We start from the raw sequence: 72,089 nt of genomic DNA, 5'->3' as shown, positions 1-72,089 counted from the left end.
CGTACTTCTATGGGCTTAGTTAGCGAGAAGAGTTGAGAAGATAGTGCAATACATGAACAACATGAAATTTCGATTAAAGAGAAACAAAAATAATCTGCCCACACCGAACTGTCTACTCGAGTGAAGCAGTAGGTGTTACGCTAGTTAATCATATTGGTAATATGCTAAAGTAGTGGGAGTAAAATTTGAACATTCACCTTCAATGTCCTAAACTGTGTTTTCCAACGTAATATAGTATACGTTGTCTCACATGAATCATAACTATGTATATGTATAAATTATCTTCCAGTACGAATGGTAACATCTTTAAATGACTGCCGTAACCACTGCAGTGTGATTCACATTCGATGCATTCTCTGTCTCCGGCTTTGCACGAGAACCAGTTTTCCCACGGTCCGGCTTGTTGCTGTGGGTTTGTGTGGGTGTGTGTCAGGTGGCGTATCTGCTTTTAACAGAGAGCTCAGTCGAGCGGCCTTGGAAAGCAAGCGTCCGAGAAAATAGTTCTTCTCACTGCTGTGCCAGTAGTATCTGCTCAGAGAACTGCGAACAGATGCAAGCTTTACAGAACAAAGGTATTGCATCGATTGACGTCAGTAATAAAAATGGCTACTGCAATCTAATTTCTTTTTTCTGATGTACTATGGCCGCATTTAGTGGGTACGGCCGGGAGGGATTAGCCGAGCGGTCTAAGGCGCTGCAGTCATGGACTGTGCGGTTGGTCCCGGCGGAGGTTCGAGTCCTCCCTCGGGCATGGGTGTGTGTCTTTGTCCTTAAGATAAATTAGATTAAGTAGTGTGTAAGCTTAGGGACTGATGACCTTAGCAGTTAAGTCCCATAAGATATCACACACATTTTTAGTGGGTACGAGTAATAATTATTCGGAAAAACATCATCAGCTAGCTACATTTATAACCTCTACGTGATGCGAGGAGCATGGTGTGAATTACCGCGACATTGCTCGAACAGTCCACGGGTGTACTGCCGGTCCATAGTGTCCAACTATGGACCGGCAGTACACCCGTGGACTGTTTGAGGAACAAATACGCCGGGAGAAACTAAAGAATCATACCGCGACATTAATTATTGGACCGACGTCTGTCCACCAAAGCATAACTTCGGTACCTATGTGATCAAGATACTATAACCTTTTTCCTTTTTTTTAAAAGGAAATTAACAACTTACGAAAACAGCTACGGATATTTCATGCGGCTATGTCACTAGACGTTTTTCATGATGCGAGCTACCACCTTTCCTGTCTGTAATTTCATTCAATCGCAGTACCGAGCACAGTAGTTCAGTCGTAATAATAGGATCACGTCCTGAATACTTAGTTTTACTAATTCGCGTCCATCCATTTGTTTGCACAAACAGAACTGCCTTCATATTTTATACAAGTAGTATCTTTTTCATTTACGTACCAGTTGTTGATGTGTAATAGTAACTATGTAAAATAAAAACTACAACCTAGCGTAGTAACAGTAACAATGACCCAAGAGAGTAAATTCATATAAAAAGCACAATTCAGTTATAGATTATTGTAATTGTGGAATACAAATCACCGCAGGCTTTCATGCACTGTTCACAGCACGCAGAAAGGATGTAGATAGGTTCCTTGTAGTCACTCCCGAGTAGCTAGTCGATCTACTCTTTCCCGATACTCTGGAGTTGCAAATTAGTTGTCGTTGTGAGATTCCAAAGATTTGGAATCCATCTGCGGAGATATCAGGACAATTGCGAGAAATATCCAAGGCTCACACCTATAAACATCCAGCCGATCAAGTAGGCCTACCTTCTTGACCGAGTGGGACGTCGCGTTGTCCGAGAGGAGCCCAGTTTGATGAGGTATGGCTAACAGCTCCTTCTTCGCCGAAATTAGACTAAACATAATTTATGGAAGGTCGGGGCGAGGGCAGACTGTCGCCTCAACATGCTCTCTTCTTTGAAGGCAGGGTCGATTTAGTGACACCAAGAGTCACCTCTCGTCACAATAATGGCAAGCACCTCCATTTCTTGATGGACCTACGGCAACAGATATGTAAATCAAAGATTCCGATCTGCTGCACCTGGCACACAGAACTCACAAAATTTGAATTCTCGAAAATGGACGTACATGATGTAGCTGTGATAATTTCCGAAACATATTTCGGGGAGGCCAGAGGAATAAATAGCGCTTTCCATATGAGAGAAAGAATTGACAAGTAATTCAACTTTTAATTAAAAAAATATTTGAGACAACATATGTGAATAAACGAAGTTTCATCTTTACACAATCTCAGAAGATGCACGCCGTCGTTGATTCTTCACGTCTTATGGAGAAAACTGTATTCCTTGTGATATCTTTCTACTTAGAGGCCTGTTGCGCCATTAATGATCAATGTGCCATGTTCAAACATTTTTGTACAACAAAACGAACTGAAATCGTGCCCTTTTTTATTTTAAAAATATTTTCCTATTGCGATCGTTCCGAGAAACACGTTACTTTAATGTCTCGTAAGTTAAAACACAAAAATCGCGAAACACACTTCAGCTACGGAACAGTGCACTGCAACATGGGCTCTAATATTTCTTGCCCATGACGTAAAAGCTAGTTTGCAATAATGTGTAAATGAATTATTCATTTACACACCTACCATTTCACGTCCTAAAGACATAATATTACTGATTCTGCTGTTCGCTTGCGGCATTGCCTCGTGGCATATATTCTCAACGTCGTGGTGAAATAAATTCGGCGTAAAGTGTGTCCACGTTAAAATTAACTACTTGTGTGAGCACAGCACTAACAAAACCACGCTATGGCGACAAACACTACTCTTCGTAAACCTCCCCATTCTCTTACAATTTTCCGAAACTTAATCGACTCTGGAGCGAAGAAAAATGGATAACAGCTTTTTGCACTGGTTTGCAGAAACCTATCGTGCAATGTAGACTGGCAATGGCAAGGAAACCGTTTCTGAAGAAGGGAAATTTGTTAACATCGAGTATAGATTTAAGTGTCGGGAAGTCGTTTCTGAAAGTATTTGTATGGAGTATAGCCATGTATAGAAGTGAAACATGGACGATAAATAGTTGGGACAGGAAGAGAATAGAAGCTTTCGAAATGTGGTGCTACAGAAGAATGCTGAAGATTAGGTGGGTAGATCACGTAACTAATGAGGAGGTATTGAATAGAATAGGGGAGAAGGGGAGTTTGTGGCACATCTTGACAAGAAGAAGGGACTGGTTGGTAGGGCATGTTCTGAGGCATCAAGGGATCACAAATTTAGCATTGGAGGGCAGCGTGGAGGGTAAAAATCGTAGAGGGAGACCAAGAGATGAATACACTAAGCAGATTCAGAAGGATGTAGGTTGCAGTAAGTACTGGGAGATCAAGAAGCTTGCACAGAATCGAGTAGCATGGAGAGCTGCATCAAACCAGTCTCAGGACTGAAGACTACAACAACAACAACATCGTGCATTTCTTGGTTGGGTGACATCCGGGCCGCCATGAGATGTTGCCATTTTTCGGGGTGTACTCAGCCTTGTGATGCCAACTGAGGAGCTACTCGACCAAATAGCAGCGGCTCCGGTCAAAGAAAACCATCTTAACGACCGGGAGAGCGGTGTGCTGACCACACGTCCCTCCTATCCGCATCCTCAGCTGAGGATGACACGGTAATCGGATGGTCCCGATGGGCAGCTTGTGGCCTGAAGACGGAGTTCTTTATCGTACATTTGACCGCGCACAACAAAGTCCAATGAATGGAGAAACCGAGACGAATCAATTCATTATAAAGTTAGTTTTGGAAAATACATCTGCACATTCAATTTCTTTTCCTTTTTTTTCACTTTCCTGCATCATTGCTCCGCTGTCGCGTCATGCTGATGTGACCACTTGTCAGAAGCTTGAATCACCACTTTTGCAGTGCGGAGCGAAGCGAGACGTGAAGGAGGGGGTTGGGTCGTTTGGGGAAGGAGACCAGACAGCGAGGTCTTCGGTCTCATCGGATTAGGGAAGGATGGGGAAGGAAGTCGGCCGTGCCCTTTCAGAGGAACCATTCCGGCATTTGCCTGAAGTGATTTAGGAAAATCACGGAAAACCTAAATCAGGATGGCCGGACGCGGGATTGAAGCGTCGTCCTCCCGAATACGAGTCCAGTGTGCTAACCACTGGGCCACCTGGCTCGGTAGACGTGAAGGAACGGGGTCAATGAGGTTCTTGAGGGTACAATAGTGATAAGGAGCCATGCCAACTCCAACGCCGTGGCCAGCTGCGATAGTTTTCTCGCTTGAGGATCTATGGTTTGAACAGCTCGAGCAACGTGGTCGCACTCTTTCTCACTTAGATTTAAATCCGGCTAGTTTGGTGTCCAGAGGAGTACAGTAAACATATCCTGGAGCTCTTCGAACCACGCACGTACATTGTGAAATGTGTGACATGCTGTACTGCCTGCTGGTACATACCATCGTGCCGATGACAAACAAACTGCCTGTAGAGATGGACATGGTCCTTAAGAATAGACACATACATGTGTTGATTCATTGTGCGTTCAAGAATGACGAAATCACCCAGGGAATGCCACGAAAATGTTCCCCAGACCATAACGCGTGTGCCGGCCGCGGTGGTCTCGCGGTTCTAGGCGCTCAGTCCGGAACCGCGCGACTGCTACGGTCGCAGGTTCGAATCCTGCCTCGGGCATGGATGTGTGTGATGTGCTTAGGTTAGTTAGGTTTAAGTAGTTCTAAGTTATAGGGGACTGATGACCACAGATGTTAAGTCCCAGAGTGCTCAGAGCCATTTGAACCATTTGAGCCATAACGCGTGCATGGTGTTTTCTTTCAAACGTTTCATTCTGTACGCGCCAGCGGCAGTGTGTCCAGTGGAGCATAAAACGTAATTCATCTGAAAAGGCCATTTGTCGTCACTCAGTAGACGGCCAGTAGCGGTACTGGTGCGAAAATTCCAGCTTTTCGTGATGAACAGCAGTCAGCAGCGGTGCATGAAACAAGCCCATGCCGTGGAGGCCGCTGAGCAATAACGTTCGCTCAACGGTCATGGAGGAGACATTGTTGGTAGCCCCCTGGTTCACGTGGGTGGTCAATTGCTCGACAGTTGTACGTCTATTCGCCTGTACATATCTCTGGAACCGTCGTTCACCCCTGTCATCCATGTGTGCAGCATAGCTGCCTCAATGCCAGTTTTGGGTAGCGTCATTTTGCCTTGCATCGGATACTGTAACCACGGCGGCACGCGAACAGTTTACAAACTTAGCCGTTTCGAAAATGCTTCCACCTCTTCTTCTTCTTCTTCTTTTCCATCTTCTTGTTTCGCTGACTACGGTTGTCCCTGTTTGTCTGCCTCATCCCGTGAGTGTACTGGACCAACTGCTGGCCCATTTCTTTTGTGATTGTACACGTTTACAGATTGTAGGTAGTCTTGTGGGTTGAAAAACGGCTCCAAGCAATATGGGACTTAACATCTAAGGTCATCAGTCCCCTAACTATCCTAAGGACATCACAGACATCCAAGCCCGAGGCAGGATTCGAACCTACGACCGTAGCAGCACCGTGATTCCGGACTGAAGCACCTACTCTTGTGGGGTCCTTCATTTCCACCTAATCCTTCCAATTTATTTTTCTTGTCTTCGTCCATTTACCTATATTTTGTATCCCACACAGTTCCTTTATCAACACATCTGTTGTTTTGTTCCAAGTGCTTTCTACCTTGATCTTACTACGTTCATTTCTACTGCCGTTATCTTTTATTTCATCTATTTTTCGTTTCTTCTTTAGTTTCTGCTGCTTATATCCAAACAGGATGCACAGTTCTTTCATACATTTTTATTTCCCCCTCAGTTATCGTAAATTTCATCTTCCGTATTCTATTCTGCAGGCATTCGGCTACCCTTACTGCCCTTGGAAGTTGATTTTTCACTTCCATGGTTAAGTCTTTAGAACTGGTGATAACAGGCCCTAGATAATTAAAGCTTATCACTTAGCCTTCTGACACACTATCTATTTGTAATTTTGGTACTACAATAGTCTTAGTTTTTTAGCTGAAATTTCAGAGTTTGGCCGAGCGGTTCTAGGCGCTTCAGTCTGGAACAGCGCGACCGCTATGGTTGCAGGTTCGAATGCTCCCTCGGGCATGGATGTGTGTGATGTCCTTAGGTTAGTTCAGTTTAAGTAGTTCTAAGTTCTAGGGGACTGATGACCTCAGAAGTTAAGTCCCATAGTGCTCAGAGCCATTTGAACCATTATCCTCGTTATCTGCTATCAGTACATCATCATGAGTATAAGATAGCGCGCCCCCGGTAGCTGAGTGGTGCCGGCACGGTAGCTCAGCGTGTTCGGTCAGAGGGTTAGCTCCCTCTGTAATAAAAAAAAAAAAACTGAGTTAATCGATCAACAACGAACTTAAACGGATGTGTTACGACGTCCGCCCCGAGCAGATGCAACGAACAAAATCGAACAAAATAAGGGGAAAAAAACTGGTCAGCGCGACATACTGTCAATACTAAGGGCCCGGGTTCGATTCCCGGCTGGGTCTGAGGTTTGCTCCGCTCAGGGACTGGGTTTTGTGTTGTCCTAATCATCATCATTTCATCCCCATCGACGCGCAAGTCGCCGAAATGGCGTCAAATCTAAAGTCTTGCACCAGGCGAGCGGTCTACCCGACGGGAGGCCCTCGTCACACGCCATTATGTTATTATTACTATAAGATAAAATATTTACCAGTTTATTTCCGATTTTACAGGCCGGTTTCTTTCTTATATCATCAGTGATGTCCATTATTAAGTTGAAGTGGGCTTAATGAGAATCCTTATCTAATTCTTTAATGTAGTCTAATTTAATATGTTGATCGTTCGTGCTTTTTAATTCTTGTTTTCTTGACTGTATATATCTCCTATGATTCTCACTAAATCCACAGACACTCCCTTGTCGATTAAGGTTTGACTTATATCATTTTTTCTTGTCCTGTCAAAAGCTTTTGACAAGTCACCGAAGCACATGTAGGCTGTGTTATTAAACTTTATGGATTTCTCCATCTATTGTGCTCATGTTTTCCCGAAATCATTGCTGTACTTTTGCTATTTCTACATAATTCAGTATTCTCTCTCTAAGTACTAATGTTAAAAGTATTAAAAAAATGCCGGCCGAAGTGGCCGCGCGGTTCTGGCGCTGCAGTCTGGAACCGCGAGACCGTTACGGTCGCAGGTTCGAATCCTGCCTCGGGCATGGATGTGTGTGATGTCCTTAGGTTAGTTAGGTTTAACTAGTTCTAAGTTCTAGGGGACTAATGACCTCAGCAGTTGAGTCCCATAGTGCTCAGAGCCATTTATTAAAAATGCTGTCAAGCAGGGTAATTCTCCGGTAATTATCTAATACTTGTTTGTCTCATTTTTTATTCACTGGAATTGCAATACCTTTTTCCACTCTGTTGGTACCCTACCTTTCTTCATGACACTGTAAACAAAGCAAGATGCTGTTGATATAATACCTGCCCTTGTATTTCATTAATTCATTGTATATGCCGTCTGGCCATGGAAACTTTCAAATTTTAAGTCTTTTTATTGCAGTGCAGTGAGAAGTCTGTTTGACTGTCATTTTCTACACTTTGTTGGTTTGTTCCAGTTTACAACTTTGTTCTTATACTGCAATTTAAAATAATATTCACACTGTATTTTGCTTACATTGTTTACCTGAATCAGTGTTCATTAATATTCTTCTTTTGCTTTTGGGGCATCCACTGTACTTTCTTTAGTGATCCTTAAAATAGCTTGTTCGTCAAGACATAGGTTATTAAGGATTTTCTCCTTTAATCTGCGTTGATACAGCATCTTAGTACTGTCATCCTCTCTGGCTTCAGTTTAAATTCTTTCTTCAGTAAGCCACCTTTGGCTATAAAGCCAATGATGATGCCCTTTTGGACGTCAGATAGATCGCTAAGTTCCGCATTACGACAACCACTGCACTGTTTTCTGCGTCCCACCGACCACGCCTACTCTCCACTGCCGTCTCGGAGTGGGTATTGCACGTTGACGTCGAACGTAGGAGGTGGTCATATTAATGTGGCTAGGACGTGAGGACGAAACTGCCCTCAAGAGTATGTACTGAATTTCTTTGCCAATATCTGATTTTGGATGGAAATTAAACCACTAAATAGCTTTTTCTAAGGAAGGCAATCTTAATAATCTCGCTGTCTGTTCGTGTGTTAGTGTACATGCAGTGCTGTTGTACTACGCAGAGATACTTTCCCAGTACTCGATCAGAAGCGCCCGTTCCCATCTCATTACTGGGCAGAGATCTTCCGGAACGTTTGGCTCCTTCAGGAACCCGTCGGGGGAAGACAAAGGAGAGGCGCCACCTCCCGTGCTTGCGGTTGCCCAGGGCAGTTAGTCTCGCAGGCCGACCACTTGTCACGTTAATTCTTGGCGCCGGTCCCCGCCAGAGCCTCGGAATATATATGCTTCAATTTTACGCAAGAGGAACTCTGCCCGCTGGCGGACAAAGTGATCGTTCTCTTTCATCCCCCCCAGCTGTCCCTCCCATTTTGTTTTATTCAGAGATTGGAGGAATCGTAGCAGAATGGTAATTACTTCTTCTTTGCCCACAAAAAGCGCACATTTCTGACGATACTCTTGATATTCTTCTTGCCGCAACGAAATAGCGTTCGCATGCGGACTATCGTTCTCATGCTTCCTTAATTTTACTTACGCCACCTCGTGCGAGACAGTCTGTTCTGTGCAGAACGGTTATAGCGTAAAGCAGCAGTCTGTGACAGTTTGGTTTTGGGTAGTTTATTGGACAAGCACCGTTACTGATTTCGAAGTCCGGTGGCTTGCATGCTTTTATGAAAACGCATGTTACGTTTATTTACAAGTGAGCTGCACTAGGATACACAGTAATTCACAGTTACAAAAATGTGAGAAGCAGGGTTGCGCTATAAAATCATGCTGCTGCCGCTGCTGTTGCACCTTCAGGGCGCTAAACATCGCAGTCGTCAGGGCCTGTACGTTGACTGTATGAGACGAATGGGACTACAGTACACAAAATAGGGATAGCCTAAAATACATCATAAGACCACATACTCTCCCTCGTACTCCTCCTTTCATGAGCATACACGACTGCTCTGAACAGTACAATGGGGCAGACCTTTGCAGCAATGACAGCGTGGCGCGCGGAGGGATAGGGCAGTCGGTTATGTTGGGAAGGGTATATGGCTCGTTGACAACGGTACCAGCCAACTCATTCGCAAGGAATGTGCCCTCGTACTCAGCAGAATGAGACCTCATTTCTTTGTCTCTGCAAGTGCATGATGGCGTCGTGGACGTTCTGCACAGTTCTATCTGCTGCGTACATACACTGGACTGTCTGCAGCGCACGAGCGTGTGAGGAATTTGCATCCACGTTCACGTTTCATCTGGTCCACAGCTTGAAGAATCGCATAGAGTTCCGCGCCAAAGATAGTGAATTCACTAGGCAGACGGAACCTGAAGACAGACGCTGTAAAAATGACTTAAGACCCTGTAGCATCCCCTGCTTGGACCGATCCTCATATACTGCGTCAGAGTCCTGGTACTCCGTTGAAATTGTAATAATTTTTTTCTTGGAAAATCAGTCTGGAGTCAATAATTCGTTCCACTCTGTCAAACCAAAAATTATTCTACACTACTGGTCATTAAAATTGCTATACTAGAACTGACACGTGATTACATTTTCACGCAATTTGGGTGCATAGATCCTGAGAAATCAGTACCCAGAACAACCACCTCTGACCGTAATAATGGCCTTGATACGCCTGGGCATTGAGTCAAACAGAGATTGCATGGCGTGTACAGGTACAGCTTCCCATGCAGCTTCAACACGATACCACAGTTCATCAAGAGTAGTGACTGGCGTATTGTGATGAGCCAGTAGCTCGGCCACCATTGGCCAGACGTTTTCAATTGGTGAGAGATCTGGAGAATGTGCTGGCCAGGTCTGCAGTCGAACATTTTCTGTATCTAGAAAGGCCCGTATAGGACCTGCAACATGCAGTCGTGCATTATCCTGCTGAAATGTACGGTTTCGCAGGGATGGAATGAAGGGTAGACCCACGGGTCGTAACACATCTCAAATGTAACGTCCACTGTTCAAAGTGCCGTCAATGCGAACAACAGGTGACCGAGACGTGTAACCAATGGCACCCCATACTATGACGCCGGCTGATACGCCAGTATGGCGGTGATGAATACACGCTTCCAATTTGCGTTCACCGCGATGTCGCCAAACACGGATGCGACCATCATGATGCTGTAAACAGAACCTGGATTCATCCGAAAAAAGGACGTTTTGCCATTCGTGCACCCAGGTTAGTCGTTGAGTACACCATCGCAGGCGCTCCTGTCTGTGATGCAGCGTCAAAGGCAACCGCAGCCATGGTCTCCGAGCTGATAGTCCATACTGCTGCAAACGTCGTCGAACTGTTCGTGCAAATGGTTGTTGTCTTGCAAACGTCCCCATCTGTTGACTCAGGGATCGAGACATGGCTGCACGATCCGTTACAGCCATGCGGATAAGATGCACGTCATCTCGAGTGCTAGTGATACGAGGCCGTTGGGATACAGCACGGCTTTCCGTATTACCCTGCTGAACCCACCGATTCCATATTCTGCTAACAGTCATAGGCTCGACCAACGCGAGCAGCAATGTCGCGATACGATAAACCGCAATCGCGGTAGGCTACAATCCGACGTTTATCAAAGTCGGAAACATGATGGTACGCATTTCTCCTCCTTACACGAGGCATCACAACAACGTTTCACCAGGCAACGCCGGTCAACTACTGTTTGTGTATGAGAAATCAGTTGGAAACTTTCCTCATGTCAGCACGTTGTAGGTGTCGTCACCGGCGCCGACCTTGTTGAATGCTCAGAAAAGCTAATCATTTGCATACCACAGCATCTTCTTCCTGTCGGTTAAATTTCGCCTGTGTAGCACGTCATCTTCGTGGTGTACTAATTTTAATGATCAGTAGTGTATGTTCCAGTAACAACCAGGGCGGAGCTTTACACCTACTCTCCCCTAGATCCAAAAAATGCTGCTTTGCCAGTTTCCCGTACGGTTTCGTTCCTCGTGGACCAGTGATGTAGAGTCGGCTAAGGATTTGCAGATATTAATAGTAGCAGGGAAAGCCAGCGTAGTCGGAAACGCTCGCAGATTGTGCGGCTGTTTAGCCACAAGGAACCGCCGCCAAGCAGGTAATAGCTACTGCCTTCCCTCTGTACAAAAGCTCCGTACAGGGCTCATCTTGTGCGCAACCTGATGCCCTAGTGGTGTACGGAATCCATCATCTTTAAAAAAATGGTTCAAATGGCTCTGAGCACTATGGGACTCAACATCTTAGGTCATAAGTCCCCTAAAACTCAGAACTACTTAAACCTAACTAACCTAAGGACATCACACACACCCATGCCCGAGGCAGGATTCGAACCTGCGACCGTAGCAGTCCCGCGGTTTCGGACTGCAGCGCCAGAACCGCACGGCCACCGCGGCCGGCGCATCATCTTTAAAGATGATGGTTGTGCCGAGCCATAGATATAAACTCATGTTAGAATGCAACGTAAGTCAGATGACCGCCGAGAACATTTGTTTTCACTGTCTTTCTCCAAACAAGCTCATGTTGTTCTTCATGTTTCCTAATATTCTCACAGCGGATTTCATTGTTATTCATGTTACCTCTGCAAATAATAAAGAAGCCCACTGTGAACTGTTTATGAAAATACAATGTTGTCCAAACTGTTACAGTTCGTCGATGTACAGGAGGCCGGTTTCCATATAATGTAAATAAGCACTGCCGTTCTCGCCATAGACGGGCTAATCGGGTCCAACTACCGCCGTGTCGTCCATTAGCCAATGGCATCATGTGGATGCGTTACGGATAGGTGTAGGTCGGCACGCCGCATCACAGCCGTTGATGCATTAGCAAAGCTTGTGCCGCTACCACTCGGTCTAGTAACTGCGCAAGTAGCTAAGTGCACCCCGTGGCGGTCCTCTCACCACCGAAAGATTCCTGGCATTACTGGAAATCGAACTGGAGTCCTCCGCATAGCAGTCAACCATGCTGCACGTTCAGTTACTGATGCAGTTATACTTTGCCTGAAAACCTGTCCTTGCTGCCGTTGTCTAATAGTTGCTGTTTTTCTTTTTTGTTTTTCTTTGTGGTGCTCAGCACGTGATGATCATCATTGCTATTCGTATAACAGAAAACCTTGTAGACAGGGTAACCACAGCTATGACAAACCACCTTTGAGATTAAGAAACCGTTTCAGCTGTATTTAATCTTTTTATTACCAGATCACAACCGATTTAGAGGCACTGAAACCACATCCTCAGGTGAAATGTTCCAAGTGATAAGAACTAAGTAGCTCGGAACATGGAATCCAACATTCGTTGTCAGGCAATTCAAATAGAACCTCCAACTACCGTTTTATTAGTCTGGTCTGACAACGAGTGTTGAGTTCGATGTTCCGAGCTACTTAGCTCCTAAGACTTTCTTACATGTCACCTGAGGGTGCTCTTTTCAATGCAACGAACCAGTTATAATGTGATAATAAAGAGATCAAACACGGCTGAAGCGGCTTGTGTAACAATCAGTACGATTTTGAGATGTTTTCACTCAAAGTATGTCAGTCTTCTAGTGTTCTGAAATACAAACTCGTCTGTAACAGATTCTTAGAAAGAGAGAACTAGAGCTAGATATTCCGTAGTGCAAGAGTACGGAGCCGAGCTATCAAAAAATTAATAGGAAATAAAATGAGAATATAAAGCTTGTCCTGAAGTCCAAATAATGATATTTTCCAAGGCAGGCAAACGAACAACATAGGTTCTCCATCAATACAGCGTAAAAAGAAAAATAGAGAGTTTCTCCACTTACATTCGCCGCACAATTGCTCGCCACCTTGGTGATTCGCCACAGTGCTCTTTTACACTTCTGTAAATCTTTCGATATTTGAAGATCCAATTACTATATTTGCTTGAATGTACTTTTTATTAACAGCTGCATTATCAAATTAAACTGTAGAAAACAAATGAGCCAACAATAATTATGAAACACGCCAGTGTTATTCTGAATACTGTTCCAATTAAGTTGGCGAAAACAATTCGGTCAACAAACTATTTGAATTGCGACTTTTTACGCCTGTGGTACTTTGAATACATAAACTCCCTGCTCCTTGAATTGTACTTACATGACTCTAAAATGGCTTCCAAAATGGTTCCAATGGCTCCAAGGACTGTGGGACTTAACATATGAGGTCATTAGTCCCATAGACTTAGAACTACTTGCCGGCCTGTGTGGCCGTGCGGTTCTAGGCGATTCAGTCTGGAACCGCGTGACCGCTACGGTCGCAGGTTCGAATCCTGCCTCGGGCATGGATGTGTGTGATGTCCTTAGGTTAGTTAGGTTTAAGTAGTTCTAAGTTCTAGGGGACTGATGACCTCAGATGTTAAGTCCCATAGTGCTCAGAGCCATTTGAACCATTTAGAACTACTTATACCTAACTAACCTAAGGACATCACACACATCCATGCTTGAGGCAGGATTCGAACCTGCGGCCGTAGCACAGCGCGGTTCTAGACTGAGGTGCCTAGAACCGCTTGGCCACAGCTGGCGGCTCTAAAATGGTCACAGCAGACTTAAATTACTGCCTTGACCTGATGAAAGGAATTTATTTGTAGAATTCGCAGCTCATTATGTCTGTTGAATTGTTTTGGTCTGAACGCCTCATAAAATACTATAAAATTACTAATTTAGTCCAGATTACTTGTCTAAGTATCGTAAAACTTAATATTTCTTTCATTTAAAACATTGTCAATTAAATAGTGTAGTTACGACAACAGCCTACGAATTGTGTATGTACAGAGCGTATGGGAGAACTATTAAGTTGAGTAACGTAGTGCTATATGTGCAAGCATCATACACGGTGGAAAACATATAAACGCGAGGAGCTTTTGACGCTTCAACTGTAGGACAGGTTGAAATAAAACTCGTTGGATAAAGGACAACTCACAATGGTCGTGACGGAACTGAATGTGAAAACATCCCACAATGCGTTTCAAATGGTGGCGTTCACGCAGACCGTCAACGAGACGGGACGGAAGGGGACGTCAACGAAGAGGATTCTGGGGAAGAAAGTTTTGACGTTGACGGTGGTGTGGAGGGGGAGGGAGGGTGAGAGACGTCGTCTGCTAACAATGGAAGTTATCCTCGCCGCCTCCTTTGTGCTATAGTAATGGATTTAATCCATTCGTGTCCTCTCAGTATTAATTTTACTGTTTCCTTTGTTTTCGTAGCACTTTGAGAAGGTTTCGTGACACGTGGGAATTTTTCGTATTTCTGTTCCTTTATAAAAGAGGTCAAATATCAGGTCTTACAATACCTGGACAAAGAAAAAGACTACCGCTACGCTGTTCACGAGTAAGAGCATAAATCGTTGGAAAAATTTTCGTTAAAACCATTTTAACAGTTAAAAAGTAGCTTTTAACTGTATTTCGTCCTAAGAAGATGAAACACACTGGAAAAAGTCATTAAAATCTATACACAGCGTTGTAATTATTGTTTGATTTGCTTGTACACGGTCCAGACCCATCAATCGGGCCACGCCTATGTTCGCACGCCACGTGCAATAACCACTCACAGACGACAGATGGCAGTACTAGCAGTAGATGATACGTGAAGTGTGCCGGGGGGACGCGGAAAACAGTGCAGTCGTTGTCGTAATGAGGAAACGGAGCGATTTATCTGACGAGCAAAAGGACATTATCATTGGCTTCAGGGCCAAGGGAGGAGGCATTTCCGACACGGCTAGGTTCGAAAACTGTTCGCGTGCTGCCGTGGTCCAAGAATATTGTGCATGGAAAAATGGCACTATCCAAATCTGACGCCGAGGCAACTGAGGTACACCCCTGGCCATAAAGGACGGGTCTGAACGACATCTGCGTAGATGTGTAGGGGCGAATAGACGTGCAACTGCCGAGCAGCTGACCGCCCAGAAAACTCACGGACTACCAACAGTGACTCCTCAACGATCGTTCAGCGAACGTTGCTGCATATGGGCATCTGTAGCAAGTGCCTGGTCCATACACGTGGGCTGACTGCTTTTCACTGCGATGAAGGCTGGAATATTCACCCCAGTACTGCAACTGGACGTGTTCTGAATGGAGACAGGTGGCCTTTCCAGATGAATCACGTTTTATGCTCCTTTGGACAGATGGCCGTTGGCGTACGCGGCCAACAACAATCTTCGGAACGGTCCAGGTTGGAAAAGGGTGCTTTACGGACCGGGGAATGTTTTGTGGCATTCTCTGGATGATTTCTTCATTCTGAAAGGTACAGTGGTTCAACTCAAGTATGAGTTTATCCTTGGTGGCCTTGTAGACCGTTACATACAGTTCGCTTTCTCCTTGGCACTATGGCATCTTCCAGCAGGACAATTCACCGCGTCACACAGCTCGCAATGTACGTGCGTAGTTAGGATGAGTTTACCTTACTCCCCTGACCCTCAAGCTCCCCGGAGAATCTGTAGGCCCATCTCTGTCGGGCTGTTCGCGCTGTGGATCCTCAATTAAGAAACCCATCGCAGCTGGCCGAGGCACTGGAGGCGGTAAGGCTGCACATTTCTGTTGGTGCCTTTCAGAACTTCATCGATTCTATTCCTGTACGTCTGCCCTGTAAAAGGTTGTTATGCACGCTTTGCCAGGTGGTCAGCTTAATGTGATTGGACCGTGTATGCAAATAAATGTCGATACCCGGGATTTGTTTATTTGTTTTTCAAAGTTGTAGCGTATTATCTGAAAAGCTAATATAGGCCATATAATTACCTTTACTTGGATGTTAACGAATGTGTATATTAATATTTTATTCCTTTTACTTAATAATAGAAAAACTAATAGCACAAAAATGCAAATACTAAAACTATAATAAAACCCTTAACTATTTACGCAACTACTGGTACTACTGTTAACACCAGAGGATCTGCATTTTCAACTTCTCTTGGCGTAATGAATAATCCATTAAATTTCGGGCATGCAGCCACGGAAAATAAAATTTCCTCCACTGATATTTCGGCCGCGTATCGTCCGGCCATCCTCAGAGAGAGTTAAAAGAGTGACGACAAGAGCGGCTATAGGCGCTACAGTCTGGAACCGGGCGACCGCTACGGTCGCAGGTTCGAATCCTGCCTCGGGCATGGATGTGTGTGATGTCCTTAGGCTAGTTAGGTTTAAGTAGTTCTAATTTCTAGGGGACTGGAGACCTCAGCAGTTAAGTCCCATAGTGCTCACAGCCATTTGAACCATTTTTGACAAGATGCCAAGCGCGGCCTCATACGCTCAACCGCGGCGGTACTGCGCATGCGGGTCACAGATGCTGGTCAGAGGCAGAGAAATACGTTTTCTTCCGGCTCCCCACGAAGAGTGCAGCTTTAGCCGGCTCTGTGAAGGACGATTTACAGCTCTGTAAAGCGGGTGTATATCAGATTCCTTGCGGAAATTGTGAGAAGTCGTACATAGGCCAAACAGCACGCACCGTTCATGAGAGGTATGTGGAGCATCGAAGATACACACGCTTATTATAGCCAGACAAGTCAGCTGTGGCCGAATATTGTATTGATACAGGGCATTCCCTGAATTACAGTGATGTGAAGATTTTAACATCCACCTCTTCCTTTTGGGATTCTGTCTTCAAGGAAGCTATAGAGATTAGATCAGCTAATAATTTAAAAAATAGAAATAATGATTTTAATTTGGACAAAGCATGGAATCCGGCTCTTGAGACAATTAAACTGGAGAGAAGTCGTCATGGTGTCACCGCCGCCGATCATACATCGATAAGCGAATCTAATATCTGTACCGCTTCGCCACAGGTGGCGCATCTGTAAACGTATTTCTCTGCCATTGACCAGCATCTGTGACCCGCATGCGCAGTACAGTGGAGCATATAAGGCCGCGCTTGTCATCTTGTCGTCAGTCTTATGACTCACTCTGAGGATGGCCGGACGATACGTGGCCGAAATATCAGTGGAGGAAATTTTATTTGCGCGGCTGCATGCCAGAAATTTAACGGATTACTAGAGGATCTGTTCTGCTTTTGTCCTTTTATTTTGATACATTTAACCTGTATGTGGTTGTTTCCGCTACTAGGCCTGTCCTCATACTATCGCGGGCAACAGCCTTTGCATACTGGATTCCAGGGGCGTAGGTCAGCGCGTCAGCAGCGGTACCACTGTAACAAGCAATTCCACTGCTCACGGTTACATCTTAGAATCGACATTTCGGTGATCACTTTCACCGCCGCAATGTAAAGTCTTGAGAAAGCCTTTCATTCAGTATTCGCCAACCACAACCGTCTTCTCTCCATCTGCAGAGTATTTTCGGGATGACAGCATGCTGACTTACAGTCGAATGCCTCTTGAGATCTTGCTTGGCTTTCCTGCATACTGCGGCTCAACCGTCTAAGATGCACCATGTTGACTCAGTCCTCAGAGCTGCTTTGGGATCCGACACTCTTAATGTCTGACGGCCATTGACCGCCGCATTTTTCATACAGCTGGCAGTCCTACAATGCATGTTCTGGAGTGCCCACCCTGCCGCAGGTGCAACTATCATACATCTGTCTGCTGATTTTGTAAAGATATATAGGTTACGGACCATAACCAGTCTGGTAGTATATCCGCCCACTCGACGGATTAAGAAATCTCAGTTTGTAGTCTCTCCACAAGGTTTGGGAAGAATTCGAATATCCTCCTATATTTGCCTGAACTGTCCCATTCATTTTGCCACAGTTGTAGTATGCTAATTTATATTAACGTTTCGACTCTCAATGTTTCGACGACACTTTCTCTATTCTCTCACTTTTTTTACCATTCATCCTTTGCCAAACACATCTGTTACGAATTTTTCTTTGGCCCTTAATTAACTGTATCGGTGGCGATTCTCTAACTGTAACATTATACTGTATTTCGACGTTTGTTCAAAATGGTTCAAATAGTTCTAAGCACTATGGGACTTAACATCTAAGGTCATCAGTCCCCTAGACTCAGAACTACTTAAACCTAACTAACCTAAAGACATCACACACATCCATGCCCGAGCCAGGATTCGAACCTTCGACCATAGCAACAGCGCGGTTCCGGGCTTAAGTGCCTAGAACCACTAGGCCACATACGTCTTTTTTTTCTCTCTCTCTCTCTTTCTCTTTCTCATGGAATGTATCTTATTGTTCGATACAGGGTGAGTGTAACGAATTGATGGAAAAATAATTACACTCCTGGAAATGGAAAAAAGAACACATTGACACCGGTGTGTCAGACCCACCATACTTGCTCCGGACACTGCGAGAGGGCTGTACAAGCAATGATCACACGCACGGCACAGCGGACACACCAGGAACCGCGGTGTTGGCCGTCGAATGGCGCTAGCTGCGCAGCATTTGTGCACCGCCGCCGTCAGTGTCAGCCAGTTTGCCGTGGCATACGGAGCTCCATCGCAGTCTTTAACACTGGTAGCATGCCGCAACAGCGTGGACGTGAACCGTATGTGCAGTTGACGGACTTTGAGCGAGGGCGTATAGTGGGCATGCGGGAGGCCGGGTGGACGTACCGCCGAATTGCTCAACACGTGGGGCGTGAGGTCTCCACAGTACATCGATGTTGTCGCCAGTGGTCGGCGGAAGGTGCACGTGCCCGTCGACCTGGGACCGGACCGCAGCGACGCACGGATGCACGCCAAGACCGTAGGATCCTACGCAGTGCCGTAGGGGACCGCACCGCCACTTCCCAGCAAATTAGGGACACTGTTGCTCCTGGGGTATCGGCGAGGACCATTCGCAACCGTCTCCATGAAGCTGGGCTACGGTCCCGCACACCGTTAGGCCGTCTTCCGCTCACGCCCCAACATCGTGCAGCCCGCCTCCAGTGGTGTCGCGACAGGCGTGAATGGAGGGACGAATGGAGACGTGTCGTCTTCAGCGATGAGAGTCGCTTCTGCCTTGGTGCCAATGATGGTCGTATGCGTGTTTGGCGCCGTGCAGGTGAGCGCCACAATCAGGACTGCATACGACCGAGGCACACAGGGCCAACACCCGGCATCATGGTGTGGGGAGCGATCTCCTACACTGGCCGTACACCACTGGTGATCGTCGAGGGGACACTGAATAGTGCACGGTACATCCAAACCGTCATCGAACCCATCGTTCTACCATTCCTAGACCGGCAAGGGAACTTGCTGTTCCAACAGGACAATGCACGTCCGCATGTATCCCGTGCCACCCAACGTGCTCTAGAAGGTGTAAGTCAACTACCCTGGCCAGCAAGATCTCCGGATCTGTCCCCCATTGAGCATGTTTGGGACTGGATGAAGCGTCGTCTCACGCGGTCTGCACGTCCAGCACGAACGCTGGTCCAACTGAGGCGCCAGGTGGAAATGGCATGGCAAGCCGTTCCACAGGACTACATCCAGCATCTCTACGATCGTCTCCATGGGAGAATAGCAGCCTGCATTGCTGCGAAAGGTGGATATACACTGTACTAGTGCCGACATTGTGCATGCTCTGTTGCCTGTGTCTATGTGCCTGTGGTTCTGTCAGTGTGATCATGTGATGTATCTGACCCCAGGAATGTGTCAATAAAGTTTCCCCTTCCTGGGACAATGAATTCACGGTGTTCTTATTTCAATTTCCAGGAGTGTAGATAAACATCTCAAACATTGACCAATAGAGAAAGTAAGCTCATAGTTTCCAAAGATTGACACAGTAAGTACAGGCTGAAATCATCTGATTTAGAAAATCAGGTACGAAACATTCATGATAAAAGAGAAATTGAAAAATGGCACAGAAATACTACTTCGCGGTTGTTGAAGGGTCAAAAATACTCGTTTACCGTTTGCGTTTTTTTATCTCCTTTCACGGCCGGCAGCTGACTGAGTGCGTGCATGCATTAGGGAGTGGAGTTCAATAATTACAGCTTCAAAGCCAGAGACTTGTTTGCGCCAAACTGAAATTCCTATGAGCAACAAAGGCTTACCTCTAGGAGATGGTTCTTAATCGCTAGCACTCTCAAGTAAGGCTCACTTCCATGGCACTCAGAATTCAGAACGACCTAAAACACAATTTGTACAGCATTCATTAGCTCGACAAATTTCCTTAAAATAATTAAAACATTTAATAATAAATTCCAGAAAATATCCCAAGGCGTTAAAAACAACCACTTAATAAACTAGATTTACCACAGAGCTTATGAGCAATTTATCAGCACTAAATACCCAGTTTTACTACACACTAGGGAGACAACAAACGGTCTGATGGCTCACAAGAAAATAAGACTTGAAGCCACCACATTTAAAGTAGCAGACAGCTTTTGGCGTAAAAAAGTAACACTAAGGCAAAACTTTAAGTAGCACCTATTACGGCAAGCAGCCACCGTTACATGTGAGGAAGGAGTACTGACAATGAAATGGAACAAACTCAAACAGACCAGTTGTATAAGAATAATTACAACAGGTGATTTTTTTTTTTTTTTTTTTTTTTTTTTTTGAGATCCATAAAGCTAGGGCGACAGAGACGGGCATATCACAGTGGGAGGGATGCCGACCATTGCTACACCAAAAAGTCGTTATTCCGTAATTTCAGCTTAGTGCAAAACACCAGCATCTAAAGCGCACAGCATAGATATAAGGGAATACAATTCAGCTGAAGCACAGTCAAGGGAGTGGTGAAAAGTTCGATTCAGCCACTAACGGTACACTCACAACTAGTCAATCTCTGTCAATGGTCCACACAGCCGATGGGTCGGTCACTGTCTCTGTTGCCCTCTAGCCACGTACCCTGGCACTTCCCAGCTTCACACGCTCCGGAAACTTCGGGAAACACATTGACACCGTAACCCAGAAAGCCCTTCAAACATTAAACAATCTCATCTCCATTGGACACAAACGATTTCATCTTCCCCCCTCATCTCATAAAACTATATCACAATAGTATTCTAACATCAATTGTGGGTTACGGCCTGTGAGTCTGGGCACACAAGCTCACGAGGGTTGTGCCCCCATGACAGTGAGAATTCAGAGCAATATGATATTGGGATCTGTAGGGCCCCAAGGAAATTCTCCGGGGGGGAGCCCTATTAGTCATAATGGGGCTCTGCCCCCTGAACATCAAAATTCGAGAACAGGCTGCGTGGTTCTGGGTTAAAAAAGGGAATACCGTGAAGACAGAAGAGAAATTAGCCATTGGGGTTGTGGATAAGGGCGAGATAAGGCAAAGACGTGAGCAATTGTGGCAAGGACTATGGGAAGCTGAAGAAACAGGGCGTAGAGCTTTTGAATTTCTTCCTAGCGTCAGGGAACGACTGGACATGAGATACTTTGAACCTACTCGAGGACTGATCCATTTTCTCACTGGTCATGGACCATACCCGACATATTTATGTCGGTTCGGGAAAAGGGCAACACCTGCGTGTGAATGTGGTGAATCAGAGGGTACCCCCGATCATGTGGTCCACGAGTGCCCCTTTCCAATGATGTGGCATCCACATTACGTGACCAATTACCTGACCATGACACATACCACCTACTAAGACAAGAAGACACTTTTCAAACTCTTAACCAATTGGCAGATGAGGTATCACGAAAACTGTTAAAGGAATACCTGAGCGACATAGACTAATTTAACAATTTGAGACACACCAAAAACTGAATTTTGCGCCCTATTTCCATATCGCCTGTGCGTGGACAGGCCGATTTTTCCTCGTAGTCTGGAATCCGCCACGAACAGGATTAGGGGGAGTGGGGTACAACATTACCGATACAAGACAAAGCACCAGACTTGACTTAGGTTAGAACTAGTTAGTAGGACTTAGAATAGGAAATTAGCTATTTAGGAAACTGCAGTGAATAACATCTTTGGCCTGCCCAGTGTCAGGGGCACGCCCATCGGAATTAGCTCGATGGGCAAGGCTCAAAATGGTTCAAATTTCTCTGAGCACTATGGGACTTAACATCTATGGTCATCAGTCCCCTAGAACTTAGAACTACTTAAACCTAACTAACCTAAGGACAGCACACAACACCCAGTCATCACGAGGCAGAGAAAATCCCTGACCCCGCCGGGAATCGAACCCGGGAACCCGGGCGCGGGAAGCGAGAATGCTACCGCACGACCAGGCAAGGCTCTAAAAGTAGGTATACTGTCGTGAGTCTTCAGAGTTACATTCATTTGCTGTGCATGTAGCAATTTTCTGCGACGTAAGTGTATCCTCCAACAGACAAATGGTAGTATTCAACGGGGGTGGAGCTTCTGCGCCCGAGCAAGAGATGAGCTGATGTACTCGATGTTGCTCAGAATCTCACTTCCGCGACCCTTCTTGCGCGCGTTCTTGCGCAGCTCCCCTGGCTGTATTTTGCGAGCGGCGACAGTCCCTGGCAGCGCCACAGTGGTGCGTGCCGGCCACCTGCGCGCCGCACGTCGGCGCTATAAAACCGCGCAGGCCTCCGGCAAGCGTCACGCACAGCTGGTTTCCCCAGCAAAGGCGCTTCTGGCGAGCTGCCCTTTGTGTGGCAGCCTCCGCAAACCCACTCCCCCACCTTTCCCCTGTCTTTCTCTGGCCTACTCTTCATCCTGCTTACTCGAGTCCAACAGCTGCACTCCACAGTGTTACAGTGTCGCGGACAGGCGTCAGGAGCTTATATTCCTTCCTTCTCCCGTATTGATATAACAACACAGGCAGCTGGGTAATAACAACGGTCAATCGGCATCACATGGCTTTCAAGAAGACCAATCGACCAATTTTTCTAATTCGTTGGTAATGCGACGACGATACACGTGGGAGATGTGAACTACATTATCTCAAGCTTTCCAATTTCCTCCCTTTCACCAAAGGTCTTTATCTTCTGAGTCCTAACCACCAACTAGTGGTCAGTTTTGACTGTCCGCTTTTCTTTAGCGTACTGTACACTGATGAACCAAAATAGTATGACCACTGCCCACCGCAACGTTGGATGCCGCCTGGTGGCTGTGCGGACACGTGACGCGATAACGAAAGTACACAGGGTGCTCCATTGATCGTGACCGGGCCAAGTATCTCATGAAATAAGCGTCAAACTAAAAAACTACAAAGAACGAAACTTGTTTAGCTTGAAGGGGGGAACCAGATGGCACTATGGTTGGCCCGTTAGATGGCACTGCCATAGGTCAAACGGATATCAACTGCGTTTTTTTCAAATAGGAACCCCAATTTTTGATTACATAGTCGTGTAGTACGTAAAGAAATATGAATGTTTTAGTTGGACCACTTTTTTCGCTTTGTGATAGATGGCTCTGTTATAGTCACAAACATATGGCTCACAATTTTAGACGAACAGTTGGTAACAAGTAGGTTTTTCAAATTAAAATACACAACGTAGGTACGTTGGAACATTTTTTTCGGATGTTCTAATGTGATACATGTACCTTTGTGAACTTATCATTTCTGAAGAACGCATGCTGTTACAGCGTGATTACCTGTAAATACCACATTAATGCAATAAATGCTCAAAGTGATGTCCGTCAACCTCAATGCATTTGGCAATACGTGTAACGACATTCCTCTCAACAGCGTGTAGTTCGCCTTCCGTAATGTTCGCACATGCATTGACAATGCGCTGACGCATGTTGTCAGGCGTTGTCGGTGGATCATGATAACAAATATCCTTCAACTTTCCCCACAGAAAGAAATCCGGGGACGTCAGATCCGGTGAACGTGCGGGCCATGGTATGGTGCTTCGACGACCAGTCCACCTGTCATGAAATATGCTATTCAATACCACTATGTGCCGGACATCCATCATGTTGGAAATACATCGCCATTCTGTCATGCAGTGAAACATCTTGTAGTAACGTCGGTAGAACGTTACGCAGGAAATGAGCATACATTGCACCATTTAGATTGCCATCGATAAAATGGGGGCCAATTATCCTTCCTCCCATAATGCCGCACCATGCCGCACTATTCGGCGAACGGTCCGGACACTTGGATGATGTCGTCCAGGATACCGAGCAGCATACATAGCAAACGCCCGTTGGGCATTCTGATCACAATAGCCATACATCAACACGATATCGACCTTTTCCGCAATTGGTAAACGGTCCATTTTATCACGGGTAATGTATCACGAAGCAAATACCGTCCGCACTGGCGGAATGTTACGTGATACCACGTACTCATAGCCCGCATCTCGTGGTCGTGCGGTAGCGTTCTCGCTTCCCACGCCCGGGTTCCCGGGTTCGATTCCCGGCGGTGTCAGGGATTTTCTCTGCCTCGTGATGGCTGGGTGTTGTGTGCTGTCCTTAGGTTAGTTAGGTTTAAGTAGTTCTAAGTTCTAGGGGACTGATGACCATAGATGTTAAGTCCCATAGTGCTCAGAGCCATTTTGAACCACGTACTCATAGGTTTTTGACTATTACAGCGCCATGTATCACAAAGTGGTCCAACTGAAACATTCATATTACTTTAACTACTACACGAATCTATAATAAAAAATGGGCGTTCCTGTTAAAAAAAAAAAACGCAGTTGATATCCGTTTGACCTATGGCAGCGCCATCTAGCGGGCCAACCATAGCGCCATCTGGTTTCCCCCTTCAAGCTAGACTAGTTTCGTTCTTTGTAGTTTTTTCGTTTGATGCTTATTTCGTGAGATATTTGGCCCGGTCAATATCAATGGACCACCCTGTAGAAGCGGAGCAGACACGGGCGGGGGATCACCCTAGCGAAGATAAGGGCTGCAAATGGGAAAACCCATTGAGATAAGCGACCTTGATAAAGAGCAGATTATTATTACGCAGGGCCTGAATATTTGGAAACGGCGAAGCTGTCGAATGTCCACGTGCTACTGTCGTGAACATCGACGGGGAGAGGTAGGAGGACAGTGAAACCACCACTAGGCGCTAAATGGTTGGGCGTCCACGTCTTTTTAGAGAACGTGCGGTTCGGAGGCTTATGTGCCCGGTAAAGTAGCATAGATGGTGACATGTGGCATCTCTGCCGAAAGAGCACAACGCTGGTGCACGTACAGGTGTTTTCGAGCACACCGTTCATCATAATATGTTGAACATGGAGCTCCGCAGCAGACCACCCCAAAGTGTTCACAAGTTGACCCAACATCATCAATTACAGTTGTAGTGAGCACTGGACCATCGGGATTCGACGCAGGCTGTTGCGAGCAGTATTATGCCATGGGAGACATTCTCCTGCGCTTGCTTGGGAACTGTGGTAGTAATTGAAGACACCTTAACAGCTGCGAACCATCTGCACCCTGTCATCCTGGAGACATTCCCCTGCGCATGCTTGGTTCCTATGGTAGTAATCGAAGACACCTTAACATCTATGAACCATCTGCATGCTGTCATGCTATATATCTTCCCCGACGGCGATGTCGTTCAAATGGTTCAAATGGCTCTGAGCACTATGGGACTCAACTGCTGTGGTCATCAGTCCCCTAGAACTTAGAACTACTTACACCTAACTAACCTAAGGAAATCACACACATCCATGCCCGAGGCAGGATTCGAACCTGCGACCGTAGCAGTCGCACGGTTCCGGACTGCGCGCCTAGAACCCCGAGACCACCGCGACCGGCCGCGATATTATAACTCTGTAATTAACATCCCGTTGCGAGTCGTGACTACCGATATCGGCAGCGCCACTCCATGTCTTGCCGCGTGTTTTAAATTCGTTATTCATTTAGGAATCTCCTGGATTAACTGGAGAGAACAGTAAAAGTTTGGTCGCTTCTGGTCCTAAAATTGCTACTTTATTGCATCGATGAATACCAGAGATTAGATCTTCGTCTTCAGTATATTTACGTCACGTTACGATACTAAAGCAAAGACAAAGTCGTGATCCTTGTCGTCATTTCATAGTTTAATCAAGACCCGTATCCTCCATCACTATATTTTTATGGCACCTGCAGACCCGATAAGAACATGGTACCATCAGTTAATACGCAGGGATAGTCACAGTTCTGCACTGAGATTATGATATCCACCTATTAAGCGACCACTACTGCTGCAAGAGAGATATTCTATATTTTGTGAAGTTACAGTCTAAAAAGAAAAAAGAAAAAAAAGACACTTTGAATCATCCGAATGCGACGAAATTCTGTAGATGTGATGTACCTGCACAGACAAACAAATGATAACAATTTCATAAAAACTGGATAATTTATTCAAGAGAAAGAGCTTCACAAATTGAGCAGGTCATTAAATCGATGGCCCAACTTCGGCCCTTAGGTAAGCAGTTAATTCGGCAGGCGTTGATAGATGCAGTTGTTGGGTTTCCTCCTGAGGGATTTAGTGCCAAATTCTGTCCAACTGGCGCCTTGTATCATGAAAACTCTGAGCTGTTTTGATTACCGTGACCATAATCAAACGCAGCGGAGAAATCCGGCGAACTCGCTGGCCAAGGTAGGTTTTGGCAACCACACAAACAAACACTAGAAAATCTCACCGTGAGCAGACGTGCATTTTCTTCCTGAAATTTAGGCTCTGGATGGCTTTCCATGAAGGACAACACAACGGGATGTAGAATACCGCAAAGGTACCGCTATGATGTAAGGCTGACGCGGGTGACAACAAGAGGAGTCTAGCTATAAAAAGAGATGGCACCGCAGATCGTTACTCCTAGTTGTCAGGCAGTTTAGCAGGCGACAGTCAGGTAGGTATCGCACCGGAGCGTCTCCAGTCACTCCTACAATTTCATTGACTGGAGTAGAATTGCCTTTCCGCTTCGAAATGAGCCCCGATGACCAGCAAAAGATCTGTCTGGAGACGCCTAGGACAGTGGTGGGATACCAACCCACTCGGCCTAGTTCCTTTTTCTCAGCTCTGGCTTATTTCCTCTATGTCGTGATAGTTTTGTAATTCTTATAATACTTTTAACCCGGCGAGGATGTGGTGCAAAAAGGGAACATCAGTGATGTGGAGGGTCATATTGACCCTGTTTTTCATTTATATTTTTTGAGTATTTATTGGCACTTTTTAGCAAAAGAAAGGAATTAAATTTATGAATTATTTGTTGCTTAAAGGATTTTCATAGAAATAAACACCATTAAGCGTACAAAAACTTTATTACTTAATTTTTACATGAAGTCTACAAAACAATTATTTAACAGCTCTTAACTTACGTATATTTTAAAATCTACAAAACCATACATTCTCATCAGTAATTCGGATTTTTTGCTGAGTATTTACGAGATAAATCCTCTCCGAACACAAAATGAACAATAAACTTTTGACATAAGCTGTTAGTCATCTCTTGCCATAGCACATTGTTGGCAGAATCGAACAATATGTTTTTGACAAACGTTTTGCCTGCAGCATATGTGCGTTCACTATTTCTACCAATCTCTTGTTTATAATTTTAGCGTAAGTTACAATTTGTAACAGGAATTTAGTATACTTAGTCCTCGGTAATACGTGCATTGTGACTTATTGCTCTTCTTATAAAAACGGCATACAAAGCTTCATTCCATTCGTATCGTATACGTTCCATCAACCATGTTGATATTATGAACGCCAAACAACATTTTGTTTCTTTTTTCTTTTGTAGTTTTCCATTGTTACTAGATCCACATAGTCACTGGTATTGGTGTTTATTTCTGGTTCTTCTTCATTATCAGTATACACACATTTGAAGTACTTTGACCATTTCTTTCCGAATGTTACACTTAATTGTAAAGTATCTCGTTCTTTTTTATTCTAATTCTTCTATATTTCATACGCATTGTTTTACTTTCCATAAATATCATGTCTTATTTCACCGAAAATTAATCTCAAATTTGCAGTTCAATTTTTTTTCTTTCTTTTTTCTTTCTTTACAAAAGCAGATTTACTTTTATAATTCTCACTGTAATTCACATTATTAGATAATGACAAGGTTTTATATACAGCTCCTTTTTGTCTTTTACTAACTTGCTAATATGGTCAATCCAAATCATTAACTTACTTTTAAAGTATTTCTTTTTTCCTCATTCCGAAGGCTTCAGCGGCTATTTCGTATATGTTGCAAATACCACGGTTAAAGTTCCGACTCTCGTCCATAGAGGTTCCTGTTTGGGTATCTCTTCAACCACTTCCGTAATTGACGGTAGGCGATGTCCAGTGCTACGACAGCAATGACTAGCCGAGCCGTAGGTAAGAGCACAGCTCGTACGGAGAGCCGTTACCCGACACAGCGGGGAGAAATACACTGCGGACTGGGGCTTCATTCGCGGCGAGCGAACAGTGCGTGACAAACGGCGAGAGTGCACCGGCGAAAGTGGATGGACGTGAGGTGGCATTGTGTGCGGTGGCGCTGCCTGAACGTCGCCACCAGCGACCGGACCATAGGCTGCGCTTTGTACCACAACGGCGCATCGCGTCCAGCTGATAGGCTCACTGTAATCCCGGGGGGAAGGCTGCCTTTTCCGATGATGCTGCGGGCGGACGTCGCGTACGTCATCACACACGCACAAAGGTGGTGTGAGCATTGTAATTCTTCTCTTGTCTCTCTACAGTGGAGAGAGAGATGAGGGAGAGAAAAATATAGAGAGAGAGAGGAGGGTGGAGAGAACATACGTGGAAAAAGAAGTGAGATCATCAGACGTAGATAGAGAGAAAGAAACATCTGCAGCTATATTTGCTCTTTCAGTGATCGAATACAGACTAGTGTATTGGCAATAGCTGTCTGATATTCTCATCAATATTCACTGATGATATCTCTTGTCAGCGAGCGAAATCTGAGAGCTCATCCATGTCACGCATGTAAATGTTGGCCCTGCGATGCAGGATCTATAGAGGACATTATTCACTTGCTCTAACAGTGTTTCGTCCAGAAAAAAAAGAATTCGTTAGTGATGTGACTGTATAGACAACCACGCAACGTGACGAACCCAAGAAAATCTCTGAAATTTGGAAGCTAAACTGACAAAAATATCATTGAGACTATCGATCTAAATCTACTTTCAAATTTTGGCGGTACGTGCTCGCGAATATTAGTGATCTGTTTTTTTAGAAAATGTTGCTATTTATACTTCACTCAAAACAATTATTACTAAGATTATTCTTGTTCAGAATGAATGTACTGATGAGAAACAAATGAACGAGACACAATTAAATTCAACGAACCGCCAGTTGAAGAACATTCTAATTCATGATAGCATAATAAGTATATTTCAGATCGAAAACAGTATCTCATTTCAAAAGTAGCGAGGTACACGCATTGTGACATAACGTCTGTGTAAAGCCATTGTTGTTGGTCTAAAAAATGCGAAGTATGTAAATAATACAGTGTGAAACGCGTTTTGTTAAAATAGTTTTTGTGAGAATTGCAGCGTATAATGTGAATACGATTCACAAAACCAGATTATTTCTGTTTGTTCCGTCATGTAAAACGGTTTTAGTTTCGATTTCTGATCACAGAATGTGTCCGTAATTGTTCAGGAAATCGTACTCACATAGATCAACATCTAAGTTTCACTTTTATATAAAGGTGTAATTAGAAAATGCTTAAGCCGAGTTAATTGAAATTATTGATTACAGGTACTCATTTATTTCAATTAATATATTTATTTTTCAATGTTCATAAGCATAGTTATTACATAGCCGGCCGTAGTGGCTCTATGCACTAATGGACTTAACGTCTGAGGTCATCAGTCCCCTAGAACTTAGAACTACTTAAATCTAACTAACCTAAGGACATCACACACATCCATGCCCGAGGCAGGATTCGAACCTGCGTCCGTAGCGGTCGCGCGGTTCCAGACTGAAGCGCCTAGAACCGCTCGACCACCGGCGGCCGGCTAAGTTCTAGGGGACTGATGACCTCAGATGTTAAGTCCCATAGTGCTCAGAGCCATAGTTAATACATATTACTACATTTCTCACCTAACCGATCCTGGTTGCGTAACTAAAGGTCTAGTATTAGTTATTATTCTCGACACATGGCTGTTCAACACACCCATTTGATCGCCTTACAATTACAATACAATAGTTATTCGCTGTAATCGACATATTCGTCGCGAGAGAAGTGTGCTGACATTTAAAATAGTTCACATTTATTCTTCAGTATCGGGTGAAAATTTTTTAATGCATGATATGTTTCAATCACGCTGGATCATCTTCACCTTTAAAATAAAGTAAAACTAATTACGTACTATTATTGTACAATAAGGAGAAAACAATTGTACATAAATGTAGAATTTACCTTTGTAGCTGCGTCAGTAATTCGTTCTGTCCGTTTCAGAACCTTACGTCAGCGTAATATATTTTGCAAGTGCAGTCAGTGTTTTAAATTGGTATCTGGTGAGGTATGGGAGAGGGCAGGAGAAAGGGAGGGAGAAAAATGGAGCCTGTGTGATCAGGAGAGGGGAAACAAAGCAGGAAGAGACTCTGGTAAGAATGTCATGACTTTAAAAAGATTGTGTTGTCCGCTAAAATTTTACGAAGTGCAATTTTGTAAAATTTCTCGTTAAAATATTAAGAGTATAGAAAAATGGATGTACAAATTGTAAAAGACACAAAATAGTAGGTACTATAAAAGGGATGAAATCGTAAATTATAAAAGAGGAATATAAAGTAGTTAAACTGAATTAGTGTATTAAACTACGAAAAGGGTACATCGCAGATAGCAAGGGGAGAACCTCACCGGAAATTACCGCGGAGAAGCCCTCGGACGTAGGCGCGCCAGGTACGTATAGTCTGCAGCCGCGAGCTCGGCTGCAGTTCAGCATCAGAAATGGAGGGTGAACCTTTGACAATGTCAGCGATCCGTGCTGGCGAAACGTCGGTAAAATCGCCAGACGAATGTCGGCCAAGGAACCCGAGACAGTGGCCAATAGGCAGCTTGTCAACAAGTGGCCACGAAAGCCTTAACAATCTTGTAATAGTGAAAGTATAAAACTCTAAGGGCCTTACACTAAAATTGTGTATAGACTCTAGATAAAAAAAATAAAAGAATAGAACAATGAATGCGAACATTCTAAAAGTCACAAAATAGTAGAATTATCTGGCTGTGGAATTATGTAAAGTAACTAGAAATGAATTAAGTGTCATTAAATTGAAAACATAAACACGTAGAGAGTATAAGACAATAAACCAGCAAAGTGAAACTATTTGCAGCTGCTACAGTTACAGGAAACAGCATGTGACACTTATGGTTAACTGCATTTGCTTCCGGTTTGTGGCGTTGTACAGTTCGCAGTTTTGCAGTGTGTACGGAAGCCAGTCTGCACGCCGGTCTTCTGCTAGGACGGTAAGTGAGCCGATTCGCTACCGCTGTCGCTTCTCGGGGCGCGGGGCTGCTGGCCACACGTGTAATGCGTTGAGGGGACGACTGGAAAAGGCGTTCAAAGTTTCCAATAAGTTCACTGTTAATAAACTCGTTCTGCTGATCTCATGTGTTGCCATGCTCTTGCAGACGGTGTGTGAAGATCTCAGTTTCTGTCAACATTGTCAGGAGGTGTCCCTTAGGTTCGTTGTCCAGCACTTCCTAAAGCTTATAAACAGCGTGCTTCGAGATTAGAACAGGTTCGCCATACGCTACTTTATTGACTGTGAACTGAAGTGTGCTCTTTGAAGTGTATTTCAAGCGTATTTGATCCACGTAAGCTTTTGGTATTGCGAAATTATCAAGCATTTGTTTCTGAATCCGGTACTTTACAATTCATAGGCATGTAAATGATTTTATTATCTTCCTCTTCACCTGTTAGTGCACTGCCATTTATTTTTCGTTGTCGTTGTCTTTCGATTTTCTCTAGTAACTATGTTAATGTTAAACCAGGACAACCACTGCTTATTGCAACTTGTTTTATACTAGCGATTTCTTTGTTCCTCTGTTGCTCGGATAGTGGCTGTTTCAATAACCTGTTAATCATAAATCGAAGATACACCATCTTTCTGCTTCAGTGTGCCAAGACTCTGAATGAACAATAATGACTGAACAGGTATGCTATCTGCACACTCCCGCCTCTTTTGCTACCTTAATATTGATATAACTGAGGGCTCCTTTGTTTTCGCGGAAGTGTGGAAACTGACCAAAAGCTAACGTAGGTGAAAGGGGTAGAACGTTTGAAATATGTTTTAAAAAGCACGCTTCATTTCACAATAATAAAAAAAGCGTTATCTGGGAATCTTCTAACAGTGAAGCACGCTGTTGCAATCATTCTGGAAGTACTGCACAACGAACCAAAGAAATACCTCCTGACAATGTTGGCAGAAATTAAAACGTTTACGCACCCTCTACAAGAACCTGCTAACACTTTAAATCAGCATAACAATTCTATTAACGGTGCATTTCTTAGAAAGTTGGAAGGCCATCGTCCAAAAGCCCACTCACGGAGAAGTGACAGCGGCATCACATCGGCTCATGCACCGTTCTAGCAGCAGGGTGGTGTACTGGCTGGGTTCCGTACATACTGCAAACCTGCGAGCCGCACAAAACCACCAAGCAGAAGAAAACGCAATGGAAACCGTTAATTGTCACATACTGTTCCTGTAACTGTACATAGTTTCACTTTTGTAATTTGTTGTTTCATACTTCCCATGGCTTCATATTTTCAATGTTTTTCCACTTTTAATATTTAATGACAATTCAATTCTGGTTGCCTTACGTAATTACACTGTAATAGTTTCACTATATTGTGTCTTTTACAATTTATACGTACATTGTTCTATCCTTTTAATTAAATTTTAACAACTTTATTTTCCACTCACATAATTTACCATTTTACACCTTTTACAGCCGGCCGCGGTGGTCTCGCGGTTCTAGCCGCTCGGTCCGGAGCCGCGCGACTGCTACGGTCGCAGGTTCGAATCCTGCCTCGGGCATGGATGTGTGTGATGTCCTTAGGTTAGTTAGGTTTAAGTAGTTCTAAGTTCTAGGGGACTGATGACCAAAGATGTTAAGTCCCATAGTGCTCAGAGCCATTTGAACCAATTTTTACACCTTTTACAGTTTTACGTATCCATTGGTCTACATCTTTAATATTTTAAAGAGAATTTTTACATAATCGTACTTTCTATGATAATGACCGTATGGCATCGTTGGCCGGAAGGCCCCATTCGGGGAAGTTCGGCCACCAAGTGTAAGTCGTATTTCATTCGACTCTACATTGGGTGACTTACGCGGTGATGAAGATGAAATGATGAGGAGGACAACACAACACTCAGTCCCCGGGAAAATCTCCAAACCCGGCCGGGAATCGAACCCGGGCCCGCTTGCATGGGAGGCGAGCACGTTAACACCCAGCTAAGCAAGAATTTTAGCATACGATACTCTCTTTTTAAAGTAATAACATCCCTGCCAGTCACCCTTCCCGCTTTCTTTCCCCTCTCCTAATCACTTTTGCTCCGTGACTCTCCCTTCCACCCCCCTCTTCCTTCCGTTAACCTTTTCCTCCCCTAACTCGCCAGAAACCAATTCAGAACATTCAGTGTAGCTGCGAAACGCAGTACTCTGCTGTGATGTTCTGAGACGGACCAGACAAGTTGCTGATGCAACTACATAGGTAACTTCCTCATTTATGTACAATTTTTTATCGTCAGTAGATATTTATCTTTACTTTGTTTTAAATCTGAAGATGATCCAACGAGACGGAAATTAAATTATTAATTACAATATTCGAAACTGAAACTGAAGAATAAAAGAGAGTTTTCAACTGTAGTTGTTGCCTGTTTGTTGGGTCATAATCATTCAGACTAAGTCCGGTTATGATTATTGCCAACGTGTGAAAGGCATGCTACTACATGAAATATTTTCATAATCATCTACGTCCACCAAGTGACCGACCAAAACTAATGGTCTGACACTATAAAAACGTAAACCCCACACTATGACATTACCTATATCGAAAACTCTGTAGTCGCGATACACACAGGTAAATGAAGCTCTCCGTCTAGTCACTGTGACCACACATGCCCACGTGATTTACCCGCCGTGTATGGTACATTAATCAGTAACCCGTCCGTTGCGCTACGGATCAAGGCGGTTTCGTTAAGATCACTCTATGCAATGTGCCTATCACTAACTTCAAGCATCTGAGCAACTATACTAACTGAGGTCATTGATCTCCACCTTAGCTGCCACATCGGTCCTCTACACCGAGCGCCAACGACCTCAGGCGGCTGCTTTGTACGGTCTTTTGCAAGCACGGTGGTTCATATTGATCAATTTACTATGTTTACAAGTGTGGCGAGTGCATATCATGGTACACCATCGTTTCTCTTCTAACTGAAATCATTCATAGTCGATCTTGTCACAAGTAACTCCTATTACTTTTCTCGGACGGAACCATAGATCGCGCTTCAAAGTGTTCTGAAACGTTTTAATTCACAAAATAAGTAGGTTTCATCTTCTGATACAGAATGAAGCTCATCGGTATATTGTTCTGTCGAAGAATCACGTTGTTGCCCTTCTAGCTATACAGCAAAGTGTTTCACAGCACAGTCACACTATCAACAAACCATCTGAAGTTAAAATAACACTTGAAAGGCACAGTTGAAGACAGTGGTGCTGTTCGTAGAAAACTATTTAATTTGGAAATAAGTACTTTGTAGCGTAGCTGTAGTGAATATTAAACAGGACTAAACATCTGACCTCTGCCATTCTGAGAGCGGCTTCAGAAGTTTCTTGGAAAATATGGGTTCATCCAGCTGTCAGCTAAAGAGCGTTAACCTAAATATTGCAGTAATTTGAGCTGAATTGAAATTCGGCTGGGATAGGAGAAGATTCCAAGGGTACAGCTCAATGACAAATCAAAGTTTAATTATTGTTTAATACAACATCTGAGAAAAGTAACACTGAAGTCCATATTCTCCTTAGTCAAACCAAGAATAGAAGTTTTACTCGATAACGTGAATCTGAGATCAGCTGAGCGTCGTATAACCGTAAACCAATTGAGAAGTAAAGTATAACTTCTCAGTTTTAACAAAAAGGCCACCAAATCTCAACACATAACCACCAAGTGTTCTTGAACAAATTTGTTACAAGTGTCGACAGACACAAAGCGCTACAAGTTACTTTAGGCTTTAATAAGAGAGGGTCATAATCTTACCCGAGGCTGCAGGCGAGGGGTCCGATGTATGATGGATTCAATTCAGATGTGGGACTAGGTCGATTGATTGATTGAGGGGGTACTGGACTAAGCGGTGAGGTCATCAGTCCGACTGTTCCAAAGTTACACACGGAAGAGTGAGGGCCCGCTAAAAGTGGAGAGGAGTCAAACTGGAAAACGAAGAAGTTTAAACACGTACAGCAGATAGTATAAAAATGGGAAAACAGATGGATAAAAGAACTGCCTTTTCAACGGGGAGTGGTGATGGGTCCCAGACCGAGAAAACATGAAGAGATGCCCCAACCACAATCACCCTTCCTCCCCTGATCCTGGAGCAAAGCAAAACCTTATATCTGAAAATAAAAACCACTTCTACAGGGGAAACTACGACCAGTTCAGACATCCGAGAATTGTCTGCCAATATTAAATTTAAGGAATATGGAAGACGATACCTAGGACGAAGGCTCAAAGGAAGGGGATACCGTGAGTCTGGCTCCACAACCACTTTGTGGGGGATGTTGGACATGAAATGCTCTTAATGATACTTGGGTCGCTTTTTATACCTGAGGAGGGTCTCAGTGTACTTCCGCAGACGTCGCCAAACATTTGATGGCTGCAACCGCGAGTTCTGTATTGCCCCCGAATTGTTACTCCTCACCGTGGATGATCTCGTGCGGGAAGTAAGATGTTTACCCCCTTGCGCTTGGTCATGATCAGTACGACGAGCTGGCGCCTCCCATGTCCCCCTGCCAATTATGGAAACCTGGCTTACTACTGTGCGCCTATATACCTCGATATTGAAGCCTTTTAATTACAGAATAGCGATAATGGTGCTGCAAACTAACACATGGTAGTTTCAGTATGCGGCAACTTAACTGCACCGTGAAACATAAGATAAAGACAGAGTTAGAACCAGATATGTATTGAAAAGGATAAAAAAACTTTTGTGTCATTTTCCACAGATTTGACTCACTACGGTACTCATACCAACTATATATCTATCTTACAGTAGGGGTAGATACTGTATAATATTACTGTGTCTCATGGTGTAACGCCTCCAATTTCCTTTTGATATTGTGTTTGCGTATTTTCAAATATTTTGAAACAGAAAAAAATAAGCAGTCCACGTGACAGGTGGGTACCGTAAATGGTTGAATTACATTATTCTCGAAATGAAAAATAAGAAGACGAAAGAAACGTTGGTTCGGAAGGAGGGCTTACAGGCGATTTGAAGCTCTCCTAAGACTTGTGAGCGTCGTACGACAAAGTGCTTGTGGGATTGCAACGCCTACGGAGGAAACAAAGGCCGCCCGGAGTGGGCCCGGCAGCTTTCTACGGGCAGGTGGAGCCGTGTTGCGAAACCCGCTGACAATTGGCGCGATCCTGGCAGCGGCGCGTGCGATTGTCAGTGCGAGGAGCGTCTGCCGCGCCGGGAGAAAGCTGGCGGAACCTGCGGGCGCGACCTTTCCGCATCTGGGCCGTGGGCTGAGGCGAGACCCGCAAACCTCACTCTGCGCACACTGGACTCCCGCCCAGTTACACCGCAAACACAGGAGGACCCTTCTACGTGATTCCTCTCTACCTCGTAACTGAACGCATCAGCAGTTCAGCGGGCTGTTCCGGGGTCGTAACATATTCAGAGACGATAATGATATATCGATAGTAACACTCTCGACGTTCTGTAGAAACAATATCGATCTTTTACATCGACAAGATACATACACTAACAAAGAAAAGAAATGAATCATCCAAATGGGGCGCATTTCCATACGTTTGATGTACACTTACACACAAAAAAATGCTTAGTTTTCAGAAAAATTTGATGAATTATTAAGTGAAAGGGCTTTACAAACTGAGCAAGTCACTAAAGCATTGGTCGACCTCTGACGCTCATGCAAGCAGTTGTTCGTCTTGGCGTTGGCTGATAGAGTTGACAGATCTCCTTCTGGGAAATATCGTGGCAAATTTTGTCCAACTGACCCGTTAGACTGCAAATGAAGGGAAGTTAAGGCAATGGCTGCCTGAAAGATGTGAAGAAATCGAAAAAGAAATAATTGTCGGAATGACAGCATACAGAGAACTCAAAACAACCTCTGGTGAAATTAAGAGTAAGGGTGGTAACATTAAGAGTGCAATGTGAATTCTACTGCTAAATACAGAGGAGAGAGACAGAGAGAAATTGAGCAGATAGGTGGAATGAGTACGTGAAGGCCTCTTTGAGTGGGTAAACTATTCGGATGCGATCGCAGAAGAAACAGGAGCCGTCAAGGAGGAGATTGGTATTCAAGTATTTGAATTAGAATGTAAAAGAGCTTTGGACGACTTACAATCAAATAAGGCAGAGGGGATACACAACATTCCATCGGAATTTGTAAAACCATTGGGGAAAGTGTCAACATATCGACTGTTCTCGTTGGTGTGTAGAATGTATGAGACTGAGGATGTACCATCAGACTTTCAGAAAAACATCGCACTCGCTATGCCGCAGATTGCAAGAGCTGACAAGTGTGAGAATTATCGCACCAACAGCATAATAGCTCAAGCATCCAAGCTAGGGAATAGAAATGGAATAGAAAATTGAGGATCTGTCAGATGACGACCAGTTTGTCTTTAGGAAAAGTAAAGGCACCAGAGGGGCAGTTCTGACGCTGCGGTTGACAATGGAAGCAAGGCCTACGGTAAAATCAAGACAGTGCATTGGTTTCTCCGACCTAATAAAAGCCTCCGACAATGAAAATTGGTCCAGTATGTTCGCTGAGAGAAACAGAGATAATATACAAAAAGTACAACAACCAATAGTGAGCAATAAGACTGGAAGACCAAGAACAACATTCTCGGATTAAAAACCTTGTAAGATAGGGATGTAGTGGTTCTTCCCTACTGGTCAATCCATACATCGAAAAACAATGAGGTAAATAAAAGAAAGGCGCATTCACTATCGCTGGTGGAGTCATGTAGATCCTTGAGCATAAGGCAAGCATACAATTTAAGTCATAACCGAGCAAATCAGGTGGTTTTCTAGACGAGTGAATAACATCGAATCTCGGAAGTCAGGATTATCAAACAATTGTCCGATAGCTACCGTCGAAAGCCGCGCGGTATTCTACACTCCTGGAAATGGAAAAAAGAACACATTGACACCGGTGTGTCAGACCCACCATACTTGCTCCGGACACTGCGAGAGGGCTGTACAAGCAATGATCACACGCACGGCACAGCGGACACACCAGGAACCGCGGTGTTGGCCGTCGAATGGCGCTAGCTGCGCAGCATTTGTGCACCGCCGCCGTCAGTGTCAGCCAGTTTGCCGTGGCATACGGAGCTCCATCGCAGTCTTTAACACTGGTAGCATGCCGCGACAGCGTGGACGTGAACGGTATGTGCAGTTGACGGACTTTGAGCGAGGGCGTATAGTGGGCATGCGGGAGGCCGGGTGGACGTACCGCCGAATTGCTCAACACGTGGGGCGTGAGGTCTCCACAGTACATCGATGTTGTCGCCAGTGGCCGGCGGAAGGTGCACGTGCCCGTCGACCTGGGACCGGACCGCAGCGACGCACGGATGCATGCCAAGACCGTAGGATCCTACGCAGTGCCGTAGGGGACCGCACCGCCACTTCCCAGCAAATTAGGGACACTGTTGCTCCTGGGGTATCGGCGAGGACCATTCGCAACCGTCTCCATGAAGCTGGGCTACGGTCCCGCACACCGTTAGGCCGTCTTCCGCTCACGCCCCAACATCGTGCAGCCCGCCTCCAGTGGTGTCGCGACAGGCGTGAATGGAGGGACGAATGGAGACGTGTCGTCTTCAGCGATGAGAGTCGCTTCTGCCTTGGTGCCAATGATGGTCGTATGCGTGTTTGGCGCCGTGCAGGTGAGCGCCACAATCAGGACTGCATACGACCGAGGCACACAGGGCCAACACCCGGCATCATGGTGTGGGGAGCGATCTCCTACACTGGCCGTACACCACTGGTGATCGTCGAGGGGACACTGAATAGTGCACGGTACATCCAAACCGTCATCGAACCCATCGTTCTACCATTCCTAGACCGGCAAGGGAACTTGCTGTTCCAACAGGACAATGCACGTCCGCATGTATCCCGTGCCACCCAACGTGCTCTAGAAGGTGTAAGTCAACTACCCTGGCCAGCAGGATCTCCGGATCTGTCCCCCATTGAGCATGTTTGGGACTGGATGAAGCGTCGTCTCACGCGGTCTGCACGTCCAGCACGAACACTGGTCCAACTGAGGCGCCAGGTGGAAATGGCATGGCAAGCCGTTCCACAGGACTACATCCAGCATCTCTACGATCGTCTCCATGGGAGAATAGCAGCCTGCATTGCTGCGAAAGGTGGATATACACTGTACTAGTGCCGACATTGTGCATGCTCTGTTGCCTGTGTCTATGTGCCTGTGGTTCTGTCAGTGTCATCATGTGATGTATCTGACCCCAGGAATGTGTCAATAAAGTTTCCCCTTCCTGGGACAATGAATTCACGGTGTTCTTAATTCAATTTCCAGGAGTGTATTACACAATCCTCTCTGAATATGTGGAAGTTATGCAGTACAATACAGCAAAAGAGTAAACAGTATCAACGTGCTGTAGCAGTATGACTTAGTTTTAGGAATAAAAGGGTTTACCTGAGCCATATTGAGTGATATTCAGCTATTTGAATCCCGAGAATTGGCAAGAAAGAAATGCTGAATAAAATCATCACCCCTGTACCTCATTGCCACTGATAATGCGACAGATATGCCATGTTTTCGAGAGAACATCAAATTTAATATGCCAATATTTTTAACTTCATTAAGACGTGTGGTATTACTGGAATTCGTATAGGTTCATAAATCTGTTATGTGCGGCTCTGAAACAGAAACGAATGTCATTAACGTGGTACCGAGGTTATTTCTCAAATATTATTTAACAAGGAAGTTAAGCGAAACCTCAAAGAAGAATGAAACTGTCAGTCCTCTTACATAACCTGTATGGTCGTATTGAAGATTCATTCTGCGTTATTGTATTAGTGTCCTGATGTTATGAAAGGCAATTACGTGTTTTTGTGAACTTGCATGATTAAGGTTATACGTGGAGCAGCGTACATACAACAGAAACAATAGATGAACAGATGGCATGTCACATATGAGTTCTCTTTGTAGGTCAGCAAAACATGTACCGTGCATGCAGTGCGTCATGTGAGACTTTTACATCGCGTTCCTGCAATGCAACCGTTGAGGTTGTGCTTTCACTTGTGAAAGAACGACCTTTGACTCGCAAGCATTTCGTTGTTCATTATCCAGGAATTTCACAAAGGCCTTTGTGGCGGCTTTGCATGACTTCTCTATACGTGCCTGTGTAATTTTCGAGATTGCAAATTGCAGAGCAGAGAGATAGCAGATTGAATATGGTTTGCGAAGAATTAAGTTTATTCCACCAGAATAGTACACCGTATTGGCGTTTTTCTTTCTACTTCGCTTTATCAGGGCGCTTCCTTGTATGTATTTTCCGTACAAATTTTGCAGTTGATTTTAAACTAATTTCCCGATGACTCAGAGACAGGAAATTTTAATATTAGCTGAGTACTCGACGACTATAAAATATTAACTGGTTTTCTTATCGTTCTGTTCGCTACGTGTGGCAATGGGGGTGGAAATTTTGGCAACGCTTGACGGCAGCCCTGCAGAACAAGTGTGCTGTGCGGATGCATCTGTATCTACGTCTACTTACAGACCCTGTCAGCCACCGTATGTTGCATCGCGAAGGATACCTTGTGCCACTATATGTCATTTCTCTTCCTGTTCCACTCACAAATGTAGCGAAGGGAAAACGACTGCATGTATTCCACCGTACGAGCCCTGATTGCTCTTATCTTCCTGGTCATTACGCGAAATGTACATTGGTAGTAGTGGAATCTTTCTGCGTTCAGTTTCAAATACAGGTTCCCCAGTTTTTCTCAGAAGTGTTCGGCGAAAAGAACTTCGTCTTCAGTCCAAGGATTCCCACTGCACTTCACGAAGCATCTCCATAATACTTGCGTGTTGATCGAACCTACCGGTAGCAATCTAGAAGTCCGCCTCTGAATTATTTCAATGTATTCCTCTAATCCGTGATGGAGATCCAAAACACTTGAGAAGTAATCAAAAATAGTTTGCACTAGGTTTCTGTTTGTGATCCTCTTTCGAAGAATTCCACCAATAAACTGGAGTCGATCTTTCGCCTTCAGTACTACCGTCCTTACTTCCTCATTCCATTTCATATTCCTTTGCATCACTATGCCTAGGTATTTAATCACCATGACTGTGTCAGGTGTCATATTACTACTTCAATATTCGAACATTACTGTATATGCTAGCGGACGGGTACGGCTGATGAGAGAAAGGAAAAGGAGATGGATATCGTATTTTGTCTGTGTGTTTGTTACAAATTTTGCAATTCATTTTAACTAATTTCCCAATGAGTTATAGACTTGAAATTTTAAACGTAACTCGGAACAGGATGACAATGTAATATTAACTACCTTTCTTGTCCGATGTATTGAGGAAGGTTGTTTGTTTACCACTGTCATTTCCGGATGAGATAGAGACATGAAATTTTAAACCAGCGATGCAATATTAACTCTCGCTCTTGGCTGGTGTGTTGAGGGGGTACTATGTTTGCCACTGCCGTTTCCCCCTTTTCCTGTTCTGGTCGAAAATAGTTCGCTGGAGGAACGAGCACTGATAAGCGTCTAATTTTTACCTCCGCGATCTTTTCGCGAAATGTACGTAGGAGGAAGCAGTGTATTGGCTGACTTAAGTGAAGAGAAACCTGAAATATAACCCATGTCTCTGTTGTAATCTCAACAAAATGTTTGAAAACGATTAAAACATTTCATACATAGGAGTAAGAGGTAGACATTAATTACTGAAACAGAAATACATTTTTATTATACCACTTTTTTTTTAATCGGACTAAAATGTATAAAGTAATTCCTCCTAGCACCATACAAATTCCTAACCCCTTACAGACACTCCTGAAAATTTGTGCCTGTGAATTTTTAGTAGCTATAAAATTAATTGTAAGATTTTGAAAAATGTGTGGCACATGCAATAAATACACTCCTGGAAATTGAAATAAGAACACCGTGAATTCATTGTCCCAGGAAGGGGAAACTTTATTGACACATTCCTGGGGTCAGATACATCACATGATGACACTGACAGAACCACAGGCACATAGACACAGGCAACAGAGCATGCACAATGTCGGCACTAGTACAGTGTATATCCACCTTTCGCAGCAATGCAGGCTGCTATTCTCCCATGGAGACGATCGTAGAGATGCTGGATGTAGTCCTGTGGAACGGCTTGCCATGCCATTTCCACCTGGCGCCTCAGTTGGACCAGCGTTCGTGCTGGACGTGCAGACCGCGTGAGACGACGCTTCATCCAGTCCTAAACATGCTCAATGGGGGACAGATCCGGAGATCTTGCTGGCCAGGGTAGTTGACTTACACCTTCTAGAGCACGTTGGGTGGCACGGGATACATGCGGACGTGCATTGTCCTGTTGGAACAGCAAGTTCCCTTGCCGGTCTAGGAATGGTAGAACGATGGGTTCGATGACGGTTTGGATGTACCGTGCACTATTCAGTGTCCCCTCGACGATCACCAGTGGTGTACGGCCAGTGTAGGAGATCGCTCCCCACACCATGATGCCGGGTGTTGGCCCTGTGTGCCTCGGTCGTATGCAGTCCTGATTGTGGCCCTCACCTGCACGGCGCCAAACACGCATACGACCATCATTGGCACCAAGGCAGACGCGACTCTCATCGCTGAAGACGACACGTCTCCATTCGTCCCTCCATTCACGCCTGTCGCGACACCACTGGAGGCGGGCTGCACGATGTTGGGGCGTGAGCGGAAGACGGCCTAACGGTGTGCGGGACCGTAGCCCAGCTTCATGGAGACGGTTGCGAATGGTCCTCGCCGATACCCCAGGAGCAACAGTGTCCCTAATTTGCTGGGAAGTGGCGGTGCGGTCCCCTACGGCACTGCGTAGGATCCTACGGTCTTGGCGTGCATCCGTGCGTCGCTGCGGTCCGGTCCCAGGTCGACGGGCACGTGCACCTTCCGCCGACCACTGGCGACAACATCGATGTACTGTGGAGACCTCACGCCCCACGTGTTGAGCAATTCGGCGGTACGTCCACCCGGCCTCCCGCATGCCCACTATACGCCCTCGCTCAAAGTCCGTCAACTGCACATACGGTTCACGTCCACGCTGTCGCGGCATACTACCAGTGTTAAAGACTGCGATGGAGCTCCGTATGCCACGGCAAACTGGCTGACACTGACGCGGCGGTGCACAATTGCTGCGCAGCTAGCGCCATTCGACGGCCAACACCGCGGTTCCTGGTGTGTCCGCTGTGCCGTGCGTGTGATCATTGCGTGTACAGCCCTCTCGCAGTGTCCGGAGCAAGTATGGTGGGTCTGACACACCGGTGTCAATGTGTTCTTTTTTCCATTTCCAGGAGTGTAATTGATGTGTGAATGTTCACTTCATCCTATTATACTATGCAGTAATTGATGCATGATTTGTTCTACTCCTTAATGTTTCCACTGCATGCATCGCACGTTTTTCGTTTTGAAACCTACAAGTAGTTTCATAGGTATTAAAAAGTCTCTCTCACAAATTATCGGAACTATCTGAATGGGGTTAGAGATCTGAATGGGGCTGGGAGAAATTGTTTTATACTTTTAAATCAGATTTAAGTATGTGGTATATTATAAAAGGATATCTTACTGAAATATTACTTTTAGTTTTTGTCTTTAGTAATTTGCACTTATATAGTTTTCTGTGTTTCACTCTTGTTCCACTCTTTATACATCTGCATATCAAATATATCCTCGACAATAAGTTCTAAACCACTACCGTAGTAGCAGTTGTCCACAATTCCAGTTTCTATTCTTTCTAGCAAGATATCTCTTGAACAAGTACTATAGTTAAAATTCCTGTATTAACGCAATGCAGATGCTTCAAACATCTTATACTCTGGTTTTCTGACGGTCTTTTTTCTATTTCCACGCAAATATATGTTGCAAGTATAGTTTCAATGCCGGCCGGTGTGGCCGAGCGGTTCTAGGTGCTACAGTCTGGAACCTCGCGACCGTTACGTGAATTGCCCCCTCTGTTTATTGATTGGATAGCCTCTGAATTGCTATTTATTTATTTAATGGGATAATAATAGTTATTAAAAGGTGGCAATTTTATTTAAGCACCGCTTTTTTTTACTCTTTCAATTGTTGCGAGTCAGCGATAGTACAATGCTGCTCGCTTTGGAGAATACACATTTTATAAGAATTATTTGGTCCAGGAAACACTTTTGCGATCACGGTTGCGATTTGGACGGTATTCGCGTAATTGTACTGATTGAAAGTTATCGTTTCCGAAAGACGCTGGTTCGATTAAAGCTGTGTACACTTTTACGCGTATAATGAAAATATTCATAACACGTCGCGTAACAAAAAGAAACATGCGAATCACAACCGTGATCAAACGAAGAAAATATATGATAACATAAATGTTCTTCGCTGTTATTCAGGACAGGCTCAGATTAGACCTTGTAATTTTTAGTTAAAGGAAATGACAAGACGTTACACTGGGGAGATATTTGTTTTGAATAAATTGTATTTATCTTCTCTCTCTCCCCTTTTCACAGCCTTTATACCTTCACATCGATTAAGGAACTTTTCCTTCTCTACCGACCAGTACGAGAACAAAATTCAGACTCAACAAAATGTCTTACATCGAATTATTACATGCTTAACCCTTAACAATCATATATAGTTTCGTAGTACAGACAATGCTAATTTATTCCGTGCACTAGAAAGTCTTTGATACACTGAGCACAAAAATGAAAATAATAAAATTATAATTACATTTTTAATATCATGAATACTTCATTAAATCATGAAAATAAGGTTGACATCGTCGTAATATTAATTTTCATCGTTGTAGCACTACATACGGTCGCAGGCTCGAATTCTGCCTCGGGCATGGATGTGTGTGATGTCCTTAGGTTAGTTAGGTTTAAGCAGTTCTTTGTTCTAGAGGACTGATGACCTCAGCAGTTAAGTCCCATAGTGCTCAGAACCATTTGAACCATTTATAGTTTCAATGTTTTCCCCCTAAATTGTATGTCTACATATGATGACACTAACGTTTCAGTTCTGAAGATTCATACTGTCCAGTATCACACACATCGCAAACACTCACAAGAGTCGTAGAACAGATGGTAGAACTGAAGGTATTTAGGAGACAACCAGTTTAATTTAGGAGAAATGGCAGCTTTAGAGGGGCTATTTTTCCATTGTAGTTGATGGACAAGTGATAAGCAGCAGTTTAAAAATATCTAGGATCTTCCAGACGATGACGTACCGTCGCAACTGTTGAAGATCAATAAATATTTTAGTACATTTGCGATGGTTATACATACAAACGCGTTCTGGAAACCCTGTGAGCCACAACATAAGGAAGACGGAGAGTTAATTTATTTTCGTTTTTTGGCAGGAATAGTTGGTGGAAGGGTAATTCATTCTCTGTATGTCAATCTGCTGGAGTAGACAGCACTAATTCAATTACGTATGAGGCCAAAAGCAGATGACCCTTAAGTCAGAGTTGCTCACTAATTTGTATACTGAAGAGGCAACATGGGAAGTAAAGTACTGTCTTGGCGCTGGTCGATATGCGAAATTCCGAATCTTTCAGAAACTATTTAACAGCAGCTGTGAGACTCACGTTGTCGATCTAAGCGCACAAAATCAACAGGAAGAGGCGAAAGCATAGATTCTATTGTCAACCTTCATCCAATCTTGATTTTTGATAGGCGATCAGATCGCATGCTACTGCATTTGTTTTTGTGGTCTTCAGAACAGTTTCGTACAACTTTTCACCTTGACCTGTCCTGTGCAATCCTCTTGATTCCCGCATCATTACTGAAACCTACATCCATCTGAACCCACTTGCATTGTTCATCACTTGACCTTCCTTTACAGTTCTTACTACTCAGCATTTCCCTCCATTATGAAACTGATGATTCCTTCTTGTCACAGGAAGTATACCACCTATAGACCCATTGTTTTAGTAAACTTGTGCCGTAATTTTCTTTTTTCCCCAGAATGATTCAGTACCGCCTCATTGATTATTCTATCTACCCGTCTAATCTTCAGCATTCTTCTGTAGCACTACATTACAAGAGTTTCTGTACTTCCAACTTATACAAATGGAAGAACGGAACTGCGGCTCATTCGCTGACCTGCAGAAATCAGATAGCCAACAGACGTAAATTTATGAAAAATTTTATTATGCTGCCAGTCCCTCCTCTTCACGAATCGACAAAATAGTCAAGCTCAGACAGAGTACAACTCTATTACGCCACGTCAGCTTTCGTTATTTGAAATAAACTTACAATTTACAATAAATTTGCGCACCTTATCTATGTTTTCTTCCTTATCTCATCTTTCACACGTTTGCAGCTGTTCTACGATTTGACAGATGTAGGTTCACATTCTGCCTTATTAATATTATTTAGTCCCTCCTGATCCTTTGTTCGAACGCATATGTTTTGTTGAGGATCGGTTCATATTATTTCAACATATCAATTTTCCTCGAAGAGTATTTTATTGTATGCTATTTCAGTTTAAAACGATTGAAACGGTTTACTACTATAGTAAATCTGACATCTCCGCTTTATAGTATTAGCCAATATATGTGTTAACTGATTTTTCATATTCATTTGCTCTTTGCTCTTACACCAGCGTACCCAGTTTGAGAGCTGACTTTGTTAATGACGTCTAGTTTTGTTTTTCTTTTCTATCTTATATCTTTGATTTCATTATCTGAAATTGTTTTCTCAGTTGTTATGACGCACGAGTAATAGTACATGTTCATCCCAGCTACGTACTAAGAGTTTAAAGACAGTATTTTGTTTTCGCTGTTTTACGTCTTATCTGAACAACAACAAATTTTAGAAACATAAAAAATACGTTTCTGAACATATCATCTTGCTTTGAACTAAGTGCATGGCTCTCATTTCTGGTTTTCTATTCTTTTTAGAAGTAGTTGCGTTCTTCACAGCCCAGTTACGCCATTATAATCGGTTCGTCTTCTTCCTTATCCATACTTATTTTGTCGTTATTTCGTTTGCTTACTTTTCCATATTAATATTTTAAGATTTTCTGTCTTCATGACGTTTCGTTGAAGTATGACCATTGTATAAGATATTACTGTCTGTACGACTTCGTTCAGCGCAATTCTCAATGACTGCGCTCCTGATTACTACAATATACCTATTTCTACTATATTTCGTTATGTTATTAACGATATTAATAGGTACATGACGGTTCACGGTAACCAATATTTGTATGTCATGCATTTTACTTTAACGTCTTTTGTATTTTACATCTCTCTTCTAATACATATGTATTGTAAATTTATTTTATATAAATGACGTGGCGATTTCAATTCTGTCGTAAGCTTGTTTTATCGCTGATTTGTACAGGAGCTAGAAGATGGTGCTACTGTGGCACCGAAACTGGTAGCATAGTAAAATTATTCCATAAGTTTACAGCTGTTGGATATCTGATTTCTGCGAGAAATTACAAAAGCTTCTACACTCTTCTATTCTTTTCTTGTCTCAATTGATGATCATCCACGTTTCTCTTCCGTACAAGGATAGAAGCCCAGATTAGTACCTTCAGAAAAAATTTGCAACACTGCATCATGCTGGAGATTCATATTTAAAAACTTAGTGTCATGTAATATTCTGTGTAATGTAATATCTTATACAGACAACTTTTATTAACCTGATACGTTCCACATCATAACGAAGTGTCGTATTCATGATCTGTGGAACAAGTACTAATCTAATCAGATCTAAATTTGTATTAGTTAGTAACAATTTCCTTTACTCAGAAATGCTGCCCTTTCTATTGACAGCCTACATTTCATATTCTCTCTACTTCACCGGTCATCAGTTATTTTGCTGCCCAGATAACAAGACTAATACACCACTTTTAGTGCCTCATTTGGTAATCAAATTTTTTGCTTGTCTAGTTCGCTTTTTCGCTTTTGGTAGCAAAATTCTCGGAATAATACCAGACTGGTATAAGACTCGATGAAACTGGAAGTGGCCTCAGCCAAGACCTCATAATACTCACAAACTGCTACAGACGTACTCATCTAAAACCAAATCCTAGTAAAATGTAAGTGTGTGTTTTTCACCTTAACAACCCGGAGGCAGGAAAAGAGCTAAATTCCATCTGGAATGGTATGTGCTTGAACAACTCCCCATCCTGCGTATCTGGGCATCACTCTCGATAGATCTTTAACATGCAAAAAGCACATCGAGAGAACAAAAGCTGAAAAACAATCACATAATTGCATACTGAACAAACTGACGTCTACAGAGTTGGGTACCAACACGAACGTACTCCGTTGCACAGCACTCACCACCTGGTTTTCGGTTGCTGAGTATGGATGCCCAGTTTGAGAAAGATTTCGCCACACTAGAACAATAGAAGCGGTTCTAAACGATAGCTGCAGGAAGATAACTGGGTGCCTGAGACCTACTAGGGTGTAACATTCATATTCATGATCAGATATTGCCACCAAATGTCAAATCATTCCTGAGCTTGAAAGAACGTATCAGTGACTAGCGTCACCCGCTATTCAACCATCAGCCAGTGCCAAAAGGGCTAACATCCAGACGAAGTTCCATATACTCAATACAATCAACTAACACTTCCGTAAGATAACTATGGCAAGAAGAATATACAGAAGCCCTCATCACCAACGAAGCTCCACCAAAGGGCTTCCACCGAGACTTGCGACACTTTAAAACATTGAACCGACTTCGTGCGGGCATGTGGCGAGAAAAACAACTTTGAAAAAGGGAGGGGGGGGGAGGCTTCACAGACACTGACAAGCGTGAGTGCGGTAAAACACGAACAACAGAACACTTCTAAAATGCCCGTTAGTGGATGCACCCAGAGAGTGTACTCCTTGAATTATACCGAGACAGCTTCAGCTTACACCGAATTATGGATGCATGAAATGTGATACATCTTACATTACTGATTATGTATTTCTGTATTTGACTAGTATTCTTTTATATGAACACACCTATTATGTACTTTTTTCAGTTGCTATGTATTTTATGGAGTAGTTCGTACACAAATTAATAAATCTAATTCTACACTATCGCCTGATTTAATTTGATAGTGTTTTTATTCTCATTTTATTTTTGTTCTCGTTTATGTCATTTCAAGACACTATCCATTCTATTCAGCTGCTCTTACAAGTCCTTTGCTGTCTGTGACAGAATTATATTGTTATCAGTAAACCTCAAAGTTTTTATCTCTTCTCCCTGAACTTTTATCTGTTTCTTCGAAGTTCTTCTTGGTGTGCTTTAGTGTACGTTCGAGGTACATACTGAATAACATCGGTGATCGGTAACAGCCCTGTCTCACTTCTTTCTGAGCCACTACATCTTTTTCATGCCCTTCTACTCTTACAACAGCCGTCTGTTTTTCGTTCAAGCTGTAAATAGCACGTCACTCTTTGCTTTTTGTATGTGCTACCTTCAACATTCCAAAGAGTGTAGTATACTCAACTTTGTCAAAATCGTCAAGGAACTGTACATAACTAAAAACAGTTTCATCTACCGTTGTTTTAACTAACTGTCGAAAAGTTGTTTCAAGCAGAGTCTAGCTCTTTCCATTCTGAGTACAAGTGGTGCTGTTTCCCTTTTATTTTGTTAACGGCACGTGTCATACATATGTTCTAGCCAACAGTTGCACAATTTATCTCTGCTTCTTAAGCAACAGCACCATCGTTATGTATTGTACTTACGACTCCTTCCTGATCCCTACAGCACATTGCAAACGTTTTGCAAAATTAAAAGACTTACGTTACAGAACTAGTCGTTCGGTACCAAACTAACAGTTTTTTTTCGGACTTATTTCTACCTCTTACTCTCAATGGTGCATAAGTGTGTATACAGGGTGTTAAAAAATTTCGACTACTTTTTAGCTGTGATAGTACTCATAGGAAAAGAAAAATAAGTCCAGTAAACATGGGTCCGAAAACGCATATTTTCCGAAATAAACGAGTGTTTATTGGAAGGGCTGTGAGACGTTTCGCTGTGAAATTTAGCACAGCCGTTGCACTGGCACTCCGTCAAATGTGTCGGCAGGGTATACACTGAACCTCCAAAGAAACTGGTATAGGAATGCATAATCAAATACAGAGATACATAAACAGGCAGAATACGGCGCTGCGGTCGGCAACGTCTATATAAGGCAACAAGCGTCTGGAGCAGTTGTTAGATCGGTTACTGCTGCTACACTGGCAAGTTATAAAGATTTAAGTAAGTTTGAACGTGACGTAATAGTCTGCTTACGAGCGATGGGACAGAGCATCTCCGAGGTGGCGATGATGTGAGGATTTTACCGTACTACCAAATCACTAGTGAAATATCAGGACTACGGTAAAACATCAAATCTCCGACATCGCTGCGGCCGGAAAAAGATCCTGCAAGAACGGGACCAACCTTAATGACTGAACGACACAAAGCTTTACGCCTCGTCTGGGCCCGTCAACACCGACATTGGATTGTTGATGACTGGAAACATGTTGCCTGGTCGGACGAATCATTTTTAAAATTGTATCGAGCTGATGGACGTGTACCGGTATGGAGACAACCTCATGAATCCATGGACCCTGCATGACAGCAGGGGACTGTCAAACTCGTTTGGGCTCTGTGGTACTGAGGGACGTCTGCAGTTGTAGTGATATGGGACCCCTAATACGTCTAGATATGACTCTGACAGGTCACACGTAAGTAAGCGTGTTGTCTGATCACCTAGCATCCATTCATGTCCATTGCGCATTTCGACGGACTTGGTGAATTCCAGCAGGACAATGGGACACTCCACACGTCCAGAATTGCTATAGAGTGGCTCCAGGAACATTCTTCTGAGTTTAAACACTTCCGCTGGCCCCAAGCTCTCCAGACAAGAACATTATTCAGCATTTAATAATTTTTTTCATAATGTGGGGCCACAGTTATAATATGTTTCTTTAAAGTCAGTACGGCCATTAGACTGTTTTTTATTTGCAGTGTTACACTTACACGATCATGATTTCGACGTCAAAGTGCCATTTTCAAGTGTTTTAGGTGTTTTACAGTGCCTAAGATGGCATACTGTCGTATTTAAAATACACTATTAGACACATTGTCTAAGGGTCGATATTTCTGGTAAAGCCTACTGCTTTGTTTTATCACTGGGTATACTCTGTGATAAAACAAGGACCGCTGGATTAGTCGAGGGTGGGAGGGCGGAGAGGGGGCGGGGGCACACCTTGGCCTGTTTGCTCCCCAAACCTAAATTCCCTGGACTTCTGGTTATGGTGACACTTGAAGGAATTGGTCTACGCCACGCCAGTCAACCATGTGCGGACACTACAGGGTAGCCTCTTCAATGCGCGCCAGGTGGTACAACGACAACCGGGCATACTTCAATGGGTGCGTCATTCCTTACGCCGTAGGGCAGAGGGGTGCATTGTCATGGATGGACGTCAAGTCGAACCCCTCCTGTAAATGCGTGTTCATCGCAGAAAGCATGCACTTCCGGACCCATGTTCATTGGCTTTATTTTTCTTTTTTCGGTGAGTATTAGTACCTCTATACTTGTTTTAACACCCCGATAACCTTTTCACTGCACACCGAAAGAGCGTGTGAATTTTCTACTAAAGCAGTGCTGGAACACTTTATTACTGCACCCCCAGGGTAACAAGAAATTACAATACACTGACTGAAAATTGGAACAACATTTTATAGTCGAAGAAAAAGTAATATAGCCCGTAGAGAAACTCGAAAGTACACTTTCTACGAGTTACACCACTAAAGCCTTATAAATCGTACACATATCATGTGGCCTATACTAATACGCTGTACATACTAGTTGATGTCTGTCAACACAATACAATACAGTCACCACTACTGAAATGACAGTCATGAGTAATATAACTTCGAAACATACAAGAAAAAATTCATACCTCTTCCTGTTTTGAATCATGCCATGGCAATTAAGCTGCTTTCTTTAACGAGTTTTGTACCTCTTGTATTATAATTCTCGTTCTACTTTGTTTCATTCTTGTTGACTAATTAGCAAATGCTGGCGTCCCGCAACATGAAAGCATACCACCGGAGAACGTGCTCCGCCGTTCGTATCCTCCAAAGCCGTCAATTAAGGTAACTTAAGTGACTAACTATTCTATCTTCGCACCGATATTTCATTTAACTTGTTGCGAAGGATGAATTCTCGAACTAATTCCGATGTGGCATACCTGGAGACTAACGTTTATTTGAATACATAGATGATCACTTTTTTTTTCTCAAATAGATAAAAGTTAAGTTCATTTCTCGGTTGTTATTTTAGTGGTGTAACAGAATCACATCGTGGAACTGTAGCTGTTTATTACAGTAAGTTATGTGACTGGAGCTGGCACCGAAGTGTGAACTAACTTTAACATTAAAACTTCATAAACCTCGTTTAAAAGAAAAAAAACAACGAGAAAGAGTATCTGACTTTCTGAATACTACTGTTCCCAAACTGCTCCTAAAATTTGGATTCAGTGGCCTCAAAACGTGACCCAAATTATTTTGTGTTCTACGAACTGACATTAGAAGAACACGTTCTCTTACATGCCTTAAAAATGTTTAATGTCAAACCTACTCAGAATTATTGCCCTCTCACTTGTGGATTTATGGTACCGAATGTTACGATCGTCCTTCGTGAAACTGAGAGATACATATTTAATGGTTTTCCTCGTAAAAGTCAGAACCTTGTGAATCTCATTAGACCAAGACCATTCAGAAGAACCTGAGTAAACAATTTGATCTCCAACTTTATCAAAACAGCACTAAAACCTATGATGTCGCTCTTCTAATTCCAGATAAACATTTGTACAATAAGCAAATTTTTATGACATGACATGACGCGGCTACTAGTTACTGTTTATGCAGAAACCTCTCAACTGATGTAACTCATGAGATTCGGAGCAATTTCAGTTGAGAAGTGATGCAAGACTCGAGATTAGTCTGAACCCACCCATACACATTTCTTAAAATAAACTAGTACTTAATTTTACACATTTTTCTCATTTTACAATTTCAGATCTCTTTTTAGCGCTGACGTTAATAACTTAAAGGTATTCCCTCTTTGGTATATTCCACTTTATGTGCCAGTTTTCAAAAGTGCATGCTATATAACACGCACTATTTCACGTTTTGTTCAGTAAAATGTACGAAGACTAAATGCAGCGGGAAAAATCAGCAAAGACTATAAACGTTAGACAATTACATTTATTCATAATTTGTTGTCCTTGCTTAGTAGAACAACAAAAAGCAACCCCAGAAAAGGAAACTGATTGCCACACACAGGTAACGAGCTGATAATTTATCTACAATTTTTTTTTATTCATTTATCCTGAGCAGATGTGTGGTATCTTTCACTGCCAACGTGTCTGTATGCATATTTCACTTAATGATCTCTCCTTAGTTTTAGTTTATTTCATAGGACGCGGAATGGTTTACGAAGGCCTGATTCGTTAAAACGTGTTAGGTACTAAGACATTTACCAAACTTATTACTTCTTCCAAATGAAGCATATACTCAGGGAAAGACGCTGTGATTCCATTAAAGATCGCTCCGATAAACTTAAAAAGGCTTTATTCCTACCAGAATAAAAGTTTATCCGACTGGCGAGAATGATAATTTGTGGTTAAAAAATTAATTTTTAGAAGACAGTAAGGCACTTTACTAATACCCCTAATTTGTATTACTACATTCACTAAGTGTTTCTTCTCTTGCAAGTGAGTCTGTGATCGTTCATTACTAACTTACGTTCAGCACCGATCCTCGTGTTCTTTCTAGGGTCTACCTACTGTGATATAACTGACTTCTGTCTTTTGACTTACAAATATTATTGTTGTAAATAGAGACTCCTTTTATAAATCAGCTGGAATGAATCGCAAAGAATTACTTTCAATCATTGCCATTCTATATTCAGAGCATTCAGAAAGCATATTATTGAATAGCTCGGATTTAGTTTTATTTACTGAAAATCTGTAACATTATACTATCAGTTCACACAAGCCCAAATAACTCTGTGAAAGCCTTTTGACTTTGAATGATGTTTGTGGGGGAAGAATTATTAATTTATTGAAATAAATGCAGTATGCATCATTATTTAATGATAAGCACTGAACCAAGTATTTTTCATTGTATATGTCATTAGTAGTATAAATATTACATGAACAAATTTAGGCTACTCCAAAAATACTAAGATTATTTTCATTGTTAGCTGCATAAAGATCCGCTAGCCTTTTTTTTACGTTCACTTCGTTTTCTTCTGAGGATTTTACGCAATTGTGCAAGTTGTAATCCCCAGTACTGAGACAGCTATTCCATATCAGACTGTAAATAGGTTAAGGAGCAGATGTCACTGTTTATTCCGTAATTTGCGCATGAGAGAAATTAATTAAATAATGATTATTAACGAAAATGAAGAGAAAAATTGGGGATCTTTTGTTGTGTAAATGTTTCAAACTCTCCTTCACCTGAAATACCGTAATAGCAGTCCTTAATCTGAGTAATACCTTTTATTTTGAACCTTAGATAGGTCGCCATCGTATCGCATCCTTCATTTCTTTCTAACTTCTGTAAGTCTCTTCTAATAGCTTACTATTAGATTTTTGTTACATACTTAACAGCCCATGCCTTAGCGTCACTTATGCATTTTTCTGCCATTTTTCTATGATTTTTACTATGAAAGGATAGTATCCACATAGCTTTCAAATCCATTGGCTCTCCACCCTTGTTAGCACTCTACAGGTTTTCTCCCCTCATGTATTCCTAAAGAGTTCTTTATTTTTATTTCCGCCTGTTCATGAGATCAACAGGATTATTCACCAACGCCATGCTTCGAAGTCCTGCAGTGTTTTGTATTTCGGCTTCTTTACCATGAAGGGAAACTCACCAAACACAGCGTTCACGAACTGTTTCCTAGTGTTTAAATTGTTCATATTAATCTTAATTAGTGCTGTTCTAACCTATACAATTTCGAGCGTTGTAGGATCAACCAACTCTACTAGCTAGATGCTTAATACCGGTGACTTGTTCCCGCCACACACATTTACGTTTTCTGCTATGGACACTACATACTTAGGTTTATCTTATTTGTTTTCGTATTTAATATTTTAGAAAACACCGGCAAACGTACGGCCACAGAATCAAACCTTTCAGAGGAATAAAAGCAGAAGATCCGTCTTGTACGACCGTCGGATGACTGCATCAGCGTCCTTCACTCATGAGGATGCAGACGGACTCACAAAATGAAGATATTTTCGCCAGTGAGATTAGTAGTGGTATAACGAGATATTCGCCGAGGAAGAATCATCCGGGAAGCATTACATTTAAAAACAACATACAATACCCCAAGCGAAAGCTTAATTTAAACTGGCTGGGCATTCACAGGTAATGAATTAATATAAGCGTTTCCCTCTTCAACCCTCTTCGTGGCAACACCACCTCCGCACACGTCCTTCTGATTTGTCCATCCGATCATCGAAGCCATACGGAATATTTTGTCCCACTGGCAGAGTTTATGAACATGACTGACTGTACCAGAAGTAATTGTTCTGTGGATATGTTATAATGCTTCCCACGTGACAAATAACAGTTTGAAACTTTGTACCCAGTAACTACCAGATACAGAGAGACGGGTAAAATTTAGAGTGATTGTTTCGTAGACGTTACAAGAAGCCTCGTATCACTTTCGTCTTGTCAGTGAAATTACTGTGCACCCATTATTGTGTCGTGTGTAATCTCCTTATTATGAAGCAAAAGTAGAATACGAACGTGGGAGAATGACACGTTGCCTATCTGAGAGAAGAAGCATAAACAATGCAATCTATAGACATTATAAACTAAGTGTTCCCGTCCGCACGTTGTTGTGACTCAGTCTGTTTGTACTGAAAAAAGGAACCAGAATTACAAACTCGTATCATGTATGGTACTGGATATACATCCTAATCTCCTTCCTCCACCTCACCGCCTTCCCCGTCGCTGACCACGTCCTCCACCCCACACTCTTTGTCGACCTTACCCTCCTCTTTCTCTTTCTCTCTGTCCATCACCTCCTCCCCCTTTCTGCGTCCATCTTCTCCTCCCCTTCTCTCTGTCCAATTCCACTTTTCCACTTGCTCTCTCCATTTCCTCCAAACCCCATTTCCACTTTCCACCTCTCTCTCATTTGTAGAATGTTGTTCATTTTTACTGTAGGAGTATTCTAGTAATAGGCCGATAAGCCATAAATATAACGTAATTTCCTATTTACTACAACCTCGCATGCTCGTTGCATTTCATATCGCTTTGGAGCGTTATGCCCAGACATTTTATCGACGTGACCGTACCAAGCAGCACACCACTAATACTATACTCGAACATTACAGGGTTGCTTCTCCCACTCATCAGCATAAACACGCATTTTTCTACATTTAGAGCAAGCTACTTTTTTGTCATGTCAAATATAAGTCCTCTAGAGCTCACCATGGCGACCAGTGTGAGCTTCTGAGGGATTGACTAAAACATTACTGGCGATTTTTTTAAAGAGGATACACCACCGTTTGACTGTATATTACTGCATTTTTCTACATCTACATGGATACTCTGCAGATCACATTTAAGTTCCTGGCAGAGGGTTCATCGAACCACCTTCACAATTCTCTATTATTCGAATCTCGTATAGCGCGCGGAAAGAATGAACACCTATATCTTCCTTACGAGCTCTGATTGCCCTTATTTTATCCTGCTAATCGCTCCTCCCTATTTAGGTCGATGTTAACAAAATATTTTAGCATTCGGAGGAGAAACTTGGTGATTGGAATTTCGTGAGAAGATTCCGTCGCAACGAAAAACGCCTTTCTTTTAATGATGTCCAGCCCAAATCCTGTATCATTTCTATGAGTCTCTCTCCCGTATCTCGCGATAACACAAAACCTGCTGCCCGTCTTTGAACTTTTTGGATGTACTCCATCAGTCCTATCTGGTAAGGACCCCACACCGCGCAGCTGTATTCTGCAAGAGGACGGACAAGCGTACTGTAGGCAGTCTCCTTAGTAGGTCTGTTACATTTTCTAAGTGTCCTGCCAATAAAACGCAGCCTTCCTCACAACATTTCCTAAGTGTTCCTTCCAATTTAAGTTGTTCGTAATTGTAGTACCTAGGTATGTAGTTGAATTTACGGCTTTTACATTAGACTGATTTATCGTGTAACCGAAGTTTAGCGAGTTCCTTTCAGCACTCATGTGGAAGACCTCACACTTTTCGTTATTTAGAATCAACTGCCACTTTTCGCACCATTCAGATATCTTTTCTAAATCGATTTGCAGTTTGTATTGATCTTCTGATGACTTTATTAGTCGATAAACGACAGCGTCATCTGCAAACAACCGAAGACGGCTGCTCAGATTGTCTCCCAAATCGTTTATATAGATAAGGAACAGCAAAGGGCCTATAACACTACCTTAGGGAATACCAGAAATTACTTCTGTTTTACTCGACGACTTTCCGTCAGTTACTACGAACTGTGACCTCTCTGACAGGAAATCGCAAATCCAGTCACATAACTGAGACGATATTCCATAAGCACGCAATTTCACTACAAGCCGCTTGTGTGGTACCGTGTCAAAAGCCTTCCGGAAATCTAGACACACGAAATCGATCTGAGATCCCTTGTCAGTAGCACTCAACACTTCATGTCAATAAAGAGCTAGTAGTGTTTCACAAGAACGATGTTTTCTAAACCCATGTTGACTGTGTGTCAATAGACCGTTTTCTACTAGGTAATTCATAATCTTCGAACACAATATATGATCTAAAATCCTGATGCATATCGACGTTAACGATATGGGCCTGTAATTTAGTGGATTACTCCTACTACCTTTCCTGAATATTGGTGTGACCTGTGCAACTTATTATAGTTTTTGGGTAAGGATCTTTCGCCAAGCGAACGGTTGTGTATGATTGTTAAGTACGGAGATAATGCATCAGCATACTCTGAAAGAAACCTAATTGGTATACAGTCTGGACCAGAAGACTTGCTTTTATTAAGTGATTTAAGTTGCTTCACTACTCCGAGGATATTTACTTCTTCGTTACTCATGTTGGCAGCTGTTCTCAATTCGAGTTCTGGAATATTTACTTCGTCTTCTTTTGTAAAGGCATTTCGGAAGGCTGTGTTTAGCAACTGCTTTGGCAGCACTGTCTTCGATAGTATCTCTATTGCTATCGAGCAGAGAAGGCATTGTTTCTTGCCGCTAACATACTTCACGTACGACCAGAATCTCTTTAGATTTTTTGCTAGGTTTCGAGACAGTTTCGTTGTGGAAACTGTTATAAGCATCTCGCATTGAAGTCCTCGCTAAATTTCGAGCTTTTGTAAAAGATCGCCAATCTTGGATTTTTGCGTCTGTTTAAATTTGGCATGTTTGTTTCGTTGTTTCTGCCACAGTGTTCTAACACGTTTTGTGTACCAAGGAGGATCAGCTCCGTCGTTTGTTAATTTATTTGGCATAAATCTCTCAATTGTTACCCAATACTATTTTCTTGAATTTAGGCAACATCTGGTCTACACTTATATTATTAACGTGGAATGAGTGAAGATTGTCTCTCAGTAAGGCGTCAAGTGAATTTTTTTTTTTTTTTTTTGGATGGGTATGTTTTTCGCTTAGTTTTCGAGGATTTGGAGAGTACAATATAAAGTCTCACTACGACAACCCTATGTTCACTAATCTCTGCATCGGTTTTGATGCTCGTTATTAACTCAGGATTATTTGTTGCGAAGAGGGCAAGTGCGTTTTCACAACTGTTTACAATTCGAGTGGACTCATGAACTAACTGCTCGAAATAATATTCAGAGAATGCGTTTAGAACAATTTCTGATGATATTTTATGCGTACCTCTGAAATTAAACATGTATTTTCACCAACATATCGAGGGTAAAATGGTCACTACCAACTATTATCGTATGAGTCGGGTACATGTTTGAAATCAAACTGAAGTTTTCTTTGAACATTTCAGCAACTTTATCATCTGAATTGGGAGGTCAGTAAAAGGATCCACTTATTATTTTATTCCAGTTGCCAACAATGACCTCTGCCCATAAAAACTCACAGGTGGTATCTACACTACTGGCCATTAAAATTGCTACACCAAGAAGAAATGCAGATGCTAAACAGGTATTCATTGGACAAATATATTATACTAGGACCGACATGTGATTACATTTTCAGTCAGTTTGGATGCTTAGATCCTGAGAAATCAGTACCCAGAAAAACCACCTCTGGCCGTATAACGGCCTTGATACGCCTGGGCATTGAGTCAAACAGAGCTTGGATGGCGTGTACCGGTATACCTGCCCATGCAGCTTTAACACGATACCACAGTTCATCAAGAGTAGTGACTGGCGTATTCTGAAGAACCAGTTCCTCGACCACCATTGACCAGACGTTTTCAGTTGGTAAGAGATCTGGAGAATGCGCTGGCCAGGGCGGCAGCCGATCGTTTTCTGTATCCAGAAAGGACCGTACAGGACCTGCAACATGCGGTCGTACATTATCCTGCTGAAATGTAGCGTTTCGCAGGGATCCAATGAAGGGTAGAGCCACGAGTCGTAATACATCTGAAATGTAGCGTCCACCGTTCAAAGTGCCGTCAATGCGAGCAAGAGGTGACCGAGACGTGTAACCAATGGCACCCCATACCATCACGCCGGGTGATACGCCAGTATGGCGATGGCGAATACAATGTGCGTTCACCGCGATGTCGCCAAACACAGATGCGACCATCATGATGCCATAAACAAACCTGGATTCATCCGGAAAAATGACGTTTTGCCATTCCTGCACCCATGTTCGGCGTTGAGTACACCATAGCAGGCGCTCCTGTCTGTGATGCAGCGTCAAGGGTAACTGCAGCCATGGTCTCCGAGCTGATAGTCCATGCTGCTGTAAACGTCGTCGAACTGTTCGTGCAGATGGTTGTTGTCTTGCAAACGTGCCCATCTGTTGACCCAGGGATCGAGACGTGGCTGCACGATCCGTTACAGCCATGCGGATGCCTGTCATCTCGACCGCTAGTGATACGAGGCCGTTGGGATCCAGCACGGCGTTCCGTATTACCCTCCTGAACCCACTGATTCCAAATTCTGCTAACAGTCATTGGATCTCGATCAACGCGAGCAGCAATGTCGCGATACGATAAACCGCAATCGCGATAGGCTACAATCCGACCTTTATCAAAGTCGGACACGTGATGGTATGCATTTCTCCTCCTTACACGAGGCATCACAACAACGTTTCACAAGGCAACGCCGGTCAACTGCTGTTTGTGTATGAGAAATCGGTTGGAAACTTTCCTCATGTCAGCAAGTTGTAGGTGTCGTCACCGGCGCCAATCTTGTGTGAATGCTCTGAAAAGCTAATCATTTGCATATCACAGCATCTTCTTCCTGTCGGTTAAATTTCGCGTCTGTAGCACGCCGTCTTCGTGTTGTAGCAATTTTAATGGCCAGTAGTGTACTTCAACTTCGCGAGAAGATAAACTACTTTTAGCAGCAACAAGCACGCCACCGCCAATCGTGTTTAGCCTATCTTTTCGGAACACTGCCAGGTTCGTCGCAAAAATTTCGGCGGAGCTTCTCTTGTAGAATCTAGAGTTCGGCTTTCACATCATTATCAAGTGCCGTATAGTTAAACCATTAACATACTTTTGCCGTGTACTATGCAGGATGAGAGATACACTGTTCAGCACATTTCCTTAACATTGTTATAAATACTACAGCATTAACGTCTTGTGGAAATGCAGCACATTATTGTACAGGTAATTCATAGCTGGGAAAGTCAGCCCAAAGCAGGTCCTGCTCTCAGCTGACTTTACCAGATGTTACTTGGTTAGACAATTATGTGCTGCCTTCCTGCAAGACGTTAATGTGTATCATGTATATCAATGATAAGCAAATGTGTTGAGCTACGCATTTGTCCTTTTGTACGGTGCACAGCAAAATGTTAATGGTCTAAGAACATTGTACTCGATGATGGCGCGAAGGTTGAATTCTAAATTGTACAGAAACCAAGTACAGTAATATACATTCAAATGGGGCTACATTCTTTCAAAAAATGCTATACGAGTGTGGCTCAGGAATAGCAAAAACTTTTTGCCCAGTGAGCGCATATGAATTTATTTACAATATACAGACGTTAACCCATCATTAAGCCAGTTCGTGCTTGTCAGATATGTGCGTTGGTACCGTATGAAAGAGTTTTATACAGGGTGGTCCATTGATCGTAACCGGGCCAAATATCTCACGAAATAAGTGTCAAACGAAAAAACTACAAAAATCCAAACTTGTCTAGCTTGAGCCAGCCGGAGTGGCCCTGCGGTTCTAGGCGCTACAGTCTGGAACCGAGCGACCGCTACGGTCGCAGGTTCGAATCCTGCCTCGGGCATGGATGTTCTAAGTTCTAGGTGACTCATGATCTGAGAAGTTAAGTCGCATAGTGCTCAGAGCCATTTTTTTTGTCTAGCTTGAAGGGGGAAACCAGATGGCTCTATGGTTGGCCTGCTAGATGGCGCCGCCATAGGTCAAACGGATATCAACTGCGTTTTTTTTTTTTAATAGGAACCCCCATTTTGTATTACATATTCGTGTAGTACGTAAAGAAATATGAATGTTTTAGTTGGACCACTTTTTTCGGTTTGTGATAGAAGGCGCTGTAATAGTCACAACCATATGTCTCACAATTTTAGACGAACAGTTGGTAACACGTAGGTTTTTTAAATTAAAATACACAACGTAGGTACGTTTGAACATTTTATTTCGGTTGTTGCAATGTGATACATGTACCTTTGTGAACGTATCGTTTCTGAGAACGCATGCTGTTACAGCGTGATTACCTGTAAATACCACATTAATGCAATAACTGCTCAAAATGATGTCCGTCAACCTCAATGCATTTGGCAATACGTGTAACGACATTCCTTTCAACAGCGTGTAGTTCGCCTTCCGTAATGTTCGCACATGCATTGACAATGCGCTGTCGCATGTTGTCAGGTGTTGTCGGTGGATCACGATAGCGAATATCCTTCAACTTTTCCCACAGAAAGAAATCCATGGACGTTACATCCGGTGAACCTGCGGGCCATGCTATGGTGCTTCGACGACCAATACACCTGTTATGAAATATACTATTCAATACCGCTTCGACCGCACGCGATCTATGTGCCGGACATCCATCATGTTGTAAATACATCGCTATTCTGTCATGCAGTGAATAATCTTGTAGTAACATCGGTACAACATTATGTAGGAAATCAGCATACATTGCACCATTTAAATTGCCATCGATAAAATGGGGGCCAGTTATCCTTCCTCCCATAATGCCGCACCATACATTAACCCGCCAAGGCCGCTGATTTTATACTTGTCGCAGCCATTGTGGGTTTTCCGTTGCCCAATACTGCACATTATGCCGGTTTACGTTACCGCTGTTGGTGAATGACGCTTCGTCGCTAAATATAATGCGTGAAAAAAATCTGTCATCGTCCCGTAATTTCTCTTGCGCCCAGTGGCAGAACTGTACACGACTTTCAAACTCGCCGCCATGCAATTCCTGGTGCATAGAAATACGGTGCGGGTGCAATCGATGTAGCATTCTCAACACCGACGTTTTTGAGATACCAATTCTCGCGCAATTTGTCTGCTACTGATGTGCGGATTAGCCGCGACTGCAGCTAAAACACCTACTTGGGCATCATCATTTGTTGCAGGTCGTGGTTGACGTTTCACATGTGGCTCAACACTTCCTGTTTCCTTGAATAACGGAACCATCCGGCCAACAGTCCGGACACTTGGATGATGTCGCCCAGGATACCGAGCAGCAGACATAGCACACGTCCGTTGGGCATTTTGATCACAATAGCCATACATCAACACGATATCGACCTTTTCCGCAATTGGTAAACGGTCCATTTTAACACGGGTAATGTATCACGAAGCAAATACCGTCCGCACTGGCGGAATGTTACGTGATACCACGTACTTACACGTTTGTGACTATTACAGCGCCGTCTATCACAAAGCGAAAAAAGCGAAAGCAGTTGACCTATGGCAGCGCCATCTAGCGGGCCAACCATAGCGCCATCTGGTTTCCCCCTTCAGATTAGACGAGTTTTGTTCTTCATAGTTTTCTCGTTTGATTCTTATTACGTGAGATATTTGGCTCGGTCACTATCAATGGATCACCCTGTAGTTGTCCTTTCACGTTTACCGTACGTACGACTTGAGTACAAGGATATTGTAACTGGAACTAAAATTGAAACAGGTATTGACTGCACCCCACACAAAGCCACTTCTTCTGCCGTGACAGTCTGTCCGTGACCTCGTGAATAAAGTCGTAGGATTCAATAATAATATGTACAGCAGTGTCGGTTAAAAAATTCACGATTACATATCGCTTCCATCGTCTACCAGCTGGAAAAATATGAGAGCTGGAGAGATTTTTCCGATAGCCCAGTGCCATTCTCTTCAGGGAGTTATGTAAATAATGAATAGCCTTTCACGGGCTATTCCGAGAGAAAAGGATCGGAAGCGACGGAGGGGTAAGTATTCAACAAACGTCTCGAAAACATTTCAATTCCCTTGCTACTCTACCACGATACTATTGCACTTGGCCCCCTGTGGCCTTTATGGGAAACATGCGGTGACGTTACAGTAAACAAATAAATTGGTGATCAAGGAAAACCAACAGCATTACGAATGATTTCAGGACACTTGTGAATATACTATCAAATGGTTCAGCGTGTCCCCGTGAAATATCACGATAAAAATTCGCAATAAGCAGACCGAAGCAGCCTCACTCCCAGGTACAATAATACTGTAGTCGACTAATATTTAAAGACTAAAACAGTGTGTTGAAATAACCGAAATAACCTTCCCGTAAGGAGGGAAAGAATGACTTTCCTCGCGTCCGGCCATCCTGATTTAGGTTTTCCGTGATTTCCCTAAATCACTCCAGGCAAATGCCGGGATGGTTCCTCTGAAAGGGCACGGCCGACTTCCTTCCCCGTCCTTCCCTAATCCGATGAGACCGATGACCACGCTGTCTGGTCTCCTTCCCCAAACCAACCAACCAACCAATGACTTTCCTCACCAGAGAACAATAACTAGAGAACAGTCCTCACCAAGCAGACAACTTCCATTAAAAAAATTCGATTTTGTGAGGCCGGGTGTAAACTTTGGTAATTAAAAGTACTATATGGTATATAATTACGGTAACGTTAAAACACAGAATCTTACTAGATGGAGTGTGCTTCCTTCTTTATATCAAATCGAATTTAAGAGAGAAACACCTGCTAAATAAACTTTATATTAAAACTGATTTACTCATTATTAATTGTTCATGAAAATTAGTGCATTTAACAGATAAAACATGAAATAATATGAGGGTATATTTATTACAGTTACAAATCGTTCATCCAAACAAGCACTGCACTACTGTTGCAATCAAATGAGGATACCTTTTTCAAAACGCTCATTTTCCGACTTCTACGAGGTTTTAATGGGAATAGGTATTAGACACGAGGTAGCAACAAGTACAGCATATAAGGCGCTGACAAACAGGACAAAATCCTGAAACACACCCATACAGGAGTGAGAATCAACTTCATTGCCTAACGAGCACGGCTCAGAAGTCTGACTATGGTTTCCTTGTCTTCTGACAGATCTGACGCGGCTCACCACGTACTTCTCCCCTTTGTCAACCTCTTCGTCTCAGTGTATCACACGAATCTAACATCCTCAACTCTTTGTGTGGAATGTATTGTAATTCGTTGATACATTCACAGATGTCCTATTATCATGTCCCCTTCTACATACGTTCCTCATCTCATCGACTCCGTTGAGATCCTCACTTCTTATCCTATCAGTCCATTTAATTTTCGATATTCTTCGGCAGCACACCTGAAAGTATCCGGTTTTCTCCTTTTCCTGTTATTACACATTCCACTATTCATTTCCATACCGTGCTGTGCTTCAGAAGCGCTTCAGTCTAGTTCGAATCCTGCCTCGGGCATGGATGTGTGTGATGTCCTTAGGTTGGTTAGGTTTAATTAGTTCTAAGTTCTAGGCGACTGATGACCTCAGAAGCTAAGTCGCATAGTCGTCAGAGCCATTTTTCTATAGCAAAAGCTTTTTGAATGGTTGCCGGCGCTACTTCCGGATGTGAATCGATCAACAAGAGCTTAAAACCTTGCCATATTGGACTATACAGCCACGATTGTTTGATTTCGTACTTGGTACCTGTCGTTACGATCTATCTCAGTCCACAGGTGCCGTGATCATGAGATGTTTGTAGGCTGTCTTCCCTGATGGAAGGGCAGACACAAGCTTCTTTCGTAGAGGCTAGCCGCAGTTAACTGAAAGTTAACAGCTTGTCACTTTGCTGGCTGAAAATTACTATCAGTTTCCACATCAACAATGTTTCCAACCGTCAACCATCAGGTAGAGTAAAAACATACTAACGGAAATTGACGTCCCTACATATAACGCCCGATCAGCCTAAAAATTCCTCAGAACGTCGTCGTCTGACGTACCAAACTCTCTCCTAAGCGCCCCGGCGGCGACATCTCTATATCCGAAAGACAGCTCTGTGGAATGCTCGTAAAAAGAAACGACTGAATACTCTGCCGGGTGGCTGACCACGCTAGACTGGAAAACCGGTTCCCGGCAGCCGCACCGCTTCTGAGGAAAGTGAGGCGTGGTGTCGGGATAAGTCAAGGCCGCGCATTGCATCACTGCTAGCGGGTGCCGACAAATGGACGTCGGAAAGGCGAAAGCTCGCCGCGTACTGCTCTTGTGGTGATAGGTCTGGAATGCTAACGCGTGATGCGCTTCAACGACTGAGTTTCTGCAATGTGGAACTGCCCGAATGGGACGAAATTTGGTGGAAGTGATGTGCATCTACAAGCAAACACATGATTACAATTTCAGAAAAATAGGATGATTTATTCAGAAGAAAGAGCTTCACAAATAGGGCAAGACAGTAACGCGTTGATCCAACTCTGGCCCTTATGCAAGCAGTTGCCATTGACAGTTGCTGGATGCCCTCGTGAGAGATACCGTCTCAGGTTCTGTCAATTTCCCGAGCTGGTTATAGACCCTGCCCATAACGCTGCAGATGTTCTCAATTGCGGAGACATCCAGCGACCTCACGGCCAAGATAGGGTTTGGCAAGCACAAACACAAGCAGTATAAACTCTCGTCAGGGACGGGCGGGCATTATTTTGCTGAAATATAAGCACAGGATAGCTTGCCGTGAAGGGCTTAGCATGTCACTGGATTACCGCCATGCTGTAATGGTGCTGTGGTCGTGCTACGATATAAAATTGCACCCCAGACCGTCACTATTGCTTTTCAAATCGTCTGGTGGGTGACATTAAGGTTGGCACCTCACCACTGTCTGGGACGTTTCCAGACACGTCGTCGCTGATCATCGGGACTGAGTGTCTCTGTGACGGTTGCTTTTTCTCTCGTTCTCTCTTCTCTCTACGACGACTGCGTTCCACCATGTTTCAGCAATACCTGCAACATCGTCTAGTCTTCCTCTGCAGTTTTTGCCCTCTGCAGCTCCGTCTAGTACCATGGAAGTCTTTCTCTGATTTATTAACACACATCCTATCATCCTACCTCTTATCAGTGTTTTCCACATATTCCTTCCCTCTCCGATTATGCGCAGACTTCTTCATTCCTTACCTTATCAGTCCACCTAATTCTCAATATTCGTCTATAGCACCATACCTGAAATGCTTCGATTCTCTTCGGTTCCGGTTTTCCCACAGTCCATGTTTCACTGTGCTCCAAAAGTACATTCTCAGAAATTTCCTCCTCAAATTAAGGCCTATGTTTGATACTAGCAGACTTCTCTTGGCCAGGAATGCCCTTTTTGCCAGTGCTAGTCTGCTTTTCATGCCCTCCTTGCTCCGTCGGTCACTGGTTATTTTGCTGCCTAGATAGTAAAATTCCATAACTTCAGTTACTTCGTGACCATCAATCCAGATGTTAAGTTTCTAAATATTCCCATTTCTGCTACTTGTCATTACTTTCGCCTTGCTTCGATTTACTCTCAGTCCATATTCGGTATCCATTATATTGTTCAATCCATTCAGCAGGACATGTAATTTTTCTTCACTTTCATTAGGATAGCAATGTCATCAGAGAATCGTATTATTGATATCCTTTCACCTTGAATTTCTATTCCGCCCTTGAACCTTTCTTTTATTTCTATCATTGCTTCTTCGATGTACAGATTGAACAGTAGAAGTGAAGGACTATATCCCTGTCTTCCACCGTTTTTAATCCGAGCACTTCGTTCTTGGTCGTCCACTCTTATTACTCCCTCTTGGCTCTCGTACGTATTGTGTATTACCCGTCTCTGCCTACAGCTTACCCTATTTTCCTCAGATTTTCGAACATCTTGCACCATTTTACATTGTCGAACGCCTTCTCCAGGTCAATAAATCCTATGAACGTGTCTTGATTTCTTTTTAGTCTTGCTTCCATTGTCAATCGCAACCTCATAATTGGCCTCTGATGCCCCTACCCGTCCTGAATCCAAATTGTCACTAGCACATTCTCAATTTTCTTTTCCATTCTTCTGTATGTTACTCTTGAGAGCAACTTGAATGCCTGAGCTGTTTAGCTCATTGTCGATCATTCTCGCGCTTGTCAGGCCTTGCAGTCTTTGGGATTGTGTGGATGATATTTTTGCGAATGTCAGATGGTATGCCGCCATACTCATACATTCTACACATCAACTAGAAGAGTCAGTTTGTTGCCACGTCCTCCAATGACGATAGAAATTTTGATGGAATATTATCTATCCCTTCTGCTTGATTTGGTCTTAAGTCCTCCAAAGCTCTCTTAATTTAGCCCCCATCTCTTCTCAATCGACTTCTGTTTCTTCTTGTAAAATTTCAAATAAATCTTCCCCCTCATAGAGGCCTTCAGTGTACTCTTTCCACCTATCTGCTCTCTCCTCTGCATTTAACTGTGGAATTTCCGTTGCACTCTTTAATGTTATCCCCCGTGCTTTTAATTTCATCGAAGTTTGTTTTGACTTTCGTATGTGCTGAGTCAGTCCTTCCGACAATCATTTCTTTTTCGATTTCTTCACACTTTCCATGCAGCCTTTCCGTCTTAGCTTTTCTGCATTCCTCAGCGACTTCTGTTTGTACTTCCTTCTTTCGTCGATCAGCTGAAGTATTTCTACTGTTATACATGGTTCCTTCGCAGTTATCTTCTTTGTATCTATGTTTTACTTGCCAACTTATGTGATTGCCCTCTTTAGAGATGTCGATTCCAATTAAACTGTACTGCCTAGTGGATTATTCTTTATTGCCGTATCTATAGACTTAGAGAAGTTCAAGTGTGTCCCGTCATTTCTTAGTACTTCCGTATCCCACTTCTTTGCGTATTGATTCTTCCTGACTAATCTCTCACACTTCAGCCTACTCTTCATCAGCACTACGTTGTGCTCTAAGTCTATATCTACTCCTGGGTACGCCTTACAATCGAATATTGATTTCGGAATCTCTGTCTTACCATGATAATTATAATCTAACACAAGTCTTCCCGTATCACCAGGTCTTTTCCAAGTATTCCTCCTCCTCTTGTGATTCTAAACAGTGTATTAACTATTACCACCTGAAATTTATAACAGAACTCAATTATTCTTTCCCTTCTCTCATTCCTTCTCTCATGTTCCCTTGTAACCTTTTCTTCTACTCCTTCCCCCACTACTGCATTTTATTCCTCCATTTCTATTAGATGTTGATCTCCTTTTCAGTATCCTCATATACTCTATCTTCTTATCTTTAGCTTGCGACGTCGGCATGTGTACCTGAATTATCGTTGTCGTATTTCTAGCTTGCGACGTCGGTATGTATATCTGAATTATCGTTTTCGATGTTGGTTTGCTGCTGATTCTGATAAGAAGAACCCTGTCACTGAACTGTTAACAGTAACACATTCTCTGGCCTACCTTTCTACTCATAAAGAATCCTACTCTCGCAGTACCATTTTCTGCTGCTGTTGATATCACCCTACACTCATCTAACAGAAATCTTTGTCATATTTTCATTTCACTTCACTAGCTTCAGCTTTTGCATTTCTCTTTTCAGATTTTCTTGCTTCCCTACCATGTTGAAACTCCTGACATTCCACGCCCTGACTCGCTGAACGTTATCCTTTCGTTGGTTACTGAATCTTTTTCTCATGGTCACATGCCCCTTGGCAGTCCCCCCCGCGGAAGTTCGAATGAGGGGCTAGTCCGGAATCTTTTACCAATTGAGAGATCATCATGATACTTTTTCAGGTACAAGCCAGTGTTCTGTGGGTACACGCTATGTGTCTTTAATGCAGTGGTTTCCATTGCCTTCTGCATCCTCATTCTGTTGGTCGTTGCTGATTCTTCCGCCTTTAGGACTAGCTTTCAACTCCAGGGACTGCCCTGAAACTCTGTTTCTCCGCCCTCTTTGACAAGGCCACCGTCAGTATTAGGGAGACTTCTTGTGCCGGAAGCCTTAGGCCGCCAACGCTGATTATTAACCAAAATTTAAGCGGTGGCGGGTTTCGAATCCGGGACGGTTGACGTTTGGTTTTCTGATCAAAGGCGCTACCCTCTTTTTTTTTTTTTTTTGTTCGTTATCGTTCGTAGTAGTTGGTCGTAGCGGACGTCACATGACACCCGTTGAAGTTCGTTGTTGATCCCTTCACTCAATTTTTTATTACAGAGACCAGCCAACTCTATGACCGAACACGCTGAGCTACCGTGCCGGCATCCCTAGACCAGATTAAACACATATTGCTGCCATATAACCCATTAACTTCGCATTTCGCAGCAGTATTGTGTCTGTTACGCTCTTGGTGCGTTCCAAATTGATTTCTGCGGTTATTTCACGCAGTCTTGCATGTCTGCTAGCACTGCCAATTCTACGCAAACGCCGCTAGTCTCGGTCTTAAGTGAACGCTGTCGGCCACTGCGTTTCCGTGATGTGAGGTAATTCTTGAAATTTGGTGTTCTCCGCACACACGTGACACTGTGGGTCTCGGAATAATGAATTCCGTAATAATTTTCACTGTGTACGCGCTATTACCACCATCTGTATAAATGCCTATCGCTATCCCATGATTTTTGTCATGTCAATGACCCAGTTTTCTTTAATCACATAGAATAATAAGTATCAGCGATACTGTCAATGTCACCGGCATCTTCTTCTGTGGGCAGGCGGTCTCCTACAAAGTTTACAGCGACCGGCGCTATCAGACCCCTTGCAGAGGAAGTGTGCTGTGCAGGTCTCCTCTGCTCTCGTGCGGTGACGTGAAACAGGAAGCATAAAAACCATTATCAAGTTTCATTAACTAATAGGTGAGAGACATTACTTTAAAAAAAATACGTATTCACCTGACGCACTCACAGGTAAACGTACTCAAGGGGTACACTTCGATTCTGATGGGCTTTGAATATGTTGTAGTATAGAGCAAAAACGAGACACACGTGCCTATACGCCGTTAAGAAGGTGAAATACACCCTTGAAACAAGCTGAGTTTAATTTTTCTGAACGAATACCGTTGAAATGGTAACAAATGTAAAAAAGAAAAAATGGTTCTTAAAGTACGCACACAGGTTTGTCGAAGAAATCATTTTCTTCGAAATACCCTCCTCCAACGTTTTGTTTTCCATTTTGACATTGTCTAATAGCAAAACGTATAGCATCGTTAACACTAAATTGAGTCATACATGATGAACTCGTATTCCAAAGACACATTTATCAGAAATAAGCTAGAAATATTTTTCTATCGCAATACACGCGCCCGATATGCATCCGCTTCAATGTCCGTTGTTATGTTGGATTGTTTAGCAAATCTTCCCCAGAGAAATATCTTCTACATTCATACATATAGATGTATATGTTTACTATTAATTCTGTAACGGATGAAATATCTTGTGTTGTATTTGCGGTTTATTTTTACATTTGTTGTATTTTGTTTGTTTTCAAGCTATAACCTTTTCAGAGTAATGATGCTACATTTGAAATTGTTCGTGTATTACTGTTTTAACGTTATTGTAAATCTGTACAGTAATGTGGAAGCGCAGAATTGTTCGGGTGAAACAAATGCGCACCAAGCACACAGCACAATTGCAATGTCTTTGCAGTAGCGGGTAGGAAGAGACGACTGCCTGTCTCTTTCCCTATGCCAAAATTGCCGAAGCGCACGTGCAGCGGAGAAGGTTCAAAATGGCTCTGGGCACTGTGGGACTTAACTTCGGAAGTCATCAGTTCCCTAGAACTTAGAACTACTTAAACCTAACTAACCCAAGGACATCACATACATCGATGCTCGAGGCAGAATTCGAACCTGCGACCGTAGCGGTCGCGCAGTTCCAGACTGTAGCGCCTAGAACCGCTCGGCCACTCCGGCCGGCCTGCGGAGAAGGGACAACTGGTGTGAGGCAAACGCTGGATGCCAGGCCGCCTAGTTAGCATCATTGATTGTGATGCCGACATGGCGAGTGATGAACGCGCTGTCTACTTCTTCTCTTAGCTCACGTTCCGTTTTTCAGACGTAATTATATTATATAATTGCGATATTAACTTGGTCTTAAGAAAAAATAATACACTAAAAATTCATTCCCTCATTCACAATGACAATTCTTCTCCCAGATTCGTCAGCTTTTTTAAGTGTGCATGGTACTGGAGAGGCTACACTGGACAGAAATCACCTAAATGAGAGACATCTTTTCACTTTTCCTTTAAATGCTTCAATCCTGTTTGTGACTCCTGCCATAAA

Source organism: Schistocerca nitens, chromosome 2, assembly GCF_023898315.1.
Source record: "Schistocerca nitens isolate TAMUIC-IGC-003100 chromosome 2, iqSchNite1.1, whole genome shotgun sequence".
NCBI lineage: Eukaryota > Metazoa > Arthropoda > Insecta > Orthoptera > Acrididae > Schistocerca > Schistocerca nitens.
The sequence above is the reverse complement of the archived record's forward strand: the minus strand, read 5'-3'. Positions refer to the sequence as shown.